The following is a 72,089-nucleotide window of genomic DNA, read 5'->3' on the forward strand; positions in this document are numbered from 1 at the left end:
AGTCATAAGTTGAAGCATTATTTCCTTGGTCATCCCATTACAGTGGTCTGTTCTTCTCCTTCGGGGGATATTATTCAGAATAAAGAGGCTACAGGTCGAGTGGCTAAATGGGCCATTGAGCTTGGACCCCATGGTTTGAAGTATGTGCCAAGGACAACTATCAAATCTCAAGCCCTTGTGGATTTCATCAATGATTGGACGGAGTTGCAGACACCTGAGGGGAATCCTGATAACACATATTGGACTATTCGCTTTGATGGGTCCAGACAATTAGAAGACTCAGGGGTTGGAGTTACTTTGACCTCCCCACGAGGTGATAATTTTTTTTATGTTTTAAGGTTGATGTTTCCTTGTACTAACAATGCAGCTGAATATGAGGCTCTACTCCATAGCCTTCGGATGGCCAAAGAGATGAATTTAAGCTGGGTTGGGTGCTTTGGTGACTCAGATTTGGTGGCTCAAAAGGTATCAGGCACTTGGGATTCCAAAGGCCCGCTCATGGCGGCTTATGCCGGGCGGTTGACAATATTGCTGGTCACTTTAAAGGCTATCAGGTGGAGCACCTTGATCGTAGAAAGAATGAGGCGGCTGATGCTTTGAGCCAGCTTGGGTCTCAACGTAAGCCGGTGCCCCCTAATTTTTTCTTGATGTATTGCATAATCCTTCAGTCAAGTTGCCCTCAGAAGAGGATCTTGCTATTCCTGATCTGGAGGCAAAGTTGGTGGCGGCTCTCCATGCTATTCTTGATTGGACAGTTCCTTACTTGGCTTATTTGACCTGGGGCGAGTTACCTGAGGATTAAACTTTGGCCAGACAAATAACCCGGTGGTCTAAGTCAATGACTATTGTCAATGGTGAATTACACTGATGCAGTATCACGGGAGTGTTCCAGCATTGTGTTTCTCCTGAAGAGGGCCGTGATATTTTAAGAGAAATCCATGAAGGTGATTGTGGTCATCACACCGGCTCTAAATCTCTTATGGCTAAAGCTTTTCGTCATGGCTTTTATTGGTTGACGGCTCATGCTGATGTAGAGGATCTGGTCCGCAAGTGTGATGGATGTCAGAAATTTTGTTGATGGGCTCATGTGCCGGCTCAAGAATTGAGGATGATTCCAATTACTTGGCTCTTTGCAGTCTAGGGGCTTGATATGATTGGACCTTTCAAAAGTTCCAAGGATAAGAAAACCCATCTCTTGGTAGTAGTTGACAAATTCACCAAGTGGGTTGAGGCAGAGCCGGTCAGCAAGTGCGATGCAGCGACAACAGTTCAATTAATAAAAAAGTGATCTTTCGTTTTGGTTACCCTCATAGTATCATAACCGATAACGGCACTAATCTGTCTAAGGGTGCTATGAAAGAATTTTTTCAATAGGAGCACATTCATCTTGATGTCTCCTCTATGGCCCATCCACAGTCTAATGGTCAAGCTGAGAGCGCCAATCAAGAAATATTGAGAGGTATCAAGCCCCGGCTCATGGTTCCTTTGCAGCAAACACCGGGTTGTTGGGTGGAGGAGTTACCTTTAGTACTTTGGAGCATCAACACCACCCCCAACAGATCAACAGGATATACGCCTTTCTTCATGGTCTATGGGGCAAAGGCGGTTCTTCCAAGCGATATCCGTCATGACTCGCTTCGGGTGGCGGCTTATGTTGAAGCTACTAATGACATAGCACGTCAAGATGCACTCGATGTGTTGGATGTGGAGCGCGACCTTGCGGTGGCTCGTTCAGCGATATATCAGCAGGACCTGCATCACTATCATAGCCGCAGAGTCAAAACCCGCACATCTCAAGAAGGCGATTTAGTACTCCGGCTCATCCAAGATCAAACAGATATGCACAAGTTATCCCCACCTTGGGAAGGACCTTTTGTGGTCGGCAAGAACCTGAACAACGGGTTATACTACCTGATTGATATACAAGCAGCACAAGGACTCACGCAGTGTCGACGTTCTAGGAACAGGGGTACCCAGACTTGCCTGCCTACGGCCCACGGCCCACGGCATGGCTTCATCGACGGCCTGGTATGGCCTAGCTTCAGCATCGGAACTCAAGATCCTTGCGAGGAGCCAAGCCTTATGAGGCGGACGACACCAAAGACCTCCACGAGGAGAGGCCTCCTCAGGCTGGCTCCCGAGGAGCGGAGATTTCTATGCGGGCTTCACCTCATGAGGTTCGGATGACGTGAGCCATGACGACCAAAGCCAGGTGGGCGCCAACAGGCGTAGTGTACCACTTTCCTCTTTGGTGCTAAGGAGGGAAGCGCAGGCGCGGAGTCCTGAGGAATCAGCCAAAGGTTGTCATTCCGGTGCAACGAGACCAAGACCACCAGGACGGCAGGCTGGAGGTCATCGCCGAGCCCACCACGGCGTCACGACCAGAGGCTTTTGCAGGTGAAGACTACTTTTGTCAGGATAGCATGTACTAGCTATCTCCCTTCAAATTTGGCCGTTGTGGGATCCCTTTCCGCCTTCATTTTGGAAGAGGACCAAGGCCACTATAAATAGGACCTAGCCACCACCGTAGAGAGGGATCCAAACCAGAGAGAGATCATCCTCTCCCCTAGCTCACTCGAGCACAAGAACTCTCCTCCTGAGGTTGTTCTCCCACTGTAGTAGTTCATTCCTCAGCTCCTCGAGGCCAATCCACCACAAAGCAGGAGTAGGGTTTTACACTACAAGGTGGCCTGAACTTGGGTAAACTACTGCGTCTTGTTTCCTTCCTGTTCATCGAGCTAGGGCAAGAGATTGGCGAGTAGGCAGACTGGGGAGGTTTAGTTCTTCGCACGCACCCTAGAGTTCGAACCTATCAAGGGTCTACGGAACCCAAAATCCGACATTGGGTGCGCTAGGTAGGGCTGCGTCAAAGATCGGCCTCTCCACCCATTGCGTTCCGCTGTTCGGCTCCCATGGCGGACACTGCTCCACTGACCGGACCGACGCGTGCTCACGGAGGAGCCGAGGGCCTCCGAGCTTTCATCCCCGCCTTGTGGCGGGTCAAGTGGTCACCCAAGTTCGGGCCAGAGCTGCCGCCCCGATATGACGACGCGGTGGACTCGACAGGTTTTCTCCGAGCATACGAGGAAGCCATGTCGGCAACCGGTGGCGACGGCAAGGTCATGGCCAACTGGCTTCCCATGGCCCTCGCATGTGCGTCACACGCCTGTCTGCTCAGCTTGATAGGGTCTTCTGTAGCCTCCAGGGAGGAGCTACGCGGTCTCATCATCGCGCGCTTCGGGGCACCGGCGCCCCACGCCGTCACAGCCCTCCTTGGTGGTTCGCAGGCGCCGGCCTCAGGCCACCACGTCAAGCAGTTCTTCTGCCAGGTGGGCACCACTCATGTACAGCAGGGAGCTCCTCCGGGCTGGGATGTGCCTAAGGCCGACCTCACCTGTGACTTGAGGGACCACCGTGGGAACCAGCGTGCTCCCGATGCTCTGCACCCCCACCATCTGCAATGTAGAGGTCACCAAGACCCTTATCGATGGTCGAGTCGGCCTCAATGTGCTCTCAGTGGAAGCATTTAGCTTGCTTCACGTGCCCCATGGCCGGCTTCGCCCCACCAATCGGCGTGGCTTGTATGTTATTTCGAATAGTAAGAGCTCTGTGGCCCATTTGGCAATGCAGCTGGTGGCGTCTTGGTTGTTTATGATATCATTGAGTGGTACTTCAGAGGCCACCATGATCGAGCATTCTTGAAAGTAGTGTCACAGCTTTCGAGATGCCATGAAGACCGCGTATGCTATCTTTTGATAATGCATGTATTGCGATTTGCATGGTGTGAGGACCTCCGATACGTAATATACTGGTTTTTGGGGTGGGAATTTGTGTCCCTCTTCCTCTCATTCGATAACGAGCACAGCGCTCACTACTTGGTGAGTTGCTGATATGTACAAAAGCATGGGTTCGCCGATGTTTGGTGCGGCCAGGATTGGGTTGTTTACTAACATAGTTTTTATTTATTCCAACCCGGCTGTCGCCGCCTCCGTCCACTCGAAGTGATCAGTACGTCGGAGCAGGCGATAAAGGGGAAGTGCCTTTTCTCCCAGCCTGGAGATAAAGCGGCTCGGGGCTGCCACGCACCCAGCTAGCTTTTGGACCGGCTTTAGGTCTGCTGGTGTCGCCAATTGCGACAAGGCTCGGATTTGGGCTGGATTTTCTTTGATTCCTCTATTGTAAACAATAAACCCGAGCAGTTTTCCAGCCGGGACACCGAAAACACATTTTTCCAGGTCGTTCAGAGCTTGTTGAATGTGAGGAACAAGTCGTCCACCAATGGTTCGACATGTTTGGTTTTGATGACTACATCATCTACATATGCCTCCACCGTCTTGCCAATTTGTTTTTCCAGGCATGTTTGGTTCATGCGTTGGTAGGTGGGGCCGGCGTTTTTGAGCCCGAAAGGCATAGTGTTGAAGCAAAAAGGCCCATACGGACTGATGAATGCCGTCGCGGCCTGATCGGATTCCTTCATCTTAATTTAATGGTATCCGAAGTATGTGTCTAGGAAGCACAGTGAGTCGTGCCCTACGGTTGCATCAATGATTTGGTCAATGCGGGGTAGTGGGAAGGGGTCCTTAGGGCAAGCCTTGTTTAGGTGTTTGAAATCAACCCAGAGGTGCCAGGACTTATCCTTCTTTGGCCATGTTTGCTAGCCAGTCCGGGTGTTTGATCTCTCTAATGAATACGGCTTCAAGTAGTTTGGCTAGCTCTTCCCCCATGGCTTGTCGCTTGGGTTCGTAAAAGCGCCGCAACGTTTTCTTGACTGGTTTAAAGCCCTTCATTATATTGAGGCCGTGTTCGGCCAGTCTGCATGGGATTCCTGGCATGCCCGAAGGATGCCAGGCAAAGATGTCCCAATTTTCGCACAAAAACGCCCTTAAGGCGGCGTCAATTGTTGGATCCAGCTGTGCTCCAATGGCTGCAGTTTTATTAGGATCCGTTGGGTGCACTTGAAATTTGACTATTTTGTCTGCTGGTTTGAAGGAAGTGGATTTGGGCCTCTTGTCAAGGATTACATCGTCCTTGTCGATCATAGAGCACAGAGTAGTCAGTTCCTCGGCCGCCAGGGCCTTGGATAGCGCCTCGAGGGCTAGTGATGCGGTTTTCTTTTCGGTGCGGAGTGCTATATCCGGATCATTGGTTATAGTGATAAATCTGTTGGGCCCTGGCACTTTGAGCTTCATGTACCTTTAATGGGGTATAGCTTGAAAGCGGATGAATGCTTCTCACCCTAACAGGGCATGATATCCGCTATGGAAAGGTGCCACGTGGAAGAGCAACTCTTCGGACCTATAGTTTTCCACCGTGCCGAATACAACGTCGAGTTTGATCCTCCCCGAGCTTATTGCTTCTCGACTGGGAATGATGCCTTGGAAAGTGGTGCCGCTTTGCTCAATGCGACTCTTGTCCACCTGCATTTTTTGGAGTGCGTCTTCATAGATGAGGTTTAATCCGCTGCCACCGTACATGAGTACTTTGGTGAGCCGAAAGCCATCTACTATTGGGTTTAAGACCAAAGCAGCTGGTGCTCAAACTGATTTGGCCCTTGGCTCGTCGTCGGCAGTGAAGGTTATCGCCATGTCATTCCAAGGATTTACTGCTGCTACCTTGTTTACTTCGACAAGGTCGCGCAGTGCCCTCTTGCACCGGTTGTTGGAAGAGAAGGTCTGGAAGACCGTAAAAACATTGAGATCGGCGTTCTCCGAAGAGTGCCTCTCTTGGGGGATGCTGGTGAGGATGGCCTCACCGCTCTTAGCCACCTGCCGGAGTACCCAACATGCCCGAAGGCTATGTGTTGGTTCGTTATTCGGCATTGTGTTTATCTAGCAATGTTTATCGAGCAGATCGTCGAGGATAGTTCTGTGTCCCGTAAAGGGATTTGCTTTTTTGTCCATGGGATGATGATCGCGTACCCCATAGGGGTGCACCCTTTTTGTCCGTCCGGTGCGCTGCTTGAAGGTGGGAGGATCCCACCGAGTTGTTTGTGCCCTCCAGGTACTTTCCATTGCACTAAACTTCTGGACGATGTGTGCCAGATCTGAAAAGTGCGGTATGCGTTGGCGGTTGAGGGCGTTAAGGATTCTCTCGTCCGTGCAATTGCGGAGAAATATTGAAACCGTGTCATCATCACGGTAGTCCTTGATCTTGTCTTTAACAAGGAGGAACTTGGCCCAAATGTGGTGGACTATTTCCTCAGGTTGCTGCCGCATGTACATTAGGTCGCATACATTTGAGTTGTTTGGGGAATATTGTATGTGGTGGGTGGGCGAGCTGAAATCCGAATCCTGACCCATTGTTGCATTCGGAATTTGAAGAATCTGTGAAGTCACCGGTCCAAGGTCCGGAGCGTCCTGGCGGTCTTCGGGCTCAATGCCCGGTTCTATGTTCGGAGGACATGAGGTCTCTTCCTGAAGATGGATATCTGGCTTGTGCAACTCGGAAATCCGAACATAGTTTGTTCTCAACTTGGGGGGAGAAGTATCATCGGCCTGTTCTTCCACGGCCGCTACCGTATGGGTGATCGGCGGGGACCTGATTTCCCTCTGATCGGGTTTAAGCCCAATCCGATCGTAGTTTGTTGCTACTCCCAGGGTGGTGATGCGATCAAGTAGTTCGTTTAAAGATGAAATATCTGCTAGATCCATCTTTTTGGGGTGTTCGAGGTCGACATGAAGACAATGTTTGGCGATTTCGAGGGCCTCCCTTGGCTTAAAGGCCATATGGGCACCCATGGTGAAACCACCGAGCTGGAGGAATTGTCCCAGAGCTAGGGTTTCTCCTGAAGTGATGTTGTCCTTAATGACGAGGCGAGCCATCGATCCCACCGTCGATAGCACAGTGGAACTCTCAATGGGAGCACCAATGTCGGTGTCAAAAGCGGCCGATCTTGGGTAGGCGGTCCAAAACTGTGCGTCAGAGGATCGAAGGAAACAAGAGACGAGGGCGACATGATGTTTACCTAGGTTCGGGCTCTGTTAATGGAGGTCTAACCCTACATCCTGCTTGATTGTATTTGATCAATATAGGGGTTACAAGACTCAATCTACCTTGAGATCGTAATGGCTAAACCCTAGATGTCTAGCCTATGTGATTTGCGGTAGCCTCTACGAACTAATCCCCCGGTTTATATAGTCATCGGAGGGGCCTACAGACACTACAAAAAAATACACTTCCGTGATGATACGTGTTTGTCACAATAGGTCGTGTTTTTTTTCATGCACGTACATCCATGACGATTTTATGAGAGAATCAAGATAGTCATAAATGTGCTGTCGTAGAAGTGTTCCATGACATTACCAAAATTATCATCATGGAAGTGTCCACTTCCATAACGATAAATCGCGCGTCACAGAAGTTCTTTCGTCAAGGGTGACCGACACGTGGCATCCACTGTAATGGAACGCCGTTAAGCTATCAGGTCGGGTTTTGGATCCGACAACCCGTTAACAGCCCCGACCAATGGGAAATTTCCACGTGTAAAATTCTTATTGGCCGGACGAAACACGTGTCAGCTCGTCAGTGGGTCAGATAGGCGCCTATGATATGTCGACACATTCCACGGCCCACCACTGGCCCATTTAGCTTATAAAGCCGACCCGTTTGACTTGGTCAAAAGTTAACGGGCTGGCCCATGAAAAGCCTGTTAACGGTCTCTTCGCAAATAGCCCATTTTACGGCCCGTTAACTCACGGCCTGTTAGGCCCTAAAGGAAATCGGCCCAACAACGTCATGTGGGCCGTCGAATATAACACCAGCCCATTTCACTTTCGGCCCATGTATGGCCCACGACGTCTTTTGGCCCATATGAGGCCTTCGTATCTTTCGGCCCTTTACAGGCCCACGGTGACTCTAGTCCATAATGAACAGTAATTTTCTTTATACCCGTTAACGGCCCGTGATTTACAAGGGCCGTTTCCAGACTGTGTTAGCTTTCGGCCTATTGACGGCCCATACGTTCTTGGGCTCCTTTTCGGCCCTCGATTACTTCCGGCCCGTTACTGGCATGTTTGCCTAATGGGCCAAATTCGGCCCATGGCAAGAGTCGGCCCGTTACTGGCCTGTTCCCCTAATGGGCCAAATTCGGCCCGTGGCAAGAGTCGGCCCGTTACTGGCCTGTTACTGTAATGGGCCAAATTCGGCCCATGGCAAGAGTCGGCCCGTTTCTGGCCTATTAACCCGTTGCGCTGTTTCCAGCCCGTCCTATATTATAGCCCATTAACGACCCGTTATGCCTATGAAAGAATTAAGCCTTTGCTGTCCTAAGGCCTGTTAACGGCCTGTTACCGTGCTGGGCCGATACCAATTACGACTGATTACGACCCATGTAGACCCATTTATCCGACAGCCCGAGGCCCACCGATTACGGGCCCATTTATCGACGGCCCGTAGGAGACCCATGGATCCTACAGCCCGTATATGGCCCATGGTAGTTGCAGCCACTAGCAAACCAGGGAAAAAGAAGACTATGAAATAAATAAGGCCGAAACTAACGCTAGGCTATTAAGGCGATTGCATAGATTACATCCACTCGGCATCAAAGATCGCCACCAGTGCAAATATAGGGAACACCCTACACTATACAAAAATGGCTTGATGTTTTCTTCAGCCGGTGGCTGCACGTTAAGAATAAATTTCGTATCACACCAAAACAAATTACAACTATATAACAAAAGGAAGGTTGGCATAAAACTTAACAGTCTAGCAAATAAATGCACCACAAGAAGTTCAGAAGCCCAGTTCATTTGATCTGACTGTTATCATTTCATGTTGTATTTTCCGATGGAGCACCATAACCCTCGCCTTCATTTTCCCTAGGCTCCTGAACAACATAACAAATGTCTGATAGTCTGGTTTCAAAACCATGCATATCTTGACGACATTGAGCAATGTTTCTCCTTGTTTCACAAAGGGTCTCTGTTGGGAATGGACTTGTGTCTGGAGCGCAGATACAACATTGCTTTGAGCTTTCATATCTTGATCATGAGGTAGTTTGGACGATATTGCCTTAACAACCAACCCAGTATTACGCAGGAACGTGATTTTGGCACTGTTAGTGGACATGTACTGACCCACTGCAGCAAGAGCTGACATTGCGGTTATAGTTGCCTCGCCACCTTCAGAAGGTGGCGGTTCCACCATTTTTTCCATAGCTCACTGAAAAGTTGAGGTTTTACATTAGTAGTACCAGAACAGAAGATATTAAGGAGGCAGCAAAACCAAACAAAATGGCCTTGGTCTATATACAGAACTTACTCTGGTGAACCCATGTAAAATATTAGTTGTATTTTATTGCAAAGTACATAATAAAACCAGGTTCCAAACATATGACCATGTACCATCGCAAATGTATTGTCTATTTCTTCACATTGTATTGAGGGCTAAGGATAAAGAGACGAAGTTTATAATACAGTAAGCATAGTATGACATCATTCGTATCACAAAACAACTAAGAACAGACAAACATGCAATTGTAACGTTGTGTGGGCAAGTCCAGCAGGGAACTAGATTACGGGTCAAGATCAAAGGAACATCACTCCTCTCTTTTAAACCTTGTAAGGAGCAATGATACGGTAAGAAAATTGTGTATAAAATTGAAAAGAGTAATAGACATTGGCTGCAAACCATGCAGTTCAAGGCACAAGTCAGAGTAAGTAGTAGTTAAAAGGCATGAGGATTAAGGACTTACAACAACGGCTTTGACTGGTGTAGTCAAGCCCTTCTTCTTGCTGGTGTGACAGTCCTTGAAGATTTCCACAGCATTTGGTTCAGGTACTTTTTGGTCCTTGCGGGCTTTCCTCTGCATTTCGAACAAGTCAATATAGATCTGATAATATGGTACAGCAAAAAGAGTGAAACATCAGCTAATTACAAGAGCCTCGCAGTGTGCAATATAGCTACGAGATCCTGTCGTCTGTTGGTATTTCACTTTCATACGGTTGGCCTTGTTCTTTGAACAGTTCACCTACAAGAAGATAGATTTGTGTGGCACATGCGTTAATAGGACTTCAATATGTGATCTGATCACATATATATAATGTACCTGATACTTCAGATCAGACCAGTGTTTAACAAGGCCCCTCCAGTCTTCATCTGATATATTTTTCATTAGAGATGTTTGGGAAAGTTCACTGTTAGCCTTGCCTTCAAAGTGAGTTTTCCTCAAGTTATACCGATACTGTCGCAGAGCAGACTTGAAAACATGGGTGCAAGTTTGTCTGGTTGCATCATCTTGGCTATCCAACTTGAACCTCATTTGTTGAAAATTATGGGAGTCTCATTATCAGCAACCTAGAAAGTATGGGACAAAGCAAGACGATATTACTAGTTTCTATACATAACCATACTTACAGATAAATGGTCGAGGAAGGTGTTGAACTGGGTTTCGTCTTTGTCATTCCTGTACTGAATCCATGTTGGGAGGATACGTACATGACACCTAACGGCAACCGCTGCCTTTGATACTAACTTGGCTGACTCTGTAGCATCATGTGGCCTTTTTAAACCTTCCTCAAAACGGATCTCCATTCTTCCTCCTGTAGATTTAGTTAACCTATCGAGCATTATCCCTGATGTTTGTTTCCTCTTGCGCCTAGGTGCTAGTCCAACAACGAACATAGGAAGTGTTAGTGTACATCAAACTATGAGACTACATATAAAGAAGCATGCAACTGTAACTTGACTCCAGCAACTACCTTCTTGATGTCGAAGCTCACAAGGTTCATCTGATATTGCCAACTCCTCTTGTGTCAAGAGTGCTTGGGAAGTAGTGTCAGGTGGCAAGGGAGCTTCGGAACGTGCTGCTAGCTCAGTTGATGCACGAGTAAGTCGTGCAGCTGGTAGTACTATGGTACGTGTTGCAAGAACTAGGGCTCTCTCTGCTTGTTTGGTGGTAGCTATTTGTTTCTGTTTGGCTTTTTTGCAACTCGTGTAGCATGGGATCCTGTGTTTGTAGAATTTTCCACTGGACTTTGACCTTCTATTGCACCATCAGTACCTGCAGAATCTACAGGATTCATCCGCTTCTCATTCCCTGCCATTTTTTGTTTCTTCCTCTTTCTCTGTGCCATGTTAAGTCAAGCTGACAAGAAAAACGAATAACAATTTAGTTCTTCAGAATAAATTGATGCGTGATGCAGATGAACTGAACTTTGATGTTAGACAACCACATGATAGGAGGATGTAATATGTATGAAAACCAGGACGGAAGAGATAACCAGAACTATGATTTGTAAACTAAGAAGAAGACATTTCACCAAATTAGAAGCAATGCAATGGAAGGTAGACACCATATGAAAGATGCTACAAATATTGCTCTGCCAAGTTAACAGTGTCTCATCATAAATGGCGTTTAAACAAATGTGAAGTAGTACAAGAAATAAATCATGTGCAAGATGCAAACAACATCACACTACCATGTTAGAGGTCTCTCGTCATTAGTGCCATTGCATATTCACAGCATTGCATATTCACAGCTTATGATGTGTAAACTAAGGAGAAGGCATTTCAACAAATTAGAAGCAATGAAAGCTAGACACCATATGAAAGATGCAATGAATATCACTCTACCAAGTTAAAAATGTCTCGTCATAAGTGACATTTCAACAAATTAGTAGTACAAGCTAGAAAAGATTGTGAGATGTAACATATATCACACTCCGAAGTCAAACGTGTCTTATGATAAGTGATTGTTGCAGGTTACACAACAGTAGTAATTTGATGTAAGAACATGGTGTGATAGACAGATATTGTATGTTCTAGAAACAGGAACACGTGTCATATTCAAGTATAATGTGTAAAGTAAGCAGATGGAATTCAACAAAATTAGAAGCAATACAAGCTAGACATCACACATAACATGCAACCACATATAACAGTGCCAAGTTAGAGGGAGCACCTGTGATGCTGCACTAGGGGAGACGTGCTCATCATAAACACAACTTTGTTGAGTGTCTATGCATGTGTTGTCTTGGAAATCATCTTGGGGGTGTGGAGGAGTAGAAACTGTAGAGGCCCTCCGTTCGGAAGGAGCACCTTTATCCGTTGCCTTGCTAACTTCCTTCCGCTTTATTGATTTTGAATTGTCAAGTAAAACCGACAAGAAAAAGCAATAAAATTCTCTCTTCAGAACTCATTCATGCATGATACTGACAATCACTACTTTGATGTAAGGCAAACACATGATACCAAGATGGAATATGTACGAAAAACAAGATGGCATGGCATGTTCAAAATTGTTTGTTTAAACTAAGAAGAAACCATTCCAGCAAATACGAAGCAATGCAAGCTAGACACCACATGAAAGATGCAACCAATATGACTCTGCCAAGTTAAAAGTGTTCCATCATAAATGGAATTTCAACAAATTAGAAGCAGCGCATGCTATAAATCATATGAAAGATGCAACTAATATCGCACTGCATATACTAAAGGTGTCTCGTCATGTTGATTGATGCGGGATACAAAAAAACAATAGTTTTATGTAAGGACATGCTAAATAGACAGATGTACTATGTACTAAATACATGAAGGCATGTCACATTAACAGGTACTCCCTCTGTTCCTTGATATAAGGTGTATAGATTTTTGAGAAAAATTCTGAAATATATGGTGTATTGAGTTGCACCACTCGTCTGAATAATGCTTTTAGGGATTTGACTACATTTCCTTATTTTAGGCAAGCTCCTCTATTTTCTCATGTCAATTAGTCAGGTGTAATCTCGCCCAAAACATGGGAAATTTTCCCTCCACATGCGTTCTTTAATTTCCGTGCCAAAAACTATACACCCTATATTAAGGAACGGAGGGAGTATAATGTATAAGCTAAGCAGACTAGCACATGCAGTTTAACCAGATTGGAAGAATTACAATCTAGACACCATATGCAACATGCAACCACATATCACGCTGCCAAGTTAGATCAAGCACCTACGATGCTAGTGCAGGGGAAATGCTGTAATCAACTACAGAGCTACGTTCACTATCTTCATCTAGCATTTATGTTTCTTGAGAATCATGTCGAGAGGCTGACGCTGCATTCTTTAAATGAGGAGTAGTCCCGTTGCCTACCTGCCTCGTCATAAGTGATTGATGAGGGATACACAAGAACATTAGTTTGATGTAAGAACATGGTTAATACACAGATGTACTAGTATGTACCAAAAACAGAAAGGCATGTCATATTCAAAGGTATAATGTGTAAGCTAAGCAGATGCAATTTAACCAAATTGGAAGCAATACAAGCTAGACATCCGGCTGGAGTGGTGAGCATGATCATCTAGGACCTGAGAGCCTGGTGGGAGGTGGGCTGCTTCGCGACCATCACAGCTTTTTAGTTGGCTTCCAGGTGATGCCTTTCGTTGCTGGGCTTGTCACTGGCTCGGCCAGTGCCCTGACTAGCTATTTGTCTTCTGGTGCTCACGGGATGGTGGTTCATGTAAAAAATATCTTTACTTATCTTAACGACTTCGGCCTTTCAAATACAAGCTAGACACCATATGGAACATGCAACCACATATGAAACCACGAAGTTAAAGCAAGCACCTGGGATGGTGGTTCATTGCGAGTGAGGTCATCAACTCCAGAGCTACGTTTACCATCTCCATCTGCTGACACTGCACCCTTTATAGCGCTGTAACGTGTCTTGCCTACCCGCATACGAAGCTGGAGCAACTTCTCTCTTTTCTTTGTGGCTTCTCTCATGGCAGCAGAGTCTGAAATACCCTTGCATAAAAACACAATAGTGAGAGTAAGGGTGAAGTGTGTGCAGAACTAGTGCACTATAAAAGTAGCAGATAGCAGGTGGATGAAAAATAAATGACAGGAGACATATGATAGCTCTACAAACATTGCATGGCAAACAAAATTAGATTCTACTCCATATGATTTTGTAGTATATGAGCACAGGAAATGCAGGTACTCCTCCAGCACACCACCACATGTGGTCATATCTAAGATAACAGTCGACTGAAAATAAATAGGTCAGTCGATTTTTTTAATGAACTGTCCGATCTATAAGGAACGGGCAGATGGCCTTCTTCTACCTCCCGCCAGTCACTGTTGACGATCTTTCTCGAACCACCAGCGACCACCGGCCCAAACCCCTGCCTTCGCCGCCCCGCCCTCCCATCGACCTCACACCACCGCCGCGCTTGGCAGCGCCCCTAGGCCATCCCTTTAATCCCGGCCGACCTCCAGATCGGGCGCCAGTAGCTCTAGGCCGCACACGCCCCTAAGATAAACACCAAGGCGCTGCTTCCCCGGCGTAATAGGCGTACTAGCGCCTGTTACACCGGGGAATGCTTCTGTTAATTGGGAATCAACTGGCCAGAAATTGAAATTCAGGGGGGCGACGGACATCTAGCTAAGGTGAAATAGTATATGAGGAGAAACCTTGTGCATCGCGAGTTACTAGGAACATCTAGTATCAAGAAGAAGCGGTCAACTAGTGTCTTCTGTAGGATGAATACCGTGCAAGCAGAGACGTAAGATTTGCACGAATAAGGGAAGATGAGTACCTTTTTCGGTTGCCGGTGTGGTCACCTCCACATGTTGCACCGATCTTCTTCTTTTTACCAGGGTAACCGATGTTCTGGAGGGCGCAGGCTTGGACGAACCCATGGCCGAATTGTTGACTGTGTTGCCATGGCCGTATGTCGGCGGAGGGGAAGCAGATCCGAGGCGGCGAAGGACGGCGTAGCAGGAACAGCTCCAGTGCGGTGGAGGGTGGCGAAGTTGGAGCGGCAGCGATGAGGTGCAGGACATCATGGTTGAACTGGCTCGGGTATGGATGGCTCGGCCTCGGCCTCAACTACTAGCCGTGGAGGGCGTTGCGGTTGAGGTTGCGGTGAACGACGACGTCGGGGTATCGGCTCCGGCGTGATGGAGGAGGGCGGCGGTTGATGGGTGGGATGGGGTGGCGGACGGAGGACGCCGTCGTTTCGCGGCTGGTGGAGAGGTAGTTTTGGTGCCCACAGAGTATGAATGGGGAATCGGACGGGTGGGGGGAACCATGTTTCGGTCTGGGACGCACTTGTTTTTGGCTTTTTTGAACAAAAGATGGGACGTGCTTGTTTGAAATTTGGGGAAAGTACAAACTTTGCCCTCCTCTTAAATTTCAGACCTACCATGGGTCGGGGGTAGGATGGTAATCCCAGGTGTCCCAAATAGTGGGCGGGAGCGATTTCGGCCGCACGCATGTGTGCTTAGGCGGCCATTGTGTATGAATGTTTTTCGGATGCGGTTGCGTGGCGTCTAGATGAAGCTACAAACCTACCCCGGTTTAGACCTTTGGACGTCGGGCCGGTAGGTTTCACGGGTTGGAGTTAATAGAAAAGTAATTTCCTTGTACTACCAAACATTGGTCTCACGCAGTTTCGGGTGAGTAGAGGCTCTTTTGGTGCTTCGTTCGAAATTTTGAAACACAAGCATTCACGTTTAGACTACTCTTGAACTATGAGGATTGACCTAAATAGACAACGTTATATTTGACCGTGTATGTTTGAAAACCTCATTAAATTATCCGCTTCTTTTTGAAATTTTGACACTTGAAAATCCTATAACTACGATTATTTTGGAATGGAGGAGCTAAATTTGAATCTATTTTGTACACAACTACATATGCTATTATGTACAAAATCAGAGCAAAGATTGGTGACCCCATAATTTAGGTATGGTTTACAAATGCCATGATATCAAATTCAAATAATTGAATGGACTTCATGTTGAATTCGATTTTTTTAAACCACCTTAAGTTGAATTCAAATGTATGCTTGTTCATAGGTAGCTATTTGTAATGTCCATTGTGTAACTTTCGTATGTATAATGTGCTTTACACACACAACCAGAACTATACTCACGTTTATATTTGATTGCTTAAGCGATGCTTTGTCTGGAGTTCAAAATACTAACTATGTGGATCAATTGTGTCGAATAATAAAATTGACATGCTCAAATTCGATAGAATCTAGATGTCTGATGGATCAATGACCGCTCGTTACGTGAATTTCAAATATCATGATCCCATCCTAATATTTGGATACAATTTATATCTTTAATCAATGTGTAGAGCAGTCTTTTACGTGTAGTTTCACTCTCCATTGGTGGTCTCTCACACATGCTCACACACTCTCTCCCGAGGTATCTTTCTCGCACACATGCTCTAGATATAACCCTCCCTCCCTCTCGTAACCATTTACAACTGTTTTCACTAACCTTTATCACAAGCACTCTTCCTCTCGCAAACATACACACGCACAATCCTCATCGACCCTTTCTATATACATGGACCTGCCTACGTGTCTCATGTACGCATATTATCTTTACGCCTGTCTCTCACGCATTTTCTCACACCTCTCTTCCTAATCGACGAGTATGATTCTAGCCGAGCATTCTGTAGGATGCCCCTTAAAGTTAGGTTGGATGAATAGTAATATCAGAGATAAAGGGGTTACCTTAGTGCGAGAACCTAGGGTTACAAATCATAGCCAGCTTTGTCAGTGGACACAGAGTCCTTCACAATTCTGCTATCTTTGTCTTGTACGACTAGTCATCCATGGGTCTTCCTAAATGCGTCACGGGCCGACCAATGTGGCGTAGGACGGAACCAAACGAAGGGCCTCACCTCGACCAACCGGACCTCACGCGGTGACACACCCTCTGCCCCCACGTCTCACTATCTTCTCACACCCACACATACCAACACAAACACCACACACACAGAAAATTTCTTGTGGTGCCTCTATCCCCCCTCCCCTTGCATATACACACTCAAGGGAATGGAATCTCTTGTCGTGACGTCATATTCGTCTCTCTCTCTAGACCACTATCATTTCTTGTGGTATCTCTCCCACGCCCCCCCCGTCGGCCCCTCTATCCATGCCTCTCTCGAATACGTAATACACACACATACCTCTCTAGGCCCTGCCAAATGCATCAACTACACATTCACACATGTTACATCACATACCCCATTGATCTAAAAAGCCCTCTCTTCATGTTTATTTCGCATACAACATTCCTTTTGAATAAAGTGTGGCCAAAAAATTATTTTAGAGTTTCTACATATATACAACATTACAAAGTTATATGGAGGAGTACGAATGCTAATTTGCATTGCATGGTGCCCACAATGATATTTATTCCGCACTGTGAATTTGTATATGTTTATACTATATACAAAGTTAGTCATAATAAAGAGAAACAAAGAGCATCTCTCTCTCCATCGCATACCCCCCTGTACGCCCCTTTCACGTATGCACACAAAACAATCTCCAGGTCCTCTAAAAGTAAGCTCCCAGAAAATTCACGCATGTTTCATCTTTCTCTCGCGATATATGCAATGACGATCATTGTATTTGAAGCAAAAGCATGATACGTACATTGGACTTCAGAATCCACTCATTACAGTCACCATTTATGTTTAGTGGTTATTATACAGTCACGGGCTCACCGTACAACTCTGTATTTGCTCATGACATGACTAGTTGACCAGTTAAACGCTCCACGTGGCACCTCTAGTGTTGCATCACATTATCTCACTACCATCGTGCCCACCTGTCGACTTGTATCTACTCTACATCTACACTCTTATAAAATACATAAAATACACTCTGATAAAAACAGAGTTGGTGATGATGGTGTGCCTGCCATCCTGCAATATAGGCCGTCCGATTTATATCTGACAGATAGGAAAGAAACTATGGCAATTTTGCAAAAAGGTACCCACACACCTCTCCACATTTGCAAATAAGGCCTTCCCTTGTTCATCCTTTTCTCTCACAAGATAAACAAGTCATACAAATGCATCTTGATGTTACGTGCAACGCACTGGCATCTTGCTAGTAAGAATGAAAACAAACGACAAAAAAATATTTGGATGATGGTTCGAAGTCATGACCGCGGGCACAGCGGACAAGGTGGCCTTGTATTGGTATGCTGAGCCGTCTGTTTTAACACACAGGAGCTGGTGTGGTGATTATACACACACGCACGCATGCACACGAACTGCATTCACGCAACACTTGCACAAACACATGCACCCACGCATGCACGCAACACTCGCACGTACACACGCAGCCACGCACGCACGCAAACACTCACACACACACACACACGCATGCATGCACACACCAGTACACCACACGACCAACACACACTCTCACACTCAAGTGCTCAACCTACACGTGCATGCACACACATCAGGCCCTGACAGACACATACACAACCAGGTGATTCCCGCGCACGGGTTGGAGCCTTGTCGCGCCTGCGTAAAATTGTGTTTATCTGACATTTTGCTTATGCGAACTAACAGGTGGGACCCACAAGGAACGTGGTCAATTCAACCAGTCAACATGGCACCACACAGACTATTTGGTCGGTCAACAGAGTGCAATCCGATGTTGAACTGTGAGCAAGTGACCGTATAATCACCGCAAAATGTATATAGTGACAGTAATCAGCTTATTCTGAAGTTCGGTGACCGTATTACGCTTTTCTCTCTATAGGCCCTCCAAAACTACATCTCTACACGTTCTCGCATGTTACATCTAACAACTATGCAATACAACACTACTACTACACTCTAACACAATAAATCATATGTGTTTTTAGTTTTACTAGATATCATATTGTTACTTATAATTATTCAGTTTACATACATTAAAATTGCCTTTGAAATGTATGGCGAGTATCATCTACCGCGCGGGAAAAATCCTGACCTTTCCTGTTTAATCGGGTTTGTATCGATGGATCGTGTGAACAACAAAACTATAGTACTATAGAGTACAAGTGACAGTTCACTGGGCCGTCGTGTCGTCTACTCCTCCGTCGTAAGAGTGGAGCGCTCGCTTTCATAAATCTTCTAGTCCCTTTCATTGACATGTGGGACATCAAGCTACCGGGTCCACGTGCCATACCGGAATACAGTGCAGAGCAGCCGGGGTGAAGCACCCCAGTCATGGCGCCGGCGTAGTAATGAGCAATGAGGCGTCAAATCACAAAGTTGCACCTTTCCCGCAGTTAAATTGGAGGGACGAAGCAACCATCATTTCACTCGTTGCTGAATCTGCTTCTCCCTCATCTTCTTCAACTTAACCACGTGTTGCTTCTGCCGTTGTTCTGCCTCATGTGGGACGCGGATCGGCTTGGTAATGCACTGACACGTGGGAACGCATGTTAGCAAACCGCCAGGACAACGTCCTCCGAAAATAAGAAGCCTAATCCTAGACTTACAAAGGGCTACATAGCTGCTACGTATACTTTCCATCTAATCTATATATGCCCCCCTGATTTTCAGGTGGGGTGGGCCTAATCCTCTCCTTTAATCCAATCAAATAGTCCCACATCACATCAGTTCGTAACTTTATGTAAACCATTACGTGGATGTAGCATTGCTAAAATAAGAAACCTCCCCCGCCATCCGCGCGGCAAAATCACCTCCTTTTTACTAATCTTGATTCTATAATTTTTTTTAGACCAATATAATTGAGATTTGTATAGATAGCACACAGGAGCAAAACCAAGTAGTACGGTTAAGGGCATCCACAATGTGTAGCCAAATGTGAAAATAGCTTTTGGCATCATGGGAACCATTGTGGACGGTGTTGCCAAAGCCAAAAAGATGGAACCGAAGCTCCCTGATTGATTGATTGAAGGAATAGAAAAATGCAATGTCGGTGGGAACGACACCTATGGGATCACAAGAATCCCTACTACAGTTGCGGGGCGCGGTGTCGTGAGAAGAGCGGATCAAACAGATAGAACACGGTTCGTTTATCCAGGTTCGGGCTGCGGGGATGCGTAAAACCCTACTCCTGCTTTGGTGGATTGTATATCTGTGTTCTTAAGCTAGCTATGGGGTGTGAGGAGCTCCAAAAAGCCGAATCCTTCTCCTGGTCGCCTCGGGCCTCCTTTTATAGGAAAGGGGTTGCCATAGTGGCACACAGGAGGTGGAAAGGGAACAGTGATGTGAGGTTATCCCTCGCATTACATGACAAGGCGCATTTAATGCGTCTTGCCCAGGTGTACTTGCTTTATCGGGGACGGGGGAGAGCCCTGTCTCGTCCGTCGCCGCTCCCTCTCGCGTCGACACGTGCCCTAGCCAGCGGCGCCCGCGGTGCCATGTAGGCAGGCAGGCAGCTGAGGTGGCACAGTGGTGGGTCTCCATGAAGATCTGCATGCCTCCACGCAGGTGCCTGCCCAACTGGTTGGGTCGGCAGCTGCATGCGAACGGCGGGCGAGGTTTGACTGGCGTGGGCCTGATGGTGGCCCAACGGGTGTTCTTGGCAAGGGCCTTGCTGGGGCCCCGGCAAGGGTCTTGCCGTGGCGCCTGCTGTCATCCCCGGCAAGGCTCTTGCCGGGGGCCTTGTGGTCCTCCTTGGCTGGGATCCCGCCAAGGATCATCATCTTCTGAAGGGTGTATCTGATCTTGAATGTCTTCACAAAGATCTGGATGCCACCACGGGGATGTCTCCCGAATCCTTGCCCCATGGGGGCAGTGGACTCAAGGGTGACTCACTCTGTAGGTGTGGGGCGAGCTGCCACGGCAAGGGTCTTGCCGGGTTTGCTAAAACCGCCTCCCGGCAAGGATCTTGCCGGGGGGGTCCGTTTCGTCCCCTTTGCTCTTTGTGGTCTTGGTCTTGGCGTCGTTATGCTTCTCCTGAGCTTTGTCCTTACCTTGGCTCACCTCCCTTGCCTTGCTCAGTGTGGTGGTGCTCGTGGCTCAGACTGCCCGTGCACAGTTATAGGGGTACAAAAAGCGTACCCCTCTTTTTGTACACCGACATGCAACGTCTCTCCTCTTTCTCCCATGCTTGGACGCATGTAGTACAGTATAGAGCATAGAGTCTACTCCCCTGTCCCTTCTATCACAAATCACAAAGCAGTGAGGCGTCAAATCACAAAAGCACGGACGAAGCAACCATCATTTCACTCTTCCCTGACTCCGCTTCTCCATCGTCTTCTTCGAGAAACCATCTCACCGCACTAGTACTCCTGGTAGTACAAGTAAAGGACTTCCTGGATGCAAATAAGGCGGTTGTCTCGGCTTGCAGGCGGCACTTGCGAATGACTTACCGTGGTCTCCCTCAATGGTGTTCTCCGTCGAACGCACTTCGCCAAACTACCAAAAAAAAAGATATCATCGACGTCACCGCAATGGGGAAGGAAGTCAGATATAGTTACTACCTCCATTCTTTTGCACACAAGGCCAGTATATCAAAATTACAATTTGCAAAGGGCCACTAACACTAATCGAGGCAAAATTGATGGGGTTATAAACCAAGGACATTAATATCCCCTGCATGCATGCGGAAGTGAGAAGGTTGGTTTGCATGGCGCTGCATTAATCAAGCGATGAGGACTGAGATTGTTAGCTCTTTGGGCTTTGGAGAGAAAAATCCGCACTAATTGACACGTGAAACGAGGATTTGTATCGATTAAATCCCGCGAAGGAAACCCCCGCCTTTCTTTTTTAACACTAGTACTCCAAGTACGTATGTACTTATCCTGTTTGGGTCTAGGCCTTGCATTGCCAAACTTCGCCACACATTTTTGCCAAGATTGCCTAAAGTTTTCAAAATGAGAAGGAGGTACACTTGTGCACGGCTGTCGCGGTCGCACCGCACCCTCACACGGTCGCTCCTGCACACCGCAGTCGCACCGCACCCTCACACAGTCGCTCCTGCACACCGCAAACCCAACCAAGGGAACGCACCCTCACGGACACGTGTTGTCGCATGTGAACAAATCAAACTCAGCCATCCTATCACTGACACATAATTTTCGTTCATAGAGTATGTTTATCCAACCGCATGTTGAGGAGTATCCTTACGGCCCGTGCGGTGGTTTGTTGGGGAAGAAGAAGAGGTGAGGAAGAAGGAAAGAAGGGTTTGGAGACATAGGATATTCATCCAACTGCCTGAAATGGTAGACTGACCCAAGTCAGGCGACTTGCATAACAAATGTATGTTTTTACACAGCAAAAGATCCATAAAAACAACAACATAAAGAAAAACTATCACTGCTCGTGGAAAGAGACGGCCTCATCGTCTTTGGCTGCCGGCGCGAACCAGCCGTCGCTGCCGACGTGTGTCTCCGCACCGTGGTTGTCCTCGGCCTCCAGCTACTCGTTCAAGCGGAGCGTGCGGGCGCTCTGCACGGACAAGAGCACATCCCTGTACAAGTCGAGGACATCCGGTTCCGTCTGCAGGATGGCAGCGGCATCCGCGCGCTCCGCGTCGAGTCGAGCCTCCGCCGCCCGGTTCAAGTCAAGGACGTCCGGTTCCGCCTGTAGGAGGGCGTCGATGAGAGCGGCATCCGCGCGCTCTGCGTCGAGTCGAGCCTCTGCCGCCCGGTTCAAGTCCAAGACGTCCGGTTCCGCCTGCAGGAGGTCCTCGATGGCAGCGGCATCCGTGCGCTCCGCCTCAAGTTGAGCCTCCGTTGCCCGGTTCACATCCACGACATCCGGTTCCACCTGCAGGAGAGCCTCGATGGCAGCGGCATGCACGCGCTCCACATCGAGTTGAGCCTCTGCCTCCCGGTCCTCCTTTAGTATCGCCATGTTGAACCGCTGGTCCGCCTGCACCATGGGGGAGTCGGACGGTGGCACGAAGTCGATGTCCATCGTCTCATACCCATCGGGGGCCTTCTGCACCGTGACCTCCACCATGAACATTGGATCGACTTCCTCCTCCTCGTAGCTTGGCTCTAGAGAACTCGAGGATTGGCCCACCGCAAAGCGAGCTTGGGAACCGAGGTCTGTGGCGCCAACCGCCGCCGCAATTTCTGCGCGGCGCTCCGGCGTCAGCATATTGTAGTAAGTGATCTTGCGGCGCACCATGGCTTTCAGGCGAACTAGGGGACGCTTGATGCGGGCTAGGGGATCGAAAGGTGGGGGAATGGGCTAGAGATTTGGTGTGGTTTTAGGGTAGTGGCTGGCGTAGGCCGAGCAGCGAAGGTTCTGGTGTGAATAGTGGTTCCGGTGACGACCGGTCAATCTATTTTGACTATACATCGCTCTTGTCGCGTTCGCGTTGTAGCCCGGCACGCTGGACCCTCCACGCGCTCACCGAATGGAACGCGCTTCATCTTGCATTTTCGCTCGCTAGTGGGACCGCAGTTGAGGGCAAACCGACGTCCCTCCCCCTCCCCCACCCGCGTCATTCATTATACCACCACTCCCTCCATTTTATGCGGAGTAAATAAAAATAGAGGGAGTATACTACGGATGAGGATCCCCTGACGTGGCCGAACCCATTGAGTAACTGACATGCGGGGCCTAGCAAGCATGGGGTCCGCCAGTAAGTGACCGAAAGGGAGGGTAAGGCAGGGATACCTACGTCAGAGGATCCACTTCCACTATACTACTTTGACCAAATGTTAGATTAATAATATATGACATGCAACTTACACAAATGTTAGAGTAATAATATATGACATGCAACTTACACAAAGCATACAGGGTCTAATGCATTTTTTGAGGCTAACTTTGACCAAATGTTAGAGTAATAATATATGACATGCAACTTACACAAAGCATATGGTCAAATTCGTATGTGAAACGAGTTTCCAATGATATAATTTTCACATTATACATCTCACGTACTATTAATTTTTCAATAGTCAAATTGGAAACGATCTAGAGTACAAATCTAGGAGTACGTATGAATCTAACAATATTGATTGGGAGTTGCTGAATGTTGATACCTTTTTGATCAAAGTAGAGATACTTTGACTACACATAAAACTCATATGTAAACTAGAAAGGATAGGAGGGAGTATATTGTACGTTCAAAAACGAAATGAACACTGAATACCATTTATATATGATTTGCGGATGCTATGATCACCGGTTCAAAATTTTGAATCCGCCTTAGGTATCACGTGCCCCCAATCGTTCCCTCTCGATTTCATCTCGGGGTCCAGAGATCTATTGAAAGAGGACTAGGGTGGGTACATGCTAATGATACTCGGCGGAATGTTCAAACGAGGCATGCGAGAGGATGGACTCGACTGGAGGGCGACATGATCGATGGAGAAGAGGGTTGGAGAGGAATGAGAAATAAGCAAACGCCACATGATTATACTTGAACGGCTCAAATAATCAATAAGTTGTCTCGCTTGGCCTACATAGTGAAAGGCCTAATGCGCAACGCGGAGCACTGACGCTCGAATATGGCCGGGAAAACAGGGAAACCGACATGTGGGGCACACCCGTCGGGACGACGTAGCGCAGACTAGTCCAATGGACGAGCTGGCCCATGACCTCCTCGCCACCGACAACCGTTCATGTGGGTCGTTGGGGCCAACAACGGGGCGCAGCTCCAGCACCGCCTCTGGACACGGCGACCACAGTGAGCGAAACGCTCATATCGTCGCTAGACACGGTCGGTTTCAGTGTGCCAAGGGTGGCGTTAGTGCTGTGGCACGACCAATGGTATGTTTGGTTTGTGCCCAAGGTTGCCCCATCAAAGCATTGGGTAGCCAAAATTTTGGTTGAGGTATTGGTTGCCCATGATTTGGCCGACATTGGCAGGAAAAATGAACTAGAGTTGGCTAGAGTTCATTGGCATGCCAAAGAAATGGCAACCTTCCAAACAAAGACCAATCTTTGGGTCATGACCAAAATTTTGGTTGAGGTATTGGTTGCCCATGATTTGGCCGACATTGGCAAGAAAAATGAACTAGAGTTGGCTAGAGTTCATTGGCATGCCAAAAAAATGGCAACCATCCAAACAAAGACCAATCTTTGGGTCATGACCAAAATTTTGGTAAGGTGCACTTTGGCCACAACCCAAACACACCCCAACACCCGGCTCGTTGAGGATGCACGGGGCGCCGCGACGCGTCCGCGGAGTGGTGTAGCGCGGCCAACTGCATCCTCTGGACCTGAGACCATGCAGGGTCATCTTGCTTTTTCAATGACATGCGGGGATCGCATGTGAGCAAAGGGCATCTCCAACGTTGCCACGACCGTAGCTGACTACCCTGGCACACCAAAACCCTCGTCCCTCGCGCCGTCGCGCGGTGCGTTCCCAGTCGGCGCCAGCTGCCCGCATTCATGTCGTCCATTCGTATGTCTTCGTTAAGAGGCTCGGTGCCCGAGGAACCAACTCCGGCGACTTAATGACGCACCCGGACACTGGGCCTCACCGGAATGCGCTACTTAAAGCGGCAACGCCTAGCTAACCTCCACACCATAGCGCATCGTCCTCCTACCTGGCACCACATCCTCCATGACCGCAAGTGTGAACGCTCTGTGTGAGAGCTTGTCTTCAGGGATGAAGCTCAAGGTCGTCGCCCTCGCTCAAGTCGCCTCTCGCGATGCAATAGCGGCGTAGCCGGACGTGGACGCGACCGCACAAGCGTGGCCACGCTGGCGGCCGACGACGGGAGCACCGTCAGCCATGCGTCCTACTTGCCGCCGTCCAACGTCCGGCACCGCCGAGGTCGGGGACTCCTCCGAGGATGAGTAGGGCATGGGAGGCGGCAGGGCATGGTGTGCCAACTGGCCGGTCAGTATCCCGTGTTCTACTCTTCCTCGTCGAAGACTGCACCTTCACTTCATGGGTCTTGAACCCCGCCCCCGTACATAGAGATCGCAGATGGAGGACGTCGGTCGCCGCCGTAGAATAGGTTTAGGGTCGGGTTTCTTTTATTTTTCTGTCCTATAAAAGTTTGAAATGTAATGAAAATCTGTCGTGTTTGCATTAGTCTCGGCCGGTGTATATGAACTTTCACAATAATATACATATTGTAGGAGTACTAGCAAGATGCCCGTGCGTTGCACGGAAGATCAAGATCTTGTGGGAGAATAGGATGAATGATTGAAAGCCTTATCTACAAATGTGGAGAGGAGTGCGGGTAAATTGTGATAGTTCCCTTCCTATCCGTTAGATATAGATCGGACGGCCTATATTGCGGAATGACAGGCACACCATCATCACCAACTCTGCTTTTTATTGAACCGAGACAAATCTAACATGCGAAGTAAAATAAACACATAGGGTCTATACATACACATATTATCTTAGGCACTCCAATAGTACGTCCACTACACATTCACGCATTTCACATCTTTCTACATCTACGGGAACCTACGAAAGGGTTAACGTAAATTGCCTCTCTCTCTCTCCTCCCCTGATTTTCATGGTGGTTGGCCCCTCCCTCCCCCCAATCTACAATCAACAGCTCACACATTTCACATTACGTTAATTACGTAACTGCGATTACATAGGTGTAGCATTACTCATCCTAAAAAACCCAACTAAGCCAACCTCCCAGCATATCGCGCGGGAAAAGACCCGGCCGTGCCGTTTTAGTCGGGATTACCGGATTACTAGTAGTAGTATCGATGGATCGCGCGAAGCAATAAAAAAAATTTGAGGGGGCGAAGCACCTAGTTTAAAAGGAAAAAGGCGGTACACTCACAACACTCCTGTCGCGGTCACATTGCACCCCACACACGTTCGGTCCTGCACACGGCTCACGCAAACGGAACGCGCTTCGGCTTGCCTCTTCACTGACATGTGGGACTGCACTTGGAGAAACCGACCATGCGCCAAACTCCTCCCGCCCACCTCGCAAAAATCCTCCCCCCCTCCCACACCCAAAAATTCCCCCCAAATCCGATTCAACCGCCCTTCGGCCAACTAGCCAATAATATTCCCCAAACCCCCCTCCCGTCTGTCCCCCTCCACTCCATTCGCTCCGCCAAGGCCGCCCTCCCCGCCACGCCGATACGTCGGTGCCGCGGTTCGGCGATCGTCTCGCTCCCACAGTACGCTCTCATAGACTGCAGTCCTCTAGCCGCGTCGCCACCTCTGTCGGATTTCGGGTTCTGGCAGACCCTTGAGGTTCGAACACTGGGGTGCGCGCGGAGATTTCGCCTCCTACCTACCTGCACTCCTCCGCCTTGCTAGGATCTAAACTAAGGAAAGAACAACACAAGAGACGCATGGTTTATATAGGTTCGGGCCACCGTTGTGGTGTAATACCCTACTCCAGTGTGTGGCGTGGTGGATTGCCTCTTGGGCTGATGATGATGAACAATACAAGGAAGAACAGCCTCGCGAGGGTCTGTTCTTGGCTGGGGCGATGAACTACTGGGAGGAGCTCAGTCACCTTTCTCTCTCTCTCTCTCTCTCTCTCTCTCTTTCTCTCTCTTTCTCTCTCTCTTTCTGATCTTCTCTATCCTTCCAACCCTCCGGCCCGCTCTCTCCCCTTTGTGGGTGGCTGGTCCTATTTATAGAGGCCCTGGTCCTCTTCCCAAATATCGAGCGGGAAGGGAGCCAACAATGGTGGGCTAATTTGAAGGGGGACAGCTAGTATCAACTATCCTGACAAAAGTAGTCTTCGCCTGCGCAAAGCTCTGGTGATGACGCCGTCTTGGGCTCCACGGTGACCTCCGTCTCGTAGTCCTCCTAGTCTTGGTATCGTTGCACCAAAATGGCAACCTTTGCCTGATGCCTCGGTACTCCGTGGCTGCGCTTGCCCCCTTTGCACCAAAGAGGAAGGGAGGACACTGCGCGGGCTGGCACCCGCCTAGCGCCCCCGGTCATCATGGCTTGCGTCACGGGCACCTCGTGAGGTACCCCGCCTTGATCTCTCCACCTCCTCGTGAGCCAGCCTGACGAGGCCGCGCTTGAGGAAGCTCCGCGTCGTCCGCCCCGCGAGGCTTGGCCCCTCGCGAGGGTCTTGGGTTTGTGTTGGTGAAGATGGGCCGCGCTGGGCCCCCCTTTGAGCCACGCCGCAGGCCGCAGGCAGGCAAGTCTGGGGACCCCCGTTCCCAGAATGTCGACAGTAGCCCCCGGGCCCAAGGCGCGCCCGGACTTGGCCGTGCTGGGAGGCGGAAGGGCAAGAGCGAAGCGCCGCGGGCCCTAATAGCCTGCGGCCTTGGGCGCCGCGTGGCGGTTGATTGGACGTGGGCGGCACTGTTCCCCCATGCCCTCCTTATTTTGCGCCATGCTAGGTAGACCCGTCGTCGTACACAGCCGTTCCCCTGTTTGGTTGCTCGAGCGCCCTCTGTCCTTCCTCCGCTCGAACTCTGGTTTCTGTTTTCAACTCGATCTTGAACCTCCCCCCCCTTCCCATCGCCATGGCTCCGACGAAGAAGGGAAGAGGGGAGAAACCCGTGTCTCCGCCTTGCCCGCCGCTGTTGGCGGCCCCCGCCGAGGGCTTGGGCAAGGTCAGCTTGGCTCTGGCCACCATCTTCAATGAATGCGGGAGGACGACGGCCTGGCCCGCGTCCCACTTCTCCATCTGCAGGATAGCCACCGAGGTCCCGTATTTTGCCGACGCCCTGTGGGCGGGTCTGGTTCCTCCCTTTTCTGATTTCTTCAATGCCGTGCTCTCCCATTATCAGATCCACATGATGCATCTGAGTCCTGAATCCATCACTCTCCTTTCGGTCTTCGCCTTTGTTTGCGAGGCTATGATGGGCATCCTTCCTTCGGTTGCCTTGCTGTGCCACTTCTTCTCGCTACGCCTTGTTGACCCTACCCAATGCTGGGCGTGTGTGAGCTTCGTTGCCGCGCCTGAGACGGCGGCCTCTGGGATTGACTTCAAGCTCCCTCCGCCCACGGCTGGGTTCCGCGAGCGGTGGCTGTATGTGGATGCTGGGGTGCCCAGCCCCCTGCTGTCGGAGCCAACTTCGCCTGCTGTCCCTAATTCGGGCTGGGGTCAGGAGACGCTTGAGAGCCCCCGGCTCGTCTTCGTCTGGCACCGCTTCGCGTTCTTGAGGTTGCTTGGCGCGACAGCGGCCAAGGTGGTGAAGGAGTTTCTGCTACGCCGCGTCACTCCTCTCCAGCGCCACTCCCGCCGGATGTGGGCCTTCAGCGGGCGTGATGATCGTATGAGGCTCCAGGAAGAGGACCTGACGCCTGAAGTGCTGAGGACGGCGCTCTTGACCCTGACGGGGGACCCCAACCCTGGCAGTATCCAGCAGGGAGGGGCCTTGCTGTACCTCTGCCAGAGCGGGGGCGATTTTGTGAGGCAGATGCCTATCTTCGATGAGTGGGGGCCGCGCCCCACCGGCCTTCAGGGGCCTCGTGAGAACCCAGTGGTGGTGACTGCCCTTCAAGTCGGCCCAGGCGACTCTTCCTCAAGTGGCGGAGCAGGGAGGCACGAGGCGCCAGAGACCGAGGGGGCTCCCGGCGGGGTGACAGCGCCGGGCGAGGCTCGTGAGGAAGCAGTTATCGGGGCCCGTGCCGCCGAGGCTGAGGGTGACAAGCAGCTGCCCTCTGTGCCTTCGACCGAGGCCACCGAGGCTCCGGTGGCTTCTCTTGGCGAGGCGATTTGCGGCGCACGCCAGGAAGGCGCCCCTGATGCAGATCGCCTTGACGCTCCATCTTCGTCGCATGCTGATCCCTGCGCCCGACTCTTAGGCCGCTTCCGCGTGGACTTTCAGGCCCTCCGGAAGAGAAGGGAGGCCCTGGGCGTCGATTACCCTTGACGCCTGCTGAAGCATAGGAAGTACTTCGCCACTGATGAGTAAGCTTTCTCCTTTCCCAGCTCCCGATCCTTCCGTTGCTCTTACTGACTCTTGCTCCGCAGGCCCCTTCCAGCCGAGCTTGCGGAGACGGCTGAGGAGCCGTCCCCCTTGGCTTCGCCCCCTCCATCGTCCTCAAGCACTCCAAGCAGTGGAGCCCTTGTGGTGAGGGCGACTGACGAGGCGAACCGTCCCGAGGCGTATCATGGCCCCGCGCACCTCGCGATCCTTCGCGGGCCTTCTCGTGGCATAGCCAGCCTGCCGTGGGCTTCTCGCCTGGTCGTGGACTGCGATTGGCTGAGGCGCTTCCTGCGCTCTTCACCTGGGGACGGGCTGGCCCCCGGCCGGGCTTCTGACGCGGCGTGCCCGGCCGTCGTGAGGGTGCCAGCCCCCAGCCCGGAGGGGGAGTGCTGGCTCGCGGCCCCCGATGCTTGCTTGGGGCAGATGATGGTGTGGATGACGTGCTCGAGCGTGCTCGGGAGCGTCACGCTCTCCGCCAAGGATTCCTTCAAAGGGCGGCTGACGCGGTAAGCCTTCTTGGAGAGGAGCTTGCCGATGAAGACGCGCGCCTTGAGGCCGAGGGCCTGTGCCTGGCTGCAGAGAGGCACGAGCTGGAGGGCACCATCGCCCTTGCGTGCCATCAGCGCGATCTTGACGACGCAGAGGCCAAGGCGTCGCTAGTGGCCTCTCGGGAGGCCCGATCTTGGCCCGTTGAGGAGGCTCGGGAAGCTGACCGGCGGCAAACGGCGGTGAAGGAGCGGGCTCGGGAGCTCCTGGCCTAGTGCCACTCACTGGAGGAGCAGGTGGAGCTGCGCGAGGCATCTCTCGCGTCGATGAAGGTGGCCTCCGGCGACTCAGCAGAGCTCCAGAAGCGTGAGGAGGCGCTGACGCTGGAAGCCGCCGAACGCACCAGTGAGTACGAGTGTCTGGAGACGAGGGAGCGCTTGGTGACGCAGGCGGAGGATGATGTTGCCGCACGGAAAGCCCGTGTCCTGGAGGAGGTCGGACGTCGAGTGGCGATGGCGCATTTGAACCTCGAGCACGAGTTCGACGAGAAGCTGGGGTTGATTCGAGCCGAAGCTGAAGGCAGGACTACTGCCTTGAGGGCCAAGCTGGAGGAGGCGACGCGGCGGGCCAACGCTTTCCGGGCCGCTCTTGAGGTGGCGCAAGGTGAGTTAACCGCTTCCCAGGCCGAGGTGCTCCTTCTCCGCTAGCGGGTGGAGGAGGCTGATGTCGTCGCGGGCTAGAACGCGGACGAGATCCATCAGCGGCGGATCCTGGAGCATGAGCACGGCCCCATGCTTGCCACGCTCCGGGAGAGAGCCAACACAGCCTTGGGCAACATCTGCGAGGCGGCTGTTGGCGAGCCGCACGCAGTCAACTATGCTAGCAATCTTCAGTTCTTCACTGACGTGGTGACGCAGCTGGAGGCGCGGTCGGTCAGGGCTGACAGGTTGGTGGAGGAGAGGAGCCGCGGCCTGCTTGGGCGCGCCTTTTCTCGCGTCTTCAGCCACCTCCATAACATGGATCCCCACTTTGATTTTGACGCCGCCATCGCCCCAGTCCCCCAGGATGTCTGAGGCGACCTGGCGCACTGGGTGGAGGACAATGTGGATGCTCTTATCAGGGCCTTCGCTTCAGACAACGATGACGCGATCGTGGCGGGCGGCGTGGTGAACGGCCCTGACGCCGCTGGCGGCGACGCGGACGGCGATGGCGAGTTCAGGGACGCCAGCAACGGCTTGGGTGGTGCTCTTGAGAACGCATTCGGGGATTCATCCGACTGATTATGCATCGCTCCTACTTCCTTACCCTGCATGAATAGAACTCAGGTTTTGGCCTGATTGCAGTGACAGCATTTTGGAGGGGGAGCCCCTTATGTAAAACTTGTGTTCATCATATTAGTAGACGCTACATTGCCCATGCGCCCGTGCCAAGTGGTTGGCCCAAGCGACGCGCTGGTCGGCTAGTTTACCTTTGTCCCGTGCTGGCCCTGAGGCAGCCCGCGGGGGGTTGTGGTGTTTCGAGTGTTCCCTGATTGGGTTCGTTGGATTTGCAGTAAAACATCCTCCTGAGAGGTCACGTCGGTGGCAGTCTGGGCTGCGCGCAAGGTAGGCCTGACCCGGCTCGCGAGGGGCTCGCGAGGGGAGGAAGCTGAGGCAATGCGGTAACCGAAACGCGAGAAATTGCTCGAACGAGACTAAGCACCCCTTCCCCGAACACACGCAAATCTCAAATTCGAATCCAACTTGAATCCAGCGGGGGAAAGCGGCAACCAAAGGGAAAAGCGACAAAAGCAAACAAAAGGCCACGTCCGGCACCTAGTCTAGTCTTGGACGTCTTCTCACCAGCGCGGAGCTAAGTGCTACCACTGGGCGTGGGACGGAGCCCCAGGGCCTGAGGCCGGCACCCCTGAGACTTCGGGGCGTGTACAGCCCCACTCATTATTACGTGAGAGTGTCACGGGGCGGCGAGCTTCACAGGCACTGGGCCTTCTTCACAGGTACTGGCCTTGCTTCATATCGCCAGATGAGGGCCCCGCCTTGCTCCACACTCTAGTGCAATCAACGACGACCGGAAACCAGGACGCCGCCGATGGGGTACAGCGGTCGCCAGCGGTTCCCCCGACGACCACGGGTCCTCCGCCGGGGGCAGGCCCTGAGGCACCTCCCCAGCGGAGGGCCTACCTCCTGAGAGCACCTTGCTCCGAACGCCGCGGTGGTGATGTCGGATCCCGGCCCCTCTCCTGCAGCCCCCTGCGCCCTCCTCCCGAGGGGCAGGAGACTGTGGGAGCGGGGCAGCTGCTCGCTGTGGCGACCTGCACCACCAACGATCCATGGTTAGCGTATGCCTGCTCCTGAAAAATTAGCGGTACCCGATAATCGTTGGCGCCATCGTGGCCAGTGGGACTGTCCCGGGGCTCCCAGAAAGGCTCAGCTTCTGGCGCCTCGTCCCCCCAGCTTGGGTTGAGGAGCGAGCGTTGTTCGCTCTCGTGTGGGTGTCCTTGGTCCATCATGAGGGGCACGTATTCCTCCGGCGCCGTCATCCCGAATGCCACGCCGTAATGCCCCGCATGCCACGCGGTCCTACCTGACGCGCCCACCGTGGGGTGGCAGCGCGGCTGTCCACTGGGGTCGCGGGTCACGTCGAGTCCTTCTTCTTCACGGACCAGGAGCGGGGGCAGCGCCGCCGCCGGTCCGACGCTGACAGCTTCGCTGGCGTTGGAGTAGCCTTGGAGCCCGTGGGCGCGCGCAGAGCCCCCACGCGGGCCGCCCTGGGCCTGAAATGGGAGCTGGGTGGAGAAAGGGTGAGCCCCCGAGGCGGCGAAGCCCAGGAGCTCTGCCACTCGCTCTAGCAGCACGTCGTGGCCGCCCTCCAGCAGCTCTCGGGCCACTGTGAGTGCGGCCCTCGAGTTCACCTGCTCCCTGCGGGTGTACGGTGTCGTGGTTGCGGCGTGATTGGAGGCCCTTGCTGCCGACCGCGCCTGCCGCGGTGTGAGAGCTGTCGGAGCCTGTCCGCGTCACCCGCGGCCCGCAGCGCCCTACGGAACGCGAGCTGCCTGGGGCACGGGGTCGCCCGAGGCAAGCGGCTCTGCACGGGCGGGCCACGCCGCCCACGGATCTGGGTTGCCCGCCTGGTCGCCGGACATGGTGATGACGACGCGACGGGGCGCGAAGCGGTAGAAGGTGGATTCCGGCGCACCCCTACCTGGTGCGCCAAATGTGGGATTTCGGGTTCCGGCAGACCCTTGAGGTTCGAACACTGGAGTGCGCACGGAGATTTCACCTCCTACCTACCTGCACTCCTCCGCCTTGCTAAGGAAAGTAAAACACAAGAGATGCAGGGTTTATACTGGTTCAGGCCACCATTGTGGTGTAATACCCTACCCAGTGTGTGGCATGGTGGATTGCCTCTTGGGCTGATGATGATGAACAATACAAGGAAGAACAGCCTCGCGAGGGTCTGTTCTTGGCTGGGGCAATGAACTGCTGGGAGGAGCTCAGTCACCTTTCTCTCTCTCTCTCTCTTTCTAATCTTCTCTATCCTTCCAACCCTCTGGCCCGCTCTCTCCCCTTTCGGGTGGCTGGTCCTATTTATAGAGGCCCTGGTCCTCTTCCCAAATATCGAGCGGGAAGGGAGCCAACAATGGCGGGCTAATTTGAAGGGGGACAGCTAGTATCAACTATCCTGACAAAAGTAGTATTCGCCTGCGCAAAGCTCTGGTGATGACGCCGTCTTGGGCTCCACGGTGACCTTCGTCTCGTAGTCCTCCTGGTCTTGGTCTCGTTGCACCGAAATGGCAACCTTTGCCTAATGCCTCGGTACTCCGCGGCTGCACTTGCCCCCTTTGCACCAAAGAGGAAGGGAGGACACTGCGCGGGCTGGCACCCACCTGGCACCCCTGGTCGTCATGGCTTGCGTCACGGGCACCTCATGAGGTACCCCGCCTTGATCTCTCCGCCTCCTCGTGAGCCAGCCTGACGAGGCCGCGCCTGAAGAAGCTCCACGTCGTCCGCCCCGCGAGGCTTGGCCCCTCGCAAGGGTCTTGGGTTTGTGTTGGTGAAGATGGGTCGCGCTGGGCCCCCCTTTGAGTCACGCTGCAGGCCGCAGGCAGGCAAGTCTGGGGACCCCCGTTCCCAGAACGCCGACAACCTCTGGCTACATTCTTGTGGAGGCGCATGGCGGTCAGCGCCGCCACCGCTGGCGACGTTCATGTGGAGACACATGGCGGTCAGCTTCTCCCACGGTACGCGCATTCTAGACCGAGGCCCCGTTCATGCCGGTGTAGCGTTGAATGTTAGCTGATAGACGCTGTTAATCTCACAGTTTGCCGAAGTAGTTTACTATCAATATGCTCTGCTTAAGAAGCTTCCTTGCCCTGTTTTGCACTCAATCTGCTTATCTGAGATGGCATGCCAAGGCCGATTAGTTGCTAAAATATCCTGCCATATATTTATTGTGACATAGATTGCCATGGTCTAGTAGCCAATCTGTTAGGTGAAATAGCTCTACACCGTTTTATACTCGATCTTTGTTGCTGTGATGGCCTTCGATAGTTCGATGGTTGTGTGCTCGGCCTCAATGACTACTGAAATAGCCTGCCATAATTTGGCACTCAAATCTATTTGCTGAATTAGCTTTACATATATTTCGTTACCTAGATCTGCTCGTCCAAATATCTTGCCATAGCTTTAGACATCGACCTAGGTATTTTTTTCTAGACTTCATAAAAAAGCATATATGTTTTTCCTGTAATATCTAGTAGAAGAACTAATTTGTATGTCTAACAGATGGACAGGACTTGGATAACTTCTGCTCGAAGGTTCTCTGCTGCATATGTCGAGGGGGTTGAAAACTTCATGAACTTTATCAGTGCTAAGTACGGTGGTCCAAAATCAGATGTGCTCTGCCCGTGTAGCAGTTGTATGAATTCAGTTACAAGACCCGAGTCAACTATGCAAAATCATCTACACTTGTATGGGATGTCAGTCACATATACTAGGTGGGTTCATCATGGTGAAGCTGTGAACGTCAATGTTATTGACTACGTGGAAGCAGTAGATCACCATCTTGATCTGGCTAATGCTCAGGTGGAAGAGGAGGAGGAGGTAGTGGTGGCGGAGCCAGTGAGTTTGACCAACATTGAAACAATGCTATGAGATGCTCGTGCATTCCATGAACTTTCACCTGCAGAAGAAAAACGGTGGGCCCGCATGTTGGAACAATGCAACGTTGCTATCACCCCAGGAAATAAGCTGTCAGTATTCTCATCTATGGTCACCTTTCTTCAGGTGAAAACATCTGAGCGGATGACCAACAAATCATTCGATGCGATGTTGGCTGCTTTCCGGAAATCTTTCCCAGATGCGTCTGAGCTGCCACACACCTACAGTGAAATGAAGAATTTCCTTCGTGCAGTTGGAATTGGATATGATATGATCCATGTTTGTAAGAATAATTGTGTTCTGTTCCGGAAGGATTATGCCAACTTAAGTGAATGCCCGAAATGCAAATCATCAAGATGGAAAGATGGCGATGCTTTGAAGAGGATTCCTCATAAAGTTCTGAGACATTTTCCAATTACACCAAGATTGCAGAGGTTATTTCATGATGCTGAAACAAGAGTGGATGTATTGTGGCATTCTAGGAACCAGGAGTACAGAGATCAGAATGTAATGAGCCATCCATCTCATGGTAGTGAGTGGAAAAGCTTCAATGATAAACACAAAGAGTTTGCTGCTGACCCGAGAAACATTAGACTTGGCTTAGCTTCATATGGATTTAACCCATTTGGCCACCAGAGCGCCACATATAGCATGTGGCCAGTGCTTGTTATCCCTTACAACATGCCTCACCAAAGAATCAAACTACATGATGGCCTTGCTCATCCCATGTCCAAAAATTCCTGGAATGGATTTTGATTTGTTCATGGAACCTCTTGTGGAGGAACTTCAACAGCTATGGAAGGGTGTTCTCACTTGAGACCTATATAGCAGCCCACTAGCTGATTTCTTTCTGCGTGTTGTTATAATTTGGTGCATTCATGATTATTCGGCTTTGGGCACTATGTCAGGGCGAACGACACATGGTTACAATGCATGTGTTCGCTGTGGCAAGAATCCGCTGTCATACGCAATACTTAGGAAGATCTGTTACATTGGACACCGCAGTTTCCTTACCAAGGACAAGCCGCATCCTAGAAAATGCCGAAGACATGTGTTCAATGCAAAGCATGAAAACCGTGATGCGCCAAAAAGGCTCACAGCTGATGAGTTTCAAGTGGAATTAGAGAAGGTCAGGCATATTACACCAGGAAACCATCCTCGTAATGGTAGCGGGAAAAGGAAGTGTGGCAGGGGAGAAGAGAGATTATTGTTTACCCGCAGGTCCACTTTGTGGGACTTGGAGTATTGGAAAGATTTGGATCTGTGGCATAATCTTGATGCGATGCACATCGAGAAAAATATATGTGACAGTATTATCGACACACTTCTTAATATTGAAGGCAAGACGAAAGATACCATAAAATCTAGGATTGATTTGACACACCTGGGTATCAGAAAGGATTTGTAGGTGCAAGATGAAGGTAAACCATGGGATATGGCACTAGCTGTGTACGTGTTGGACAAGGTAAAAAGAAAAGAATTCTGCAAGGTCCTGTCACGTGTGAGATTCCCACATGGATTTGCTTCCAACCCTGAAAGGAGAGTCAGTGCAGATGGAAACAAGGTACAAGGGTTGAAAACTCATGACTGTCACGTCCTACTTCAAAGGGTTTTACCTGTTATCCTTAGAGGATTGGGCCGCCCTGACTTATACATAGCAATTGCAGAGTTGGGACAATTCTTCAGGGAACTCTGCAGTAGGAATATCAGGGTAGATGCTTTGGAGCATCTTAGAGACAAGATACCAACTATCCTATGCGACCTTGAGAATATATATCCTCCAGCCTTCTTTGATGTGATGGTGCATTTGGCTGTTCATCTACCTGATGAGGCACTACTTAGAGGTCCAGTACAGTATGGCTGGATGTACCCTATTGAAAGGCGGCTAGGCACTTTCAAGGGCTATGTTAGGAACAGAGCTAGACCCGAGGGTTCCATTGCAGAGGCCTACATTGCTACAGAAGCGTTGACATTCTGCTCAAAATACATTGAAACAGCTGAACAGCTTAGCAAAGAGGTGGGTGAAGACAATCTCGGGCTCAATGTTTTCGATTTTTCTGTTCGAGTTACATGAAAGAGTCGACAAGAGGACAAACCTAAAGATTTGGACAAAATGGTTTGTTATGTGTTGAATAACTGTCCTGAGATACTACCTTATATCAAGTAAGTGCAGTACTGCAGCTTATACATCGTAATCTACTAAACTTGCAGCACATTCTTATATATTTAGATGTTTGATGCGATCATTATGTTGTGCAGCATCTACAAAGAGGAGTTACTACCGCAAAATCCAAGAAACATTGACAAACTGGTTATGGCAGTATTTGTGAAATGGTTCAAGAACCATGTAAGCTTTTGAAGTGCACTGTCAGTTTTTTTAATATATTGAGTACATAAGATGATCAGCTTGTCTATTTTCTAACCATAGGTTAAGAAGATGCGGGAGGATGGGCAGGCAGTTGATGATGCCCTTTACTCACTAGCAATGGGTCTTGATACTCGGGTAAGACATTATGAATCTTGCGTTGTTGGAGATGTGCGCTACAAGACCCTTGAAGAGACGAAGGCAGGAAGACACAAAACAGTTCCATCATGAGCACGGATACGTATGACAAAGAGACAACTAGAATGTATGCTAACATAACAAACATTGTTTAGTTGTAGTATATCTACAGTTTCGAGGATCATCGGTATGTGGTTCTGTTGTGCTGTCGTTGGTATAACCTATTTTCCAGGATCGCAAAACCCAGAGCTGATGATTATTTCAAATCCATCAATGTCAAGGCAGCGTACCAGACCAACGAGCCTTTTATTTTGGCAAATCAAGCAACACAGATATTTTTTCTTGGAAGACACATTTGCACGTAGCGATGACTGGAGAGTATTGCAAAGGTTTGAGCAGAGGAATTCGTTTAATGAAGTTGCACAACAAGATGATGCTTACACTGCTCCTGATGTACAAGATAACACAGATGTTCCTAATATCTTTGAGAACCATCACGTTAATGACGCCGGCGAAAAGATTGCCTATCATGATGTGGACATACAAGAGTTGATCAAGAAGAAGCCAACGTTCGAGGACGTTGAGGACGAAGAAGAAGATGGCACCGTGGGGAATTACGATTCAGACTGATACACATGGCGAAGATGTTGACGATGCTGTTGCGGATGATGATTACATTGATTTTGTCGTATTTGCCTGTCAGAAATCGTTTTTTATCTACTATGTGAAATTGTGTTTGCTATGACAACTGAAACCTGATGAACATGTTGTTTAGTATTTTGATGTGAGAACATCACTTGTTATGTATGCTGATTTGTGTTTGGTGATTCTTTGACAACTAAAACATGATGACATTGTTTTTTAGTTGTACTCATTTTTGGCTGTGAAACTTGAATTTGATGACATAGTTTGCTGTTGGACTGCAATTTGCTTGACGTCTTCGAATGAGAACAAAGCTGACCCGACAGGGCCTCTGCTATTTATTAATTTATATGAGCAAAAGGGGATTGTCGGGGGACTAATCCACGAGCACCTATGGGACCAGCGGACCGAGTCCCTTTCGGTTCGGCGGGGGCGAGGGTCGCACGAAGAGCGGATCGAGGCGAAGCACACGGGCAGTTTACCCAGGTTCGGGCCGCACGGATGCGTAAAACCCTACTCCTGCTTTGTGGTTTGTATTGAGTTCTTGCTCGGGAGCGCGGAGTGCTACAGTACACCCCAGCAGCTAACGAGACCGAGCGTGAGTGTTCTCTTCCCCCTTTTCCCCCTCTCCCCGTTACGCATGGGCCTCCTTTTATATGCTCAAGGGGTCACCGACAGGTGGCAACGTAGACAAGGGTAAAAATGGAAAGGTGTTGCGGTTGGTACAGCTACCTGCTACAGTGTATCATACCTAACCCTGACGGTAGGGGACCAGGGCATTAAATGCCCGTCCGCGTCGCCTAAATAGTGCAAAAGGGACCGTCAGGGACGCCACCGCTCGCCACGATGGCAATCTTGTCAGCGCCGCTTGCCACTGCGCACCGCTGGCTGCACAGCCTCCCGCCACGTACGCCTGGAAGGGTCCCAGAGCGACACGTTGGTGGATGTGCTGGAGCGCGGACACAGAGTGGTGGCTTGCCGCGGCAAGCGCCTTGCCGCGGTCGTTGTGTTGTCGCGTCCGGGAGCTTGTCGCTCACCGGGCCTTGCCGGGACGCATGGCACGTCGCGGCAAGTTCCTTGAGATGCCTTGGTTGGCCTTCCCGGCAAGCTCCTCTTGCCGGGGTCTTGTCTCCTTGGCTTGGATACTTTGTACTTGAATGGCTCCAAAGGAACCACGGAGGACCTTGGCGGTCACCCGGCAAGCCTTGCCGCGGGATGCTGCGACTGCACGTGCACAAGTTCGGGATACTAGGGTACCCCTACTCTAGTACACCGACAGGAGCCCCCGGGCCTGGGCCATACACGGTGCCGAGCGCTGTTGGGCCAGGCCCAAAACAGGGCACGGGCACGCGCGGCCTGGGTTACGCCGTATCTCTCCCCGTATCCACCGCGCCCTCCCCGAACGGCACGCGTTGAATGCGGCGTCGTGGGATAGATCGTGGGTGGTTTCTTTATTCGAAAAGGCGGAACGTCCACCCCCTCCCTCTTTATAAGCATGGGAAACAGGGGTAGTTCACCCATTCGCCGGTTGCTACTCCAATCTCGGAAACCTCCGCCGCTCCCTCGTCTTCCCAAAGCTGAAAGAGAGCAGCGCCCCGCCCCCCATCGCCACCAGCACCACCAACGCCATCGACCTCCTCCACCACTTCCGCCATGGCTCCGAGAGCCGACAAAGGGAAGGTTGTGAAGTCGACCGAGGCGCAGCGGCTTGCGGCGCTGTGAAAGGAGCGGGCAATCTTCCCCCCCAAGCTCACCGCGAGGGAGCTGAGGGAGAATTACTACCTCTTCTGGTCGACGGAGACGCGAGCGCACCCGCGCATGAAGGTACTTCCAGCCGCCGCTTGGAAAATGGCTCCAAATGGATATCCTTTCTTCGCCTTGTTCTTCTACTGCGGGCTCTGCCCGCCCTTCTCTGAGTTTTCTGCGATATTATGAACACCTACGGGTTCCGCCTCCATGACTTCACCCCCAATGCTGTTCTGACCATGGCAGTTTTCGCACATCTCTGCGAAAACTTTGTCGGAGTCCATCCCAATGTAGCCCTTTTTCGCCACTTCTTTATGCCCCGAGTAGAGAGAGGAGAGCCTTTATCCGGCGGAATCGCCTGGATCTCGAGGGCCGGCAAGAAGGACACTTATCTGGAGGGAGAGTTCCGCGGCAAGTGGGAGGAATGGAGAGCAGACTGGTGCTGGATTGTCGAGGAGAACCCGCAGCCGTTTACCGCCCGGCACCAAGCCCCAGTAGCACGTGGCAGCGATTGGAGTGACGTGGCCTGCCGCCGGATGCTGATCTGGAGGCGCTCAAGACCCTTGTCGCACCCATTGTGGATAAGGTGAGCGGGATCAAGAGGATTGAGGGCGATCGCGTAGACTAGGCCGCCCGTTTTCTTCTTTTCTTGTCGCTGCTGGTCATGTTATGAGAACAATCCGTTAGAGCCACGACAAGCTACCTTGTAATATAACTCTATTCTGGGTAATGATTGCAATGTTATTCCCTTTACTTGATTCCTCCCTTTGTATGTTTTTGCCCTACGCTTTTAGGGAACTTGCCGGTGCAGGCACCTTGGCCGCGAGCGCTGAGTGCGGGACGTCAGCAGCCTGCTGGCGGTGCCGCTACCGACAAGAAACCTTGTCGCAACTAGTCGCAGCTCACTTAAGTTGTTGAGCGGACTCGAAACAAAGTAAGGGCGCAACTAGCTATGAGTTGGTTCCTCCGCACACAGGTTTTCCATACAAAGTGCGGTCGTTCAAGGGAGATAACTTAAAATTTTTAAAAAAATCTGATTGCTCAAACTTTGGCAACTTAGCTTTTCTGTTGTTTGCTTCCCGGTAAGGCGAAACTTTCTTGAACGACGCCTGGTCCATACCATTATCTTCTCCCTTCCCCCCCCCCCCCCCCCGGCAAACTTGTGGGTGAGGGAACCTTCCTTTCCTTGAGAAAAAAGAAAGAGGAGAAAATAAAGATATGGAGCCTTACGGCTCATTATTGCTTACCGGGGAGTAGGTGCTGCACAAAGTGTCAGATCACATATGCAAAAAATAGAAAGCATGAAATTGACAAGATGTGCGGAGCATATGAGCTTTACTTATGCACGGGGTCTGCGCCCGGCTTTGTACAAAGGATTACATGCAACAGCGGCAAGACTTGTACAAAAGGTGGTTGCCGGACGCCGAAGAACAAGGTCGCCTTCCTCGAGAATTCTGGCGTTAACTTTGCGGCTATGGTAGCGGCGCAAAGCTTGCTGGTAGCGAGCAGCTCGTACAGCAGCCTGAAGACGGTCTTCCTCAAGGAGTAGCGCGTCATCTTGTCGCAGCTGCTCTTGCTCAAGCTCATCATAAGCGAGCACTCGAGGGGACCGTATACGAGTTCCGTGGGGAGAACTTCCTCTGCTCCATAGACTAGAGCGAAAGGTGTCTGGCCAGTGGCTCGATTTGGCGTCGTCCTGATCGACCAAAGAACCACCGGCAGCTCCTCGATCCAGTTTCTTCCGCACTTGTGCAGCCTGTCGAAAGTCCTGGTCTTGAGCCCACGCAGCACTTCAGCATTTGCCCTCTCCGCTTGACCGTTGCTTCTTAGGTGAGCAACAGAAGCGAAGCAGACCTTGGCGCCAAGATCTTGGACGTACTGCATGAAGGTGCGGCTCGTGAATTGCGTACCGTTGTCGGTGATTATCCTGTTAGGGATCCCGAAGCGGCAAACAATCGACCTGAAGAACTTGACTGCTGACTGTGCTGTCACCTTCCTCACTGCTTCCACTTCCGGCCACTTTGTGAACTTGTCGATTGCAACGTACAAGTACTCAAAGCCCCCGACTGCTCGGGGAAAGGGGCCGAGGATGTTGAGCCCCCAGACCAAAAATGGCCAGGATAAAGGGATCGTCTGGAGAGCTTGAGCTGGTTGGTGTATCTGCTTGGAATGGAACTGGCACGCTTTACACTTGGTTACTTGTGCAGTTGCATCCTGGAGGGCTATCGGCCAAAAGAAACCTTGCCGGAATGCTTTGCCGGCAAGTGCTCTTGCGCTAATGTGGTGACCACATATGCCTCCATGTATCTCTGCCAACAGCTTTTGTCCGTCTTCCCGGTGAATACACTTCAATTTCACACCGTTGAGTCTTCTTCTGTACAGTGTGTTGTCGACAAACTGGTACATACTTGACTGCCGGGCTACTCTTTCCGCTTCTTCTTGCTCTTCGGGAAGTTCTCCTGTCTGAAGGAAACGGACAATCTGATGTGTCCATGCTGGAGCTTGTGGCTCGACAACAAGGACTAAAGGCAAATCTGCTGCTGCGGGAACATCCGCTTCTACGGCGAGAACCTGCGGCTCTGCCGGAGCTTGACGTTCCCCGGATAGCTTGCCGGAGCAAAACTTGTCGGGAGGTTGTGCTTCAACGGAACAAACCCTAGGGCTTGCCGGAGCAGACTGCTCCTCAGCGCTCTTGGCATTGATCTTGGGGACCTTCTTGGCGGCGGCTTCGGGAAGCTCTGCCGGAAAATAGTCACCAGAAATCAACTTCCTCTTCTTGCTCTGTCCAGTTGATGGCGTTACAGACGGTTGAGTCAGCTTGAGCACAAAGATCCCTGGTTCCACAGGTAACTTAAGTGCGGCGCACTTTGATAGGCCATCGGCAATGGCGTTCTGAGCTCTTGGAACATGCTCCATCTGTAGGCCGTCAAAGTGCTCTTCTAGCTTTCTCACTTCATCGACGTATGCTTCCATCAACGGACTCTGATAGCTCTTGTTCACTTGGCGGACGACAAGCTGCGAGTCACCCCTGACAATGAGCTTCTTGATCCCAAGGTCTGCCGCGATCCTGAGACCGGCAAGCAAGCCTTCATACTCTGCAGTATTGTTTGTTGCTTGCTCCTTGGGAAAGTGCATCTGGACTACGTACTTGAGGTGCTCTCCGGTGGGTGCGACAAGCAGCACGCCAGTGCCGGCGCCTTGCAGCGAAAAGGCACCATCAAAGTACATCAGCCACTCTTTGCTTGCTTCCTCGACGGGATGCTCGTTTCTGGAATTTCTTCATCTGGTGTTGGCGTCCATTCTGCTATGAATTCTGCCAATGCTCTGCTTTGGATAGTTGAAGTACTCTCAAACTTGAGGCCAAAGCTTGACAGTTCCAGTGCCCACTCAACAATCCTGCCTGTCGCTTCTGGATTCTGTAGTATCCTCTTCAGCGGAAAACGAGTGACAACTGTGATCTCATGTGCTTGGAAGTAATGACGCAGCTTTCTCGAGGCCATGAGAAGGCCGAAAAGCAATTTCTGCACGCCAGAGTACCTTGACCTAGCCCCCTACATAAGGGAACTAACAAAGTAAACTGGGCGCTGTACCATCCTCTTATGTATCTCCTCGTGTGTCTGCGCAGATCCATCCTTGTCGGGACCAGAGCTTGTCGGGGAAGCCCCCTGCTTGTCGCTGGATGCGCCTGCCGTGGTTGCTGGCTCGTCATCTGCCTCCCTCTCTGCTACTAACGCAACACTAACCACTTGATTGGTTGCCGCTATATACAGCAGCAACTTCTCTTGTGGCTTAGGTGCGACAAGTGTTGGAGTGGAGGACAGGTATCTCTTCAAGTCTTGCAGCGCAGCCTCCGCTTCCGGAGTCCATTTCATTGGACCTGCCTTTTTCAATATTTTGAAAAACGGCAGGGCGCGCTCAGAAGACCTAGAGATAAACCTGCTGAGAGCAGCCACGCAACCGGCAAGTCTTTGTACATCCTTGACGCGCTTTGGTGCTTCAATCTGCTCAATGGCCTTGATCTTGTCGTGATTGGCTTCGATTCCCCGCTGAGACACGAAGAACCCGAGAAGCTTGCCGGAGGGGACTCCAAACACACACTTCTCGGGGTTGAGCTTGAGGCTGATCTTGCGCAGATTTGCAAAGGTCTCGTCTAAATCTTGAATCAGAGTTGCCTTGTCCTTGCTCTTGACCACTATGTCATCCATGTAGGCTTCCACATTTCTGTGTATTTGTGGCTCAAGAGCGACATGGACTACCCTTGCAAATGTTGAACCAGCATTTTTTAAACCGAAAGGCATCCGTATGAAACAGTACGTGCCACATGGAGTGATGGATGCGGTCTTCTCCTCATCCTCTTCTGCCATGAAGATCTGATGGTATCCTGAGTATGCGTCAAGAAATGAAAGCAAGTCACATCCGGCCGTGGAGTCAACAATCTGGTCAATGTGCGGCAAAGGAAATGGGTCTTTGGGACAAGCTTTGTTAACATCGGTAAAGTTGATACAAAGTCTCCATTTCCCGTTTGCCTTGCGCATGACTACAGGATTGGCCAACCACGTAGGATGGAGCACTCCTCTGACAAGGCCTGCTGCTTCCAACTTCTTGATCTCTTCTGTGATGAATTCTTGGCGCTCCACTGCTTGCTTCCTGACCTTCTGCTTGACGGGCCGCGCATGAGGACAAACGGCAAGATGGTGCTCAATTACTTTCCTGGGTACACCGGGGATGTCAGACGATTGCCACGCAAACACGTCGACGTTCGCCCGCAGGAAAGCAATGAGCGCGCTTTCCTATTTAGGGTCGAGAGTGGCACTGATGGTGAAGGTACCACCAGTGCCGTCCTCCTTGGCGGACACCTTCTTGGTCTCTGGCGGAGCTGCCATTGTCTTCTTACACTTGCCGGTGGAGCTCGATGGTGCGTCCTCGACGGCAGTGCAGCACTCCGAAGAGGTGCGCTTGCCGGAGTGGGCATCAGAACTCTTGCCGGACTTGGTCTTCTTCTTCCCCCGGGAGCTTCAACGGCAGGTGACCTGCGATCTGTTGCGGCTGCCGCTTCCCGGTAGATCTTGTTGGTGCAGATAAGAGCATCCTTCTTGTCGCCAGGGACAGAGATGACGCTTATCGGGCCTGGCATCTTCAGCATGTTGTATGCGTAGTGAGAGGCTGCCATGAACTTGGCGAGTGCTGGACGGCCGAGTATCCCATTGTAAGGCAATGGAAAATCGGCAACGTCAAAAGTGACCCTCTCAGTCCTGAAGTTCACCTCGTTGCCAAATGTTACTGGCAACGTGACCTTCCCCTTCGGCTTGCTCCTTCCCGGGTTGATTCCTTGGAATGTGCCGGTCTCTTCAAGCTCGCTGTCAGGGATCTGGAGTCTCTGGAGTACAGCGGAGGAGATCAGGTTCAAGCCGGCCCCGCCGTCAACTAGCATCTTAGTGACCTTGAGGTTGCGGATAGTTGGTGAAACCAACATCGGCAAGCACCCGACCGCAACTGTGCGATCAGGGTGGTCCTCAATATCAAAGATGATAGGCGTGCTGGACCATTTCAGAAGCTTGCGTGACTCGACAGGTGGTTCCGCCGCATTGACTTCCCGCACCCACTGCTTGAGTTGGCGGTGCGAAGTATGCAGAGAAGCACCGCCGTCAACGCACAAGACCTCTGTGGCTTTCTGGAACTCCTGCTCACTGGTCTCGACACCATCCATGTCTTCGTCGTCGTCGTCATCTTCATCCTTGTCGCGTCCGCGGGGAGGTCTGTCTCCTTGCCGCTGCTTGGCCTTGCCGCGGCGTCCTCCCCGGCCGGCGCGCTTATTGCCGGATTATCCAGCGCCTCCTTGGGCCCTCTCCTTGTCGCGTTGCTCGTATTCAGCCTTTTGCTGCTAGACAAGCTGCTCGACCTTCCTGCAGCTCTGGAGGTCATGGCCCTTGGTGCGGTGGATCTTGCAGTACTGCTTGTCGGTGCCGTCCTGCTTGTCGGCGACCGCCACAGTCTGGCAGTTGGTGCATGCGGCAATCTCCTTGCCGGAGCTACCAGCTTTGGCTTTCTTGGCGCCACCTTCATGGCCGGACTGCTCAATGACTAGCACATCTTTGCCTTTCTTCTTCCTGTTGTTCTGCCGCCGGTTTTTCTTTGCCGGGGCAGCATCCTTGCTGTCAGATCCTCCTGCTCCTGTATTCTCTCCGGGGAGTTTCCTCCCTTCCTCAGCACATGCACACTTGTCGGCCAGGGCATACAGCTCACTGACGTCTCTGATCTTGCACATCGCTATCTCCTCCCGCATCCTGCGGTTACGCACGTTCTGATGGAACGCGCTGATGACCGCGGCAGGGTGGACATCTGGGATGTTGTGCTGTACACAGCTGAATCTCTGAATGTACTTGCGCAGGGGCTCTCCTTCCTTCTGGGCGAGCAGATGAAGGTCACTCTCTTGGCCATGAGGTTTGTGGCTGCCTGTAAAGGCGCCGACAAACTGATGGCATAGGTCTGCCCAGGAGGATATGGAGTTGTCCGGCAAGTGCATGAGCCAGGACCTGACATTGGGTTGAGCACCAGCGGGAAGTAGTTGGCAAGGATCTTGTCGTCCCGCCCCCCGGCAGCCTGCACCGCGATGGTGTAGATGCTGAGGAACTCCGACGGATGCGACTTGCCGTCGTACTTCTCTGGTATGTCTGGCTTGAAATTCTTCGTGCTGGGCCATTGGACTTGCCGCAGCTCACGAGTAAACGCAGGGCAACCTACCGCGTACGGCAAGTCGCATGGTTCCCCTGGCGCATGCATGTCGACAGAGGGCCCAGCGCGCTGGTCCGATTGACGTCGCGCTTCTCTTCGGCGCTCGATGCGAGTACGAGCGTCTTCTTGCTGTCGTTCGTGAAGAACTTGGCGTTGATCGCGACGAGCTCGTGGATCTGATGACGCGGTGGAGTCGCTGTCGAGGTGGATCCGGCAAGTCGGCGATCTTGGCCTTCGAGGCGGAGAGTGCACAGTGGTTGCACTCCCACCAGTCTTGTCGCCACCGGCTCATGCCTGGCTGACTTGCCACGGCTGCGACGTGCTTGGCTGCCGTTGAGTGTCGCCGTTGGCGAAGCCGATGAGACTCTGAATGGTGGCCCTCCAGTCGTCGATCTTGTCTACCGTTGGAGGGTAGTCCAGGAGCAGTTGAGCTCGCGCCAAAGCTTCTGCCGTAGTGGCGGGTGGCGGTGGCGAACAGCGCGAGGAGCGGGATATGCTCGGACTTATAACTATGTTAGAAGGAACAGTATCCCGTCCAGGAGACCGTGCCTCGCTCGTGCCAGCATGTTGGCATGCATGCTGGTCTTGAGCACTCCGAGATCCACCAGCTCGATCTTGGTCTAGCAAACGCATGGTACCGTGAGTACCATGACGCTGTCGGTCCCGCGCCTCCTGAGATGGGCGCGGTGCATGTACGGACGCCGAGGTCTTGGAGTGCGCCCGGTCGTTGTGGGAGCCGGCTACGCCGCCGATGGGCAGCGCAGCCTTGTCCTTGGACCTGGCAGCACCGTGAGCTCCCTCGTCGATGCCCGTTCTTCTGCCGGCGTCTGCCCCATCAGCCATTTGCTCCGGCGGTGGTGGGTTCGGCGCGGACGGAGCAGCCGCCTCCGAAGCCTTCTTCTTCGGCGGCATGTCGATGAAGATGATGAAGATCTAGCTCGTGTTAATGCCGGATCTGGTTCACACAACCTCGACACCCCCTACCTGGCGCGCCAAGGGTGTCGGGGGACTAATCCACGAGCACCTATGGGACCGGCGGACCGAGTCCCTTTCGGTTCGGCGGGGGCGAGGGTCGCACGAAGAGCGGATCGAGGCGAAGCACACGAGCAGTTTACCCAGGTTCGGGCCGCACGGATGCGTAAAACCATACTCCTGCTTTGTGGTTTGTATTGAGTTCTTGCTCGGGAGCGCGGAGTGCTCCAGTACACCCCAGCAGCTAACGAGACCGAGCGTGAGTGTTCTCTTCCCCCTTTTCCCCCTCTCCCCGTTGCGCATGGGCCTCCTTTTATATGCTCAAGGGGTCACCGACAGGTGGCAACGTAGACAAGGGTAAAAATGGAAAGGTGTTGCGGTTGGTACAGCTACCTGCTACAGTGTATCATACCTAACCCTGACGGCAGGGGACCAGGGCATTAAATGCCCGTCTGCGTCACCTAAATAGTGCAAAAGGGACCGTCAGGGACGCCACCGCTCGCCACGATGGCAATCTTGTCAGCGCCGCTTGCCACCGCGCACCGCTGGCTGCACAGCCTCCCGCCACGTACGCCTGGAAGGGTCCCAGAGCGACACGTTGGTGGATGTGCTGGAGCGCGGACACAGAGTGGTGGCTTGCCGCGGCGAGCGCCTTGCCGCGGTCGTTGTCTTGTCGCGTCCGGGAGCTTGTCGCTCACCGGGCCTTGCCGGGATGCGTGGCGCGTCGCAGCAAGTTCCTTGAGATGCCTTGGTTGGCCTTCCCGGCAAGCTCCTCTTGCCGGGGTCTTGTCTCCTTGGCTTGGATACTTTGTCCTTGAATGGCTCCAAAGGAACCACGGAGGACCTTGGCGGTCACCCGGCAAGCCTTGCCGCGGGATGCTGCGACTGCCCGTGCACAAGTTCGGGATACTAGGGTACCCCTACTCTAGTACACCGACAGGGATACCCCCTGATTTCCGTTAATAGAAATCATTACATGTTCACAACACTACGCCCAGCCTGCTACACAGGTTTCATTCATTACTAGTTTCAGCAAAGTGCTCATGTCGTAGCCACTGAATACATGATGAGTGCTACATACAATGCAAATAAAGAGACAATCATCCTACAGAGCACATTGATTTTTTCCATCCTCTTCACAAGCTATTTCATCTCCTCATTGCTTTCAAGGCCGTTCAGCAGCTGTTGCTTGGCCATGATCAGAGGAACTGCATCTTTAACCTTCTGCTCTTCATCTTCCTCTTATGTCGTTCCTTCAGTTACTTGTCCAACACCCACCCTGCTGGTATTGGGATACCTCGGCTAACCAAATAATCAGCGTAGTTGCATTCCCCCACATCAGCAACTTCCCAGAAATACAAATCACACGAATATTCCCTTTTCTGCACGAATCAAATTGGAAGATCATCAACCACACTATTAAAAAAATCAGCAACTGAAAGCAGCAGAACAACACTTAAACATATTATTACCCCATGATTCGGGCATTTGTAGAAGACTCGGCCAGGGTTGCGGATTGTGGTTGAGACGCGACGGATGACTCTGCGTGATTTGCAGCAGTGGCACCACACCAACAGCAGCGGGTTGCGATGAGCAATCGGCTGCAGTGCCCGTGTCGGCGGGGGTGTGATGAGACCCACAGGCGATGGTACGGGTGGCGACTTGGCGCATATCTGGTTGTTGCCTGCTGAAGAGCGGGTGGATGAGCAGCCAGCGGACATGGTTGCTGCGGCCAGAGCTTCTGATGCTAGGCAGAGTAAGTAGAGAAGAGGAGAAGCGAACGTTGGATATGCCAGTTTCATTACTTGCAGAGTAGCATAGCACCATATATAGTCATAGTCTAGGTTTGGATTCGAACCAGCTACAGGAGCACGTCTTTCTTTTTTCTAAAACTCGGCAACGTCTCTTTACTAGTACACTAGCTTGTTCTGTACACATTCCCAAGTCTTTGATTTTCTTTCCCTTTTTTGCGAGGAAGGAAGGAGGACAAAATTGAGAGTTACTGGGACTCGAACCCAAGACCTCTCGGTTGAAAACCAAGGGTGCTAGTCACTTATGTGGCGAACGTTCCCTGTGAGGAGGACGGCAGACGAGCGCATTTTCCTCGCAGTTTTCTTCCTATATATAAAAAGTATGCTACTTGGTGTCCGCTTAGTCAACAAACGATTGTTCCAACCTTGACCGTTGGATTGACATTCAACGTGTGTCGCGTTTCTTCAGTCTCTTCTTCCTCGAGCCGCCAAAGCCAAACCAGCGCCGGCGGGACCGCCTGCTCCCGCCTCCCACGGCTGGCTGTGATCTTCCCCGGCTCCTGACCGTTCCCGTCCGAGGCCTCACCATCGTCCTCCACCTTGGTTCGCTCATCACAGCGCCGCCCTTCGGTGTTGTCAACATGGTCAACAACCGAGAGGAATAAGGAGATGACTGTACATGGTGAGGATGACAGTAGGGACCCAGCAGCGCGCGCAGTAATTTTGTTTTTTCGAGACGGAGAAGGGTATCAACTAGGTTGTGCGGGACCCGTGGCCCGTCTAGCCCTGGCTTTTATTTCATATGTTTAGCACATGACCAGCCCAGTTTGTTTTTTTCCTTTCTGAAAATGGCTAGCCAGCTATTTTGTTTTTTGCAGAATAACCAACGTAGGCCTACTTGCTTTTCTACGCCCTGCTGGGCCGGAAATCTTTCAAGACGAGGAGGGATGCGTTTTGCCCAGAAAATGGGCTATAAGTAATAAGAAATGGGCTATAAGTAATAATAAATGGGCTGTAAAATGAAAACATACAGCAAACAGGCAATTAGTTCCAAAATTCTATTTTCTTTCGGATTTTGATATTTTAAATTTCATTGTTTTTGTGCCGGTAAAATTTCATTGAATTTAAATTAAGGTATATTTAGATTTAAAATTAATTTGAATCTGGCTAGAAACTTCGGGTTGTATGCTGTTTGGGACAGATTTGGAGGCTGACTTGTGGGTCTACTAGGTTGACGTGTACTTTGGCTTTGTCAACTTAGTCTACAAACGATTCTAGCAGCAGTGACCGCTCGATGTTAATCCAACGGCCGTGCTGCTTCTTCAATGTCTGATCTTCTTGCTCCAGCCGCCCAAACCAGCACCGGTGGGACTGCCTGCTCCCGCCTCCCGTGGTCGGCTGTGCTGCCGCATAGGCTGCACCGCCCCACCCTACTTCATTGCTAGCCAGGCCATTCCTCTACTCACCCACACCTCCTGTTATTTTCCAGCGACGGAAGCCGGACCAGTAAACACTCGTACTCCCCACTGCGTGGGCAACCATTGCCGAGTCTTCCCCGGCTCTGTGTCGTTCCCTTCCTAGGCCTCGCTGTCGTCCACCGCCATGGTGCTCTCGACGCGGCCTAGTCAATGTGGTCAACGAACGACATCCATTGGCCGTGGACTGTACGCGCAAAATAATGATTCCTCCACCTGACAGTTGGGACCCAGCGGAAGGGCCTCTGTATTTCGTGAAAAAACGTTCCCCCTGCTGACATGTCGGACCCACCATCTATATCTTCGCACGCAAGGAACTGCCTCCTTATTACGCACAAAAAATGAATACCCCCTGCTAGCTGGGACCCACCATAGTGGGAGGATGACTTGTGGGCCAACTAAGTTGACGGGGACGGAGGACATTGTCAACTTAGTCAATATGAACGATTCTAGCTCCAGTGACCGTACGATGTCCATCCAACGGTCGTAGTGCTTCTTCAACCTCTGGTCTTCTTGCTCCAGCCGCCCAAAGCAGCGCCGGTCGTGCCGCATACTCCTGCCTCCCGTGGTCGGCTGTGCTGCCGCGGAGGCCTCACCGCCCCTACTATTCCCACCGCTGGCCAGGCCCTGCGGCGACGGCAGCCTCACACCGCAGCTGAACCAGTGAACCCTCGTACTCCTCTCCGCGTGGGCTTCCACTGCCATGTCTTCCCCGGCTCCGTGTCGTCCCCTTCCTAGGCCTCGTCGTCGTCCACCGCCGTGGTGCTCTCGGCGCGGCCTGGTCAACGTGGTCAAGGAACGACTTCCATCGGACGTGGACTGTACGTGGAGAGTGTGACAGCTGGGTCCACGGCCGCAGCAAGGAAGTGCCTCCTTATTACGCGGAAAATAATGATTCCTCCACCTGACAGCTGGGACCCACCGGACGGGCCACTGTTTTTCGCGGAAAAAACGTTCCCCCTTGACTGCTGGGACCCACCAGCTTCATCTTCGCACGCAAGGAAGTGCATCCGGGAAAAAAACGATTTGCCCCCTGACTGCTGGGACCCACCAGCTACACCTTCGCACGCGAGGAAGTGCGTCTATGCAAAAAAAAGGATTCGCCCCCCTGACTGCTGGGACCCACCGGCTACATCTTCGCACGCAAGGAAGTGCGTCCGGGCAAAAAAAATGATTCGCCCCCCTGACTGCTCGAACCCACCAGCTACATCTTCGCAGGCAAGGAAGTGCCTGACAGTCGGGACCCACCTGGTCGAAGCATACGTAGCATTGTCATTCTGGTCGTGAACGTGTACGTACATACTGGTCGATGTAGAGGCGCGCACGTGTCGTAGTAGAGGCGTGCACGTGTCGTAGTAGAGGCGCGCACGTAGCATGTACACATACGTACAGCCACGTATGTGTACATACGGGTGGGGTCTCGAACGCCTACTCGCGCATACGTATGCCCAGGGCTCGTGTACATGGTTGGGTCAGAACGGAGAAACAGCGTCGTCGTCGTGTTCATGGGGAGGCAACAGAATGCATCATGTTCATCGGGAGGAAACGGAATGCGTGGGAGCCAACCGGCTGGGTCAGAATGGAATGTGTGGTCGTGTTCATCGGGAGGGCTTGGACGGAACAGGCGATGGAAACGAGGCCTGGCGTACCGCAAAACGGAGGAAACGGACCTCCTACGTTCGGAACGGGGTCATGTTGATCGGGAGGGGTGTGGCGTACCGCAAAACGAAGGAAACAGACCTCCGACGGTCGAAATGAGGGTCCCATTGATCAGGAGGGGTGTGGCATACCGCAAAACGGACGAAACGGACCACCTACGGTCGAAACGGGGGTCCTGTTGATCGGGAGGGGTGTGGCGTACCGCAAAATGGACGAAACGGACCTCCTACGGTCGAAACGGGGGTCCTGTTCATCGGGAGCGGTGTGGCGTACCGCAAAACGGGACTCCACGGGATACTGTTCATCTCCACCATCGACCTCCTCCAGCCTCCACGGGCTACCGTCGACCTCCTCCAGCCTCCACAGGCTCCTGTTCATCTAGCCTCCACCGCGCGATACTCCACCAGCTACTGTTCAACCACCCCTCCACCGTCTACTGTTCATCCAGCCCTCCACACCATGGGATCCTGTTCAACCACCCCTCCACGGGCACCCCTCCACTGTCTATTGTTCATCTAGCCCTCCACACCACGAGGTCCTGTTCATCCAGAGGCAATGCCACCGCTCACTGTTCATCCACCCCCACCCCGCGCAACGCTCACTGTTCATCCAATCGATCGGCTTCAGTTAGCAGCAGAAGCGAAGGAATCGCTCGATCGGGTTCAGTTAACAGCCATCGATCGATCGCTCGGGTTCAGTAACGCCTAGCCTGTAGTGCAATCGCTCGGGTTCAGTTAGAGCCCAATGCCTCGCTCGGGTTCAGTTAGAGCCAACGCCTCGCACACACGCGCGTACATGTATGAGAGAAATGCGCATCGCTCGGCCCCCGACCTCCCGCTGTAACTGGGAACTCCCCAAAATTTTCCTCCCCCTCACTTCTACCATGATTTTTTCCGTCATGGACGGCCCAAAGAATGTCATGCAGCTGCGTCTCCGGCCCGCCCAGGACGAAAAGCCCATTTTCTGTCATGATTTTTTGTCATAGAAGTAGGAGCCCACCACATCTATGATGACACTGGGTTTTGTCACAATTATCGTCATAGAAGTGTCGAAAAAAAAATTGTTCAGCCCAAAATGTCACGGATGTGTCTTTTTTTGTAGTGAGAGTCGGTTTACAAAGAAAGGAAACTACACATCCGCATGTCAAGCTTCACATCCACGCAAAGGAGAGTCCCATCCGGACATGGGGGAAGGCCTTCTATCTTGTATCTTCACGGCACAACAGTCCGGCCCATGTTACATAGCCCGGACACCCGAGGACCCCATAATCCAGGACTCCCTTAGTGGGCTCCTACTCCTATGACAGAAAATTTTGATAGAAACTGGGTTTTCATCCTGGGCGGGCCGGAGACGCACCTGCCTGACATTCTTTGGGTCATCCATGACATAACAAACATGGTAGAAGTGAGCGTGAGGAAAATTTCTGGGTGTTCCTGGTTACGGTGGGTGATCGGGGCCGAGCAATGAAGGAATCGATCAGGTTCAGTTAGCAATGAACTAGCTAGGTCGATCGATCCCTTCATTGCTAACAGAACCTGATCGATTCCTTTGCTACTAACTAAACCCGAGCGATTCCTTTGTTGCTCACTAAACATGATTGATCCCTTTGCTGCTTACTGAAGCCGATCGATCCCACATGCGACACGTAGCTTGCCGGTCTGGTTGCCTCTGGATGAATGCTACCTCTTGAACACTACGTTGGTTTTCCCTTGAAGAGGAAAGGGTGATGCAGTAAAGTAGCGTAAGTACTTCCCTCAGTTTTTGAGAACCAAGGTATCAATCCAGTAGGAGATCACGCTCGAGTCCCACGCACCTACACAAACAAATAAGAACCTCACAACCAACGCGATAAAGGGGTTGTCAATCCCTTCACGGTCACTTACGAGAGTGAGATCTGATAGATATGATAAGATAATATTTTTGGTATTTTTATGATAAAGAGAAATGAAGATGCAAAGTACAATAAATGGCAATAGAAATAACTAAGTATTGGAAGATTAATATGATGGAAGATAGAACCAGGGGCCATAGGTTTCACTAGTGGCTTCTCTCAAGAGCATAAGTATTATGGTGGGTAAACGAATTACTGTCGAGCAATTGATAGAATTGAGCATAGTTATGAGAATAACTAGGTATGAGCCTGTATATAGGCATCACGTCCGAGACAAGTAGACCGAAACGATTCTGCATCTACTACTATTACTCCACACATCGACCGCTATCCAACATGCATCTAGAGTATTAAGTTCATAAGAACAGAGTAATGCTTTAAGGAAGATGACATGATGTAGAGGGATAAACTCATGCAATATGATATAAACCCCATCTTTTTATCCTCGATGGCAACAATACAATACGTGTCGGTTCCCTTTCTGTCACTGGGATCGAACATCGCAAGATTGAACCCAAAGTTAAGCACTTCTCCCATTGCAAGAAAGATCAATCTAGTAGGCCAAACCAAACTGATAATTCGAAGAGACTTGCAAAGATAAACCAATCATACATAAAATAATTCAGAGGAGAATCAAATATTGTTCATCAATAAACTGGATCATTAACCCACAATTCATCAGATCTCGACAAACAAACCGCAAAAGAAGATTACATTGAATAGATCTCCAAGAAGATCGAGGAGAACTTTGTATTGAGATCCAAAGAGAGAGAAGAAGCCATCTAGCTAATAACTATGGACCCAAAGGTCTGAAGTAAACAACTCACACATCACCAGAGAGGGCATGGAGTTGATGTAGAGGCCCTCCGTGATCAATGCCTCCTCCAGTGGAGCTCCGGAAAAGGCCCCAAGATGGGATCTCTCGGGTACAGAAGGTTGTGGCAGTGGAATTAGGTTTTCGTGGTGCTCCTGTATGTTTGGGGGGTACGTGGATATATATAGGAGGAAGAAGTACGTCGATGGAGCAACGGGGGGCCCACGAGGGTGGAGGGCGCGCCCAGGGGGTAGGCACGCCCCCCTGCCTCGTGGCCGCCTCGTTTTTTTCTTGATGCACACTCCAAGTCTCCTGGATCACGTTTGTTGACAAAATCACGTTCCCTAAGGTTTCATTCCGTTTGGACTCCGTTTGATATTCCTTTTCTTCGAAACCCTAAAATAGGCAAAAAAAACAACAATTTGGGTTGGGCCTCCGATTAGTAGGTTAGTCCCAAAATGATATAAAAGTGTAAAATAAAGCCCATTAACATTCAAAATAGATAATATAATAGCACGGAGCAATCAAAAGTTATAGATACGTTGGAGACGTATCAAGCATCCCCAAGCTTAATTCCTAGTCGTCCTCGAGTAGGTAAATGATAAAAAAGAATTTTTTATGTGGAATGCTTTCTAACATATTTCTCAATGTAATTTTTCTTTATTGTGGCATGAATGTTCAGATCCATAAGATTCAAGACAAAAGTTTAATATTGACATAAAAATAATAATACTTCAAGCATGCTAACTAAGCAATTATGTCTTCTCAAAATGACATGGCCAAAGAAAGTTATCCCTACAAAATCATATAGTCTGGTTATGCTCTATATTCACCACACAAAATATTTAAATCATGCACAAACCCGATGACAAGCCAAGCAATTGTTTCATACTTTTGATGTTCTCAAACTTTTTCAATCTCGACGCAATACATGAGCGTGAGCCATGGATATAGCACTATATGGTGGAATAGAATGGTGGTTGTGGAGAAGAAAAAAAGGAGAAGATAGTCTCACATCAACTAGGTGTATCAACGGGCTATGGAGATGCCCATTAATAGATATCAATGTGAGTGAGTAGGGATTGCCATGCAACAGATGCACTAGAGTTATAAGTGTATTAAAGCTCAACAAAATAAACTAAGTGGGTGTGCATCCAACTTGCTTGCTCATGAAGACCTAGGGCAATTTGAGGAAGCCCATCATTGGAATATACAAGCCAAGTTCTATAATGAAAAAATCCCACTAGTATATGAAAGTGATATCATAGGAGACTCTCTATCATGAAGATCTTGGTGCTACTTTGAAGCACAAGTGTGGAAAAAAGATAGTAGCATTGTCCCTTCTCTCTTTTTCTCTCATTTTATTTTTTATTTTTATTTTTTTGGGTCCTTCTTTCTCTTCTTTTTTTTGTTTTTGGCCTCTTTTCTTTCTTTTTTTCGTCCGGAGTCTCATCCCGACTTGTGGGGGAATCATAGTCTCCATCATCCTTTCCTCACTGGGACAATGCTCTAATAATGATGATCATCACACTTTATTTACTTACAACTCAAAAATTACAACTTGATACTTAGAACAAAATATGACTCTATGTGAATGCCTCCGGCGGTGTACCGGGATGTGCAATGATGCATGAGTGACATGTATGAAAATTATGAATGGTGGCTTTGCCACAAATACAATGTCAACTACATGATCATTAAAGCAATATGACAACGATGAAGCGTGTCATAATAACGGAACGATGGAAAGTTGCATGGCAATATATCTCAGAATGGCTATGGAAATGCCATAATAGGTAGGTATGGTGGCTGTTTTGAGGAAGGTATATGGTGGGTTTATGGTACCGGCGAAAGTTGCGCGATACTAGAGAGGCTAGCAATGGTGGAAGGGTGAGAGTGCGTATAATCCATGGACTCAACATTAGTCATAAAGAACTCACATACTTATAGCAAAAATCTACAAGTTATCAAAGCAAAGTATTACATGCATGCTCCTAGGGGGATAGATTGGTAGGAAAAGACCATCGCTCGTCCCCGATCGCCACTCATAAGGAAGACAATCAATAAATAAATCATGCTCCGACTTCATCACATAACGGTTCACCATACGTGCATGCTACGGGAATCACAAACTTTAACACAATTATTTCTCAAATCCACAACTACTCAACTAGCATGACTCTAATATCACCATCTCCATATCTCAAAACAATTATCAAGTATCAAACTTCTCATAGTATTCAATGCACTTGTATGAAAGTTTTTATTACTGGCATATTTTTCTAAAGGACTCTAAAAGTAATATAAGTGAATCATGAGAGATCAATTATTTCTATAAAATAAAACCACCGCCGTGCTCTTAAAGATATAAGTGAAGCACTAGAGCAAAAACTATATAGCTCAAAAGCTATAATTGAAGCACATAGAGTATTCTAATAAATTTCCAATCATGTGAGTCTCTCTCAAAAGGTGTGTAATGCAAGGATGATTGTGGTAAACTAAAAATCAAAGACTCAAATCATACAAGACGCTCCAAGCAAAACACATATCTTGTGGTGAATAAAAATATAGTTCCAAGTAAAGTTACCGGTAGACGAAGACGAAAGAGGGGATGCCTTCCGGGGCATCCCCAAGCTTAGGATTCTTGGTGTCCTTGAATTTTACCTTGGGGTTCCATGGGCATCCCCAAGCTTAGGCTCTTGCCACTCCTTGTTCCATAATCCATCAAATATTTACCCAAAACTTGAAAACTTCACAACACAAAACTCAAAATAGAAAATCTCATGAGCTCCGTTAGCAAAACAAAAGAAAACACCACTTCAAGGTACTGTAATGAACTCATTATTTATTTATATTGGGGTTAAACCTAATGTATTCCAACTTCTCTATCGTTTATAAACTCTTTTACTAGCCATAGATTCATCAAAATAAGCAAACAACACACGAAAAACAGAATCTGTCAAAAACAGAACAGTCTGTAGTAATCTGTAGCTAATGCAAACTTCTGGAACCCCAAAAATTCTAAAATAAATAGCTGGACGTGAGGAATTTATCTATTAATCATCTTCAGAAAAAATTACATAAATATCACTTTCCAAACAAAAATGGCAGCAATTCTCGTGAGCGCTAAAGTTTCTGTTTTTTACAGCAAGATCAAGAAGACTTTCCCCAAGTCTTCCCAGCGGTTCTACTTGGCACAAACACTAATTAAACAAAAAAAACACAACCAAAACAGAGGCTAGATAAATTATTTATTACTAAACAGGAGCAAAAGGCAAGGAATAAAAATAAAATTGGGTTGCCTCCCAACAAGTGCTATCGTTTGACGCCCCAAGCTAGGCATAAAAGCGAAGATAGATCTAGGTATTGCCATCTTTGGTAGGAAATCCATAAGTGGCTCCCATAATAGATTCATATGGTAATTTAACTTTCTTTCTAGGGAAGTGTTCCATGCCTTTCCTTAACGGAAATTGGAATCTAATATTCCCTTCCTTCATATCAATAATTACACCAATCGTTCTAAGGAAAGGTCTACCAAGAATAATAGGACATGAAGGATTGCAATCTATACCAAGAACAATGAAATCTACGGGCACATATTTCCTATTTGCTACAATATGAACATCATTGATTCTTCCCATAGGTTTCTTAATAGTGGAATCCGCAAGGTGCAAGTTTAAAGAACAATCATCAAAATCACGGAAACCTAACAAATCACACAAAGTTTTTGGAATCATGGAAACACTAGCACCCAAATCACACAAAGCATAACACTCATGATCTTTAATTTTAATTTTTATTGTAGGTTCCCACTCATCATAAAGTTTTCTAGGGATAGAAACTTCCAACTCAAGTTTTTCTTCATAAGATTGCATCAAAGCATCAACGATATGTTCAGTAAAAGCTTTATTTTGACTATAAGCATGAGGAGAATTTAGCACGGATTGCAACAAGGAAATACAATCTATCAAAGAGAAATTATAATAATTAAATTCCTTGAAATCCAAAATAGTGGGTTCATTGCAATTTAAAGTTTTAATCTCTTTAATCCCACTTTTAACAATTTTTTCATCAAGATCTAAAGACTCTGGATTTTTGGAACGCCTTCTAGGTAAAGGGGGCTCATCTTCAGTCCCATCATTATCAAGATTCATATTGCAAAACAAAGATTTAATAGGGGACACATCAATAACTTTTATATCTTCATCCTTATTATCATGAAAACTAGAAGAACACGCTTTCACAAAGCAATCTTTCTTAGCATGCATCCTAGTGGTTCTTTCTTTGCACTCATCAATGGAAATTCTCATGGCTTTGAGAGACTCATTGATATCATGCTTAGGTGGAATAGATCTAAGTTTCAAAGAATCAACATCAAGAGAAATTCTATCAATGTTCCTAGCCAACTCATCAATCTTAAGCATTTTTTCTTCAATCAAAGCATTGAAACTCTTTTGCGATGTAATAAATTCTTTAATATTAGATTCAAAATCAGAGGGAATCTTATTATAATTTCCATAAGAATTGTTGGAGGAATTACCATAATTATTATAGGAATTGCTAGGAAACGGCCTAGGATTAAAATTACCTCTATATGCGTTATTACCAAAATTGTTCCTACCAACAAAATTCACATCCATAGATTCATTATTATTCTCAATCAAAGTAGACAAAGGCATATCATTAGGATCAGTAGGAGCACTCTTATTAGCAAACAATTTCATAATTTCATAACATTGATTTCTTCTATCGCATGCACTTTTTTACTAGTATATCTTTCGGTGTGCCATTGAGAATAATTAACCATAATATTGTCTAGGAGTTTAGTATCTTCTCCTAAAGTGATTTCCATAAAAGTGCCTCCCGCAGCCGAATCTAAAATATTTCTACAAGCAATATTCAATTCGGCATAAAAAATTTGTATAATCATCCAAAGATTCAAACCATGTGATGGGCAATTACGTATCATTGATTTCATCCTCTCCCAAGATTGTGCAACATGTTCATGATCAAGTTGCATAAAATTCATAATATCGTTTCTAAGAGAGATGATCTTAGCGGGAGGAAAATACTTAGAGATAAAAGCATCTTTGCACTTATTCCATGAATCAATACTATTTTTAGGCAAAGACGAAAACCAAGCTTTAGCACGATCTCTAAGGGAAAAAGGAAATAGCTTCACTTTAACAATATCGTTGTGCACATCTTTCTTCTTTTGCATATCACACAAATCAACAAAGCAATTTAGATGGGTAGTGGCATCTTCACTAGGAAGGCCAGAAAACGGATCTTTCATGACAAGATTCAGCAAAGTGGTATTAATTTCACAAGATTCGGCATCGGTAAGAGGAACAATCGGAGTGCTAATACAATCATTATTGTTGGTATTAGCAAAGTCACACAATTTAGTACTATCTTGAGCCATCATGACAAGCAATCAATCCAACACACGAGCAAACAAGAAACGGGCAAAAAGGCAAATAGAAAAAGATAAGGGGAACGGAAAGAGAGGGAGAGAGGAAAAGAGGGCGAATAAAACGGCAAGGGTGAAGTGGGGGAGAGGAAAACAGGAGGCAAATGGCAAATAATGTAATGCGAGGGATAAGAGTTTGTGATGGGTACTTGGTATGTCTTGACTTGTGCTTGACTTGACTTGGCGCGAATCTCACCGGAAACGGCGCCAGAAATCCTTCTTGCTCCCTCTTGAGCACTGTGTTGGTTTTCCCTTGAAGAGGAAAGGGTGATGCAGTAAATTAGCTTAAGTATTTCCCTTAGTTTTTGAGAACCAAGGTATCAATCCACTAGGAGATCACGCTCGAGTCCCATGCACCTACACAAACCAATAAGAACCTCGCAACCAACGTGATAAAGGGGTTGTCAATCCCTTCACGGTCACTTACGAGAGTGAGATCTAATAGATATGATAAGATAATATTTTTGGTATTTGTATGATAAAGAGAAATAAAGATGCAAATTAAAATAAACGACAATAGAAATAACTAAGTATTGGAAGATTAATATGATGGAAGATAGACTTGGGGGCCATAGGTTTCACTAGTGGCTTCTCTCAAGAGCATAAGTATTACAGTGGGTAAACGAATTACTGTCGAGCAATTGACATAATTGAGCATAGTTATGTGAATATCTAGGTATGATCATGTATATAGGCATCATGTCTGAGACAAGTAGACCGAAATGATTCTGCATCTACTACTATTACTCCACACATCGACCGCTATCCAGCATGCATCTAGAGTATTAAGTTCATAAGAACAGAGTAATTCTTTATGGAAGATGACATGATGTAGAGGGATAAACTCATGCAATATGATATAAATCCCATCTTTTTATCCTCGATGGCAACAATACAATACGTGTCAGTTCCCTTTCTGTCACTGGGATCGAACACCGCAAGATTGAACCCAAAGCTAAGCACTTCTCACATTGCAAGAAAGATCAATCTAGTAGGCCAAACCAAACTGATAATTCGAAGAGACTTGCAAAGATAAACCAATCATACATAAAAGAATTCAGAGGAGAATCAAATATTGTTCATAGATAAACTGGATCATAAACCCACAATTCATCGGATCTCAACAAACACACCGCAAAAGAAGATTACATCGAATAGATCTCCAAGAAGATCGAGGAGAACTTTGTATTGAGATCCAAAGAGAGATAAGAAGCCATCTAGCTAATAACTATGGACCCGAAGGTCTGAAGTAAACTACTCACACATTACCGGAGAGACCATGGAGTTGATGTAGAGGCCCTCCGTGATAAATGCCCCCTCCGGCGGAGCTCCGAAAAGGCCCCAAGATGGGATCTCTCGGGTACAGAAGGTTGCGGCAGTGGAATTAGGTTTTCGTGGTGCTCCTGGATGTTTGGGGGGTACGTGGATAAATATAGGAGGAAGAAGTACGTCGGTGGAGCAACGGGGGCCCACGAGGGTGGAGGGTGCGCCCAGGGGGTAGGCGTGCCCCTGCCTCGTGGCCGCCTCGTTTGTTTCTTGATGCCCACTCCAAGTCTCCTGGATCACGTTTGTTGAGAAAATCACGTTCCTGAAGGTTTCATTCCATTTGGACTCCGTTTGATATTCCTTTTCTTCGAAACCCTAAAATAGGCAAAAAAAACAACAATTTGGGCTGGGCCTCCGATTAGTAGGTTAGTCCCAAAAATGATATAAAAGTGTAAAATAATGCCCATTAACATCCAAAATAGATAATATAATAGCATGGATCAATCAAAAATTATAGATACGTTGGAGACGTATCAATGAACAATGTCCATTGCTGCCACGCGTGTGAGACATAGAACGAGTAGAGATGTGGTGAGTCGACCTAGCAGTTGGTTGGCTATGGATGAGGGAGTCCTGGATTAGGGGGTCCCCGGGTGTCCGAGCTATGCGACATGGGCCAGACTGGTGGGCCGTGAAGATACAAGATAGAAGGCTTCCCCCCGTGTCCGGATGGGACTCTCCTTGGCATGGAAGGCAAGCTTGGCGTTCGGATATGAAGATTCCTTTCTCTGTAAACCGGCTTTGTACAAACCCTAGCCCCCTCTGGTATCTATATAAACCTGAGAGTTTAGTCCGGAGAATCCATCATAATCATACATGCTAGACATGTAGGGTTTAGCCATTACGATCTTGAGGTAGATCAACTCTTGTAACCCTTATACTCATCAAAGCCAATCAAGCAGGACGTAGGGTATTACCTCCATCAAGAGGGCCTTAACCTGGGTACACATCGTGTCCCCTGTCTCCTGTTACCTTTGATCCTTAGACGCACAGTTTGGGACCCCCTACCCGAGATCTGCCGGTTTTGACACCAACATTGGTGCTTTCATTGAGAGTTCCTCTATGCTGTCGACAAAGGATTCGATGGCTCTTTCGATCAATAATGATGCTGTTTCGGGGGAGATTTTTCCCCCGGGCCAAATTTTCGTATTCGGCGGCTTCGCCCTGCATGCCAACTCGATTGGCCACCTCCAGCACACAGACAGCTACGCCCCGGGTCATCAGATCAGTTTCGAAAACCTAAACTATGTCGCTGATATCTGAGGAGATTTGATCTTCAAAGGGTTCGGGGCCCCGATCACCGCTCTGGCCTTTATCCGGAGGAGGCTGTCAGGTCCGAAGACGGGAACTTAGAGCTCGCCGAACTCTATACAATTATAGAACTTGTCACCAGATATCCGGAGGGGATGACGTCATCGGCTAACCCGAAGATGAACCGAACTCCTCTTGTCACGCAAGCACCGGATACTCCGCCGAACCCTAAGTCCGAACTCTCGAAGTCCGTGTCAAGCGGGCGCCACCCGGAGACTCCGACTCCGGACAGCCCCACGGACTCTCATTTCTCTCTCCAACCCTCACCTTTAAATGAGGCCTTGGACTTAATGTGATCACTCACCATTACGGAAGGATCGCTTCCGAACTACGCCCAACCCAGACTAGGGGCTGAGAGCGGGGAATTTTTCGTCCCACCCACCACCCACTTCATAGCCACTATCGAAGATTTAACCGACATGTTGGATTACGCCTCAAAAGACATCGACGGTATGGACGATGATGCCGAAGACGAACAAGGACAAAACCCTCCGTTTACCGGACGATGGACGGCCACCTCCACATACGACGTGTACATGGTGGACACACCCAAAGAGGACGGTGACACCGGCAAGAAGGATCCGGTTGAGGAAAAGCTTGCCAAAGCCCCTCCTAAGCGTTGATGTCAGCGGCGCCGCTCAAAATTGCGTCGCAACAAAGACGGCAATATTAGCACCGAAGACAATAATACTCCGGAGAATGTCAAAGACCCTGAAGCCCATGTAGAGCCAACATTCGAACATAATGATTGGGAGGATGAGCAAGTAAACCCCGACGATCCTGTCGAGAACGAGGACTCGGAGGACAGTAACTACCTACCGAACTCCGAAGAGGATACGAGCCTCGGCAATGAAGATTTCATCATGCTAGAGGAACCCCTCGAACAAGAGTGCTTCAAACGCCTGTTAATCACCACTGCGAGAAGCCTGAAAAAGAAGCAACAACAGCTTCAAGCTGATCAGGATCTACTCAATGAAAGATGGACTAACGTCCTAGCTGCAGAGGAATACGGCCTCGAACACCCAACTAATAGTTACCCGAAGTGCAAACTACTGCCTCAATTTGATGATGAGGACCTTGAGCCCACACTGCTAAAGCATAGAACTGCTGACGAGCCCGATCGACCGCCACGTGGACGGGATAGACCGGCCACCCATGTCGAACACCATTACGCGCCACCCTGCCCTTGAGGCAAGGGGGTAACAGACTCAGGCTATACCTATGACTTATGCAAGGACCTGGACAATAGAGACGGTCTGATAAGATCAATCTACGGATCGAGGGGGCGTGCTCCAACGCGCGAGGGCGGCCTTCAAACTTGGCGGCACAGACACAACCTCGCACGGGCCAAAACTGCATACTACCCTCGTCCGAATTATGCCACGATGTCGCTCAGTACAGAGGCGCCGCACACCCCCTATGCTTCATCGATGAGGGAATGCAGCACCAGTTCCCAGAAGGGTTTAAACCCGTGAACATCGAATCATATGACGGTACAACAGATCCCGCAGTGTGGATTGAAGATTTTCTTCTTCACATTCACATGGCCCTCGGTGATGATCTACATGCCATCAAATACCTCCCCCTAAAGCTTAAGGGACCAGCTCGACACTGGTAAAATAGCCTCCCAGAAAATTCTATTGGCAGCTGGGAAGATTTGGAAGATGCATTTAGAGACAACTTCCAAGGTACATATGTACGTCTCCCATACGCTGATGACCTTAGTCATATAGTCCAGCAACCCGGAGAGTCAACCCGAAAATTATGGACAAGGTTCTTAATCAAAAAGAATGAAATCGTTGACTGTTCGGACGCCGAAGCCCTAGCGGCCTTTAAACACGGCATCCGTGACGAATGGCTCGCCCGACACCTCGGCCAAGAGAAGCCAAAAACCATGGCAACACTTACAGCACTCATGACCCGCTTTTGCGTGGGAGAGGATAGCTGGTTAGCCCGTAGCAACAACGGTACCAGCGAACCTGGTACTTCTAAAACCAGAAACGGCAGCGGCAGGACCCGACGCAACAAACACAAGCGTCGAAGTAACAATAATAATAACGAAGACACGTCGGTCAATGCCTGATTCAGTGGCTCCAAATCCGGTCAACGGAAGACTCCATTTAAAATAAATGAAGATGGCTCATCTAGCCTGGACAGAATACTCGATCGACCTTGCCAAATTCATGGCATCCCCGACAAGCCTGCGAACCATACCAACAGAAGTTGTTGGGTCTTTGATACGTCTCTGTCGTATCTATAATTTTTGATTGTTCCATGCCAATATTATTGAACTTTCATATACTTTTGGCAACTTTTTATACTATTTTTGGGACTAACATATTGATCCAGTGCCCAGTGCCAGTTCCTGTCTGTTGCATGTTTTTTGTTTCGCAGAATATCCATATCAAACGGAGTCCAAACGGGATAAAAACGGATGGAGCTTATTTTTGGAAAATATGGAAAATTCGGAAGGAAAATCAACGCGAACCAGTGCCCGAGGTGGTCACGAGACAGGGGGCACCCCCCTACCCTCGTGAGCCCACCGTAAGGCGGTTGACGCTCTTATTTTGCCGCAAGAAAGCTAATATTCAGGAAAAAAATCACGGCAAAGGTTCCAGGCCAATCGGAGTTACGAAGCTCCATATATATACGAAACGGTGAAACAGAGCTAGGGGAGAACGCAGAAACAGAGAGAGACAGAGAGACAGATCCAATCTCGGAGGGGCTCTCGCCCCTCCCACGCCATGGGAGCCAAGGACCAGAGGGGAAACCCTTCTCCCATCTAGGGAGGAGGTCAAGGAATAAGAAGAAGGAGGGGGGCTCTCTCCCCCTCGCTTCCGGTGGCGCCGGAGCGCTGCCGGGGCCATCATCATCACCACCATCTTCACCAACAACTTCACCGCCATCATCACCAACTCTTCCCCCCTCTATGCAGCGGTGTAACCTCTCTATTACCCGCTGTAATCTCTACTTAAACATGGTGCTCAATGCTATATATTATTTCCCAATGATGTATGGCTATCCTATGATGTTTGAGTAGATCTGTTTTGTCCTAATGGCTATTTGATGATCGTGATTGCTTTGAGTTGTATGTTTTATTATTGGTGTTGTCCTATCGTGCTCTCCGTGTCGTGCAAGCGTGAGGGATTCCCGCTGTAGGGTTTGCAATATGCTTATGATTTGCTTATGGTGGGTGGCGTGAGTGACAGAAGCACAGACCCGAGTAAGTAGGTTGTTTGCGTATGGGATAAAGGGGACTTGATGCTTTAATGCTATGGTTGGGTTTTACCTTAATGAATGTTTAGTAGTTGCGGATGCTTGCTAGAGTTACAATCATAAGTGCATATGATCCAACTAGAGAAAGTATGTTAGCTTATGCCTCTCCCTCAAATAAAATTGCAATAATGATTACCAATCTAGTTATCGATTGCCTAGGGACAAATAATTTTCTTGTTGACAAAAGCTCTTTACTAAAACTAATTTAGTTGTGTCTTTATCTAAATAGCCCCCACCATTTATTTACGTGCTCTTTACTTATCTAGCAAATCTATCCAACAACACCTACAAAGTACTTCTAGTTTCATACTTGATCTAGGTAAAGCGAACGTCAAGCGTGCGTAGAGTTGTATCGGTGGTCGATAGAACTTGAGGGAATATTTGTTCTACCTTTAGCTCCTCGTTGGGTTCGACACTCTTACTTATCAAAAACTGTTGCGATCTCCTATACTTGTGGGTTATCAAGACCTTTTTCTGGCACTGTTGCCGGGGAGCAATAGCGTGGGGTGAATATTCTCGTGTGTGCTTGTTTGCTTTATCACTAAGTAATTTTTATTTGTTGTTCCTAGTTGTTCTTTATCTTTAGTTATGGATATGGAACACGAAATACCAAAAAAATAGGTGTACTTTCTGCTCATGGAGATGGGGAACCTCCTAAAACCCTCGATGCCAGTTATGTGAAAGATATTATGTACTACTTTAATAATCCTGAGAAAACCCCATTCAATTATGTAATGGGAGTAATGTTGGATCAACGTGAATACTTTAGGGATTACCGCTTGACACAAAAAGGGAAACTATTATGGGATCAAATTCATATATTGAATTGGTATGCTAGGAAACTATGCTTGAGATATGATTATACTTGTTGCTCTAAGGTGAAGGCTCCACACCTTCCCTTTTCATGTGAATTTAATGATAATGAAACCTTAGCTTCTTATGCTAATGGTATATATGATTACTATGATGTGGAACAAATAGAAGAATTTGTTGCTTTTATGGGTGCTTATGAAATTGAATCTATGTTTAAAGAGTTTGAAGATTTTGATGATGCTGTTTATAGACCTGAAAATTTAGTTATCCTGAAATATTGTTATGAGAATTATGAATACAATTACGAAATTGATGCGCTTATTAAGAAAGTCTCCGCTGTCCAAGAAGAGACTAATATTTTGCAGGAGTCTATGGAAGAAGAAATTGAAGAAACTGTGAGCTCATTGGATGAAAAAGATGAGGAGGAGAGCGAAGAACAAAAGGAGGAAGAGCGGATTAGCTACCCGTGCCCACCTTCTAATGAGAGTAACTCTTCAAGTCATACATTGTTTAATTTCCCTTCGTTCTTATCGGAGGATGATTGTTATGATCCCGCCGATTCTTTTGAAATATCCCTTTTTGATGATGCTTGCTATGCTTGTGGCCAAGATGCCAATATGAATTATGCTTATGGAGATGAACTTGCTATAGTTCCTTATGTTAAACATGAAATTGTTGTTATTGCACCCACGCATGATAGTCCTATTATCTTTTTGAATTCTCCCGACTACACTATATCGGAGAAGTTTGCACTTATTAAGGATTATATTGATGGGTTGCCTTTTACCGTTGCACATGATGATTTAGATGAATATAATATGCATGTTCTTGCTGCTCCTACTTGCAATTATTATGAGAGAGGAACTATATCTCCACTCTACGTTTCCCACACGATAAAATTGCAAGAAACTGTTTATACTATGCATTGGTCTTTACTATGTGTGCATGAATTGTTCTTTTATGACATGCCAATGCATAGGAAGAGAGTTAGACTTCGTTGTTACATGATATATGTTACTTTTTATTCACTACTAAATGCTAAATAATTGTTAATTAAAATTGGCTTTGATATACCTTGGGATCCGGGTGGATTCACTACTTGAGCACTATATGCCTAGCTTAATGGCTTTAAAGAAAGCGCTGTCAGGGAGACAACCCGGAAGTTTTAGAGAGTCATTTATTTCTGTTGAGTTCTTTTATATAGTTTAAAAACAACAAAATTAAAGAGGGGAACCCAAAACTTTTTCAAAAAGGAAAGTGAAAGTGATAGAGACAAGCATTGTTGAAGTGGGAGCTAGCCTTGAACTTTGTTCATGCTCACGACAACTTTGTGAATCTTGATTAAAGAAACTTTTCAAAAAAAAAATTTCCCCTTGTACAATTCCATTGTATTATAAAAACAATGTGCCAAGGTTTGCCTTTAGGATGTTTACGATGCTTGTTGGTTTGTGCGGTGCAGGACAGAAACTTTGGCTGTAGTGCGTGAATTTTAATTTTTTACTGGAATGTCAAATGGTTCTGATTCTTTTTGCACTGTATTTCTGTACAAATTTTTTATTTTTCCTAATTTTTGCAGAATTTTTCAAGTATCAGAAGTATGGTGAATGTTCAGATTGCTACAGACTGTTCTGTTTTAGACAGATTCTGTTGTTGATGCATAGTTTGCTTGTTTTGATGAAACTATCAATTTATATCAGTGGATTAAGCCATGAAAAAGTTATATTACAGTATAAAAAATGCAAAAACAAAATATGAATTGGTTTTCAACAATACTTAGAGTAGTGATTTGCTTTATTATACTAACGGATCTTACCGAGTTTTCTGTTGAAGTTTTGTGTGGATGAAGTGTTCGATGATTGAGAAGGTCTCGATGTGAGAAGAAGGAAGAGAGGCAAGAACTCAAGCTTGGGGATGCCCAAGGAACCCCAAGTAAATATTCAAGGAGACTCAAGCGTCTAAGCTTGGGGATGCTGGGGAGGCATCCCCTCTTTCTTCAACAAATATTGGTATGTTTTCGGATTCGTTTCGTTCATGCGATATGTGCAAGTCTTGGAGCGTCTTTTGCATTTAGGTTTTTATTTTTCTTTTTATGCACCATGCTGGTATGAGATAGTCCTTGGTTGATTTATAGAATGCTCATTGCACTTCACTTATATCTTTTGAGTATGGCTTTATAGAATGCTTCATGTGCTTCACTTATATCATTTGAAGTTTGGATTGCTTGTTTCTCTTCACTTAGACAACCGCCATTTGTAGAATGCTCTTTTGCTTCACTTATATTTGTTAGAGCGTGGGCATATCTTTTGTAGAAAGAATTAAACTCTCTTGATTCACTTATATCTATTTAGAGAGATGACAGGAACTGGTCATTCACATGGTTAGTCATAAAATCCTACATAAACTTATAGATAGCTGAATATGATATGTTTGATTCCTTGCAATAGTTTTGTGATATAAAGGCTGTGATATTAGAGTCATGCTAGTCGAGTAATTGTGAAATTGAGAAATACTTTTGTTGAGGTTTGCAAGTCCCGTAGCATGCACGTATGGTGAACCGTTATGTAATGAAGTCGGAGCATGAGGTGTTTATTGGTTGTCTTCCTTATGAGTGGCGGTCGGGGACGAGCAATGGTCTTTTCCTACCAATCTATCCCCCTAGGAGCATGCACATAGTGCTTTGTTTCGATGACTAATAGATTTTTGCAATAAGTATCTGAGTTCTTTATGACTAATGTTGAGTCCATGGATTATACGCACTCTCACCCTTCCACCATTGCTAGCCTCTCTAGTACCGCGCAACTTTCGCCGGTACCATAAACCCACCATATACCTTCCTCAAAACAGCCACCATACCTACCTATTATGGCATTTCCATAGCCATTCCAAGATATATTGCCATGCAACTTCCATCATCATCATATACATGACTTGATCATTCATTGTCATATTGCTTTGCATGATCGTAAGATAGCTAGCATGATGTCTTCATGGCTTGTCCGTTTTTTGATGTCATTGCTACGCTAGATCATTGCACATACCGGTACACTGCCGGAGGCATTCATATAGAGTCATATCTTTGTTCTAGATATCGAGTTGTAATATTGAGTTGTAAGTAAATAAAAGTGTGATCATCATCATTATTAGGACATTGCCCCAGTGAGGAAGGGATGCTGGAGACTATGATTCCCCCACAAGTCGGGATGAGACTCCGGACGAAAAAAATAAAAAAAGAGAAAGGCCAAAAAAAGAGAAGGCCCAAAAAAACAAAAACAAAATGATAGAAAAAGAGAGAAGGGGCAATGTTACTATCCTTTTACCACACTTGTGCTTCAAAGTAGCACCATGTTCTTCATATAGAGAGTCTCTTGAGTTATCACTTTCATATACTAGTGGGAATTTTCATTATAGAACTTGGCTTGTATATTCCAACGATGGGCTTCCTCAAATGCCCTAGGTCTTCATGAGCAAGCAAGTTGGATGTACACCCACTTAGTTTCAGTTTGAGCTTTCATATACTTATAGCTCTAGTGCATCTGTTGCATGGCAATCCCTACTCCTCACATTGATATCTATTAATGGGCATCTCCATAGCCCGTTGATACGCCTAGTTGATGTGAGACTTTCTCCTTTTTTGTCTTCTCCACATAACCCCCACCATCATATTCTATTCCACCTATAGTGCTATGTCCATGGCTCACGCTCATGTATTGCATGAAAGTTGAAAAGGTTTGAGAAATGTCAAAGTATGAAACAATTGCTTGGCTTGTCATCGGGGTTGTGCATGATGTGAATGCTTTGTGTGGTGAAGATGGAGCATAGCCAGACTATATGATTTTGTAGGGATGAGCTTTCTTTGGCTATGTTATTTCAATAAGACATAATTGCTTGGTTGGTATGCTTGAAATATTACTGTCTTTATGTCAAAGGATAGATTATTGCTTTGAATCACTCGTGTCTTAATATTCAAGCCATGATTAGACATATGATCAAGATTATGCTAGGTAGCATTCCACATCAAAAATTATCTTTTTTATCATTTACCTACTCGAGGACGAGCAGGAATTAAGCTTGGGATGCTGATACGTCTCCGTCGTATCTATAATTTGTGATTGTTCCATGCCAATATTATTGAACTTTCATATACTTTTGGCAACTTTTTATACTATTTTTGGGACTAACATATTGATCCAGTGCCCAGTGCCAGTTCCTATCTGTTGCATGTTTTTTGTTTCGCAGAATATCCATATCAAACGGAGTCCAAATGGGATAAAAACGGACGGAGCTTATTTTTGGAAAATATGGAAAATTCGGAAGGAAAATCAACGCGAACCAGTGCCCGAGGTGGTCACGAGGCAGGGGGCGCCCCCCCCCCCTCTTAGGGCGCGCCCCCTACCCCCGTGAGCCCACCGTAAGGCGGTTGACGCTCTTCTTTTTCCGCAAGAAAGCTAATATTCGGGAAAAAAATCACGGCGAAGGTTTCAGGCCAATCGGAGTTACAGATCTCCGTATATATACGAAACGGTGAAATAGAGCCAGGGGAGAACGCAGAAA

Source organism: Triticum urartu, chromosome 5A, assembly GCF_056163025.1.
Source record: "Triticum urartu cultivar PI428250 chromosome 5A, HENAU_Tu73, whole genome shotgun sequence".
Lineage (NCBI taxonomy): Eukaryota > Viridiplantae > Streptophyta > Magnoliopsida > Poales > Poaceae > Triticum > Triticum urartu.